Source organism: Nothobranchius furzeri, chromosome 4, assembly GCF_043380555.1.
Source record: "Nothobranchius furzeri strain GRZ-AD chromosome 4, NfurGRZ-RIMD1, whole genome shotgun sequence".
Classification (NCBI taxonomy): Eukaryota; Metazoa; Chordata; class Actinopteri; order Cyprinodontiformes; family Nothobranchiidae; genus Nothobranchius; species Nothobranchius furzeri.
In genome coordinates, this window is record NC_091744.1 from 88,260,466 (window position 1) to 88,321,075 (window position 60,610).

At 44.8% G+C, this 60,610-nt stretch overlaps 1 protein-coding gene across 3 annotated transcripts; it reads right to left on the reverse strand.

The window, feature by feature from the left end:
• Positions 1-13,273: 13,273 nt before the first annotated feature.
• On the reverse strand, positions 13,274-57,626 carry bicd1a (bicaudal D homolog 1a). 3 transcript variants are annotated; one of them, XM_054733505.2, is made up of 10 exons: positions 57,314-57,626; positions 31,208-31,420; positions 27,439-27,591; positions 22,983-23,474; positions 22,454-22,843; positions 21,629-22,384; positions 21,384-21,535; positions 21,035-21,245; positions 15,428-15,513; positions 13,274-14,921 (listed from the first exon to the last, which is right to left on the reverse strand). In XM_054733505.2, exons 1-10 carry the CDS (start codon positions 57,527-57,529, stop codon positions 14,801-14,803), a joined length of 2,790 nt encoding a protein of 929 aa, XP_054589480.2. In that variant the 5' UTR covers positions 57,530-57,626; the 3' UTR covers positions 13,274-14,800. The 3 variants fall into 3 exon arrangements, with proteins under 3 accessions (XP_054589480.2, XP_015820950.3, XP_015820949.3); XM_015965463.3 differs by having other exon boundaries at positions 14,798-14,921; positions 15,428-15,503; XM_015965464.3 differs by lacking the exon at positions 15,428-15,513 and having other exon boundaries at positions 14,789-14,921; positions 57,314-57,625.
• Positions 57,627-60,610: the final 2,984 nt, after the last annotated feature.

Genomic DNA, 60,610 nt, shown 5'->3' on the forward strand with positions numbered 1-60,610 from the left:
CTCCGCTCGGAAAAACCGCAACAAATATGGCCAACTGATGTGGCATGCAAGTGTCATGCTGCCACTACAAATTCTTATTTGTTTTTATGGCCAACATCTATTAACTCAATCATTCACTGGTTGTGAACAGACAGCTGATGGACGAGAGCCTCAAACCAGATGAAAGTGTGAATCTTTTTAACCTTCAAGGCTGCCAAACCGATTCAGAGCTACGGTTGTTAGCGTCCTAAACCAAAGCAACAAGTGTCGGAGCAACATTCGGCGTTCCTGTCAGCACTGAAGCAACCAAAAACGTCAGAAATTTAAAAAAAAATCGGCAAAATATTAACGAGGCAAAATTCAATACTGATATTCCCAACCTTTTTGGAAACATCTCAGCACAGCATGCCTTTCATCCAGATTTCAGTTTCAAAGTAAACTGGTGTTCAGAACTTAACAGCATGTCCGGAACCGGGGGAGAGCAGAACCTGGTGTCAGGAAATCAAACATCCTACATGGACCCACACAACCTCCATTATTATCTGAGGCTGTCTAGTTTCCAAGGCAACACGTGTGCAGGAAAACATGCAGGTGTATGTCTGAATTCATGAACATTACATACATGAAGTGTGCTACCGTTGCACGAACATCACCCTCTGCAGAAATAACTTGATTCTAAACACCGGCGTCACTAGGAACCGTGCTAATCGCCCATAAGAGCAAAAAGGGATTAGATAAAAAGTTCTGCTGAACATTTGTTTATTCTCTCTTTAATATATCAATAAATTTATGATTTTTAAGGAACACAGAGCTTCTTATTGTGGGAGATGGTTTCGACCCATTTCATCCCTCACCGTTTATCCTGGCGTTGATGAACAAGTCAACATGATCAGAGATGTTTTTGCCTTTTCTCCAACTATGAAGCCTAGAAACGCGTCAAACCGAGACGCTGTTGTGAGAATAAAACGGAAATATTTTCAAGATAGTTTTGAGGGAAACATTTTGTAATTTTTGCAGAATATTTAATCATAAACTCCAAATTCATGTTCTTTTCATGCATTTAAGCATTTGCATAATAAACTCATCACTTCACTCCCACTCATCACACACACACACACACACACACACACACACACACACACACACACACACACACACACACACACACACACACACACACACACACACACACACACACACACACACACACACACACACACACACACACACACACACACACACACACCTTTCTCTACCTCCTTACAGCTGCAGCTGTCATCTCTCCTCCCGTCTTTTCATCACATCCTCAACTGTTCCACGAGTCCGCTCCTCTCATCCATCTCGCCGCTCAGTGGCCAGAGGAGATGAAAGGGGAAGGTTTCAGACCATGACTCATCGCTCTATATGCAATGGACTGTGTAGACCCCCCCCCCCCCTCCCCCCCCCCCACACACACACACAGACATTAATTAGAGCCATATTACTTAAACTGCATGCACATGTGTGTACCACGTCCATGGTTTGGCACACGTACAACGATGGCGGCTTTGATCAGCATGTGCACGCACGCACGTGTACGTGCAGTAAAGGTTAGTGATAAATGTCTGCAGATGCAAACGCTGCAAGAACAAAAACAAACAAGCTACAGAGGCTGAACCTTTGTCTGTGCAGCACATTTATCACAACAACACTAAAGGGCCAGCATCGACCCGAGTCACGGCAGCGAGGCCCGATAACCAGTCATCAAGCCTGCTCACAATCTGCTACTGAAGATCCGAACATTCTGCTCAAGTCTGAGTCAATCGTGCACCGATTTCCCAAGCAGAGCTGCAAGACGAGACGATAACACAGCCAGGAGTTCTTCTAGACACCAAACTGATTAAACAATTAGTTTAGTGGAGGGCGAGAGAAGCTCCTCAGCGCTGGAGACGCTCGGATGCTTTCATTAACCTCCATGTCACTCTCATCTCTCTTCAAGGTAAACAGAGTGAATCCTCCTCTAATCCAGACTAAATCAACAATAAAACACATCTAGCCTAATTACAGATTGTCATATAGGAGTCTTAACCGAATGAGATCATAAAAATATGCCAGTCTCATAAAAGTCAAGTTCAATAGCCATTTTCATCGATTTACCTCCAGGTGGAAAGCAAACACCCACGGGTTAAATACTGAACGCCTCGTGTGAATGCTGTTTGTGCAGCTAGGATTATTAATATTATTATTATTATTTTATAATAATAATAATATTAATAATAATTATTATTATCATGATTATTATGATTATTATTATTATGATGATGCCCTGCGATGGACTGGCTCTCTGTCCAGGGTGTACCCCGCCTACTTGCCTGTTGACTGCTGGAGATAGGCACCAGCCCCCCCCCCCCCCCCCCCCCCCCCCCGGCAACCCTGCGTGGACAAAGCGGGTTCAGAAGATGGATGGATGATGATGATGATGATGATGATGATGATGATGATGATTCCACCGCTGCTTCAGAAATCTCATCCCGACTAACAGGATGAACTACGTTCTCCTGGTTTCTTTGTTTAATTGGTAAAGAATCTGAACATGCAACATTTATAAGCCTGTTATTACACGGTTTTAAATCTGTTATGGGAGGAATGATGAAGATAAGTGCAAGCCTCATGATAAGAGCACCTAAATATTAACGACTTATCAATAACAAGACTGTAGTAAAGCACAAACTACTTGTTTCGTTAACAAATAGGATTGAAACTAGCAAATGAAGCTCTAAAAAAGCTCTTTATCCATTAAAAGGCCTGCAAGCAGAGGAGGCGCCACCTGCTGGTAAAAACAGGTATCAGTCTGAAGATCAGAAATCTACTTAATAAAAACCACACATGCTGACATCTTAATGTGCATTCAGAACATGTTATTGGTCAAGATAAAAAAGAAATTCATGCCTTCCTCAAACTGCTCAAAATGTGTCCAAAATTTCTAATCAGATCACTAAAATTCATCTCAGGGAGGGGGAAAATCTGATTTTGCTGTGAAATAGATGAATTTTGCACATCCAACCCTTTCCTTTAAATGAGACTTTATTTCATAAGCTTTCAGTGTCCTACTGAAGGAAGTCATGTGACATCATTCACATCACCTAACATCAGTTTTGTGGCGAGACTGCATGAGACAAAACAAAACCACGACTGTGATTGTTTACAAAACAACCAGTCTTTCACTTTCCACCAAAATGTTCAGGAAATCTCTAAATAAAACCCCAAAGGCAATCCCGATGGAGTCTGGTCGTGACTGCATGTTGGATCTCTGCTGTTCCACAATGAAAGTGGAGAAAGGGCTGCAGCCAGCTGGTGTTTCCAGCCTTTTCCTTCCTGCCGACCAGAACGGAGCGGAAACTCTCACCGTTTCCTAAAGTCGGCTAACTAAGGTCGGCTCAACCGTGCTCGACAAGAGAAAGCATCAGCCTCTAAGATGTGCACAGCTGAGACGTGGGTGCATAACAACACACACACACGCACACGCACACGCACACACACACGCACACACACACGCACACGCACACACACACACACACACACGCACACACACACGCACACGCACACACACACGCACACACACACGCACACACACACACACACACACACACGTTTCCAATGCACTGTGACGTGAAAGTGGTTGAGTAATGGGTCACTGGGGAAGTTGCCAAAAGTCCAGAGTGGCTGGAAAGAGGTGTGTGTGTGTGTGTGTGTGTGTGTGTGTGTGTGTGTGTGTGTGTGTGTGTGTGTGTGTGTGTGTGTGTGTGGGCGGGGGGTATGGTTCCCAGGCCTCTGAGAGCAAAATGGTCTTTTTTCCATGTGGTGGATTTACAGGCTTTCTCTCACGCTGCAGCCCATCAGCAGGCTGCTGCAGATGCAGACCAGTACAGCAGCTTGGGAGACCACTGGAGGTGAAACGTAAAACCCAGAACACACATCCAAACCATTTTTAGCTCATTTGTTTTGTGCAGCGGAAGCATTTCCACCAACCATACGGCGGCATAACTAATGGGAAAACAGCAAGATAACGACATTAGCAACAGGATCCGAGGACGGAGTGGAGTTAAAACCAAACTGGAACGGTGCAAAGTGGTGCAGCTGGGAATGCTAACCCTAACCTTAACCCAGAATCCGGTTTAAGCTGGATGAGAAAAATCGTGTTTTCTTCTACAACAGAATGAAGAGTTTCCAGATCTTACCATAACAGCAGAGCAGACACATCTTTGAGTTTTTACCTTTCCGGCTCCAAATCCAGTATTTGCGGCGGCGCTTCATCATAAATCCCTTTAAAAGTTTTCCTAACATAAATGATCAACCAATGATTGAGTTCTTCCTCATCATGGCGTCCTGATTTTAAAGATGCCCAACCAGAGGAGACACGTCTCAGGTAACGACGGGATAGGAAATAAACGGCAGAGGAACGAAACCAAGTCCTGAAACACACCTCTGTTTAAAATCTAGCTTTCCTTCCTCCACCTCAGACGTAGCGGAGCTCCACAGCTCGACCGAGGGAAAGCAAAACTGTACTGAAATGTGAATCGAGCTGACAACATCACGCCTTTCCGTCTCCCAGTTAAAGAAATTCCCTACATATTGCAAAAGGAGGAGAGTAATTCACCAAAGTTGCACAATTCATTTGAAATCTTCCACTCTGATAAAGAACTTCCTCTGCGAGTGTCTCAGAGTCCAATCATCCATTAACGACATGTGTGAGCTGAAATTTGATGAATAATTGGATCTCAGGAGGCGACAGAGAACAGTGGCCTTCTGGGAAAAGCCTCTCCTAAACAATGCCAGTCGGGAGAAGGGGAAACAACTCCTCTCATCAGGAAGCCCGGGCTGGAGGAGGGAAATAATAACACGGCTTCCTGAGCGTAGCACGCTGGAACATTTCATTTCCAGTAATATGGAGACCTTACAGACTCGGGCATGTATGTTTCTGCACCTAATCTTACTGTTGGAACAGCATTTAGTTTGTTCATAATGTGTGTGTTACGCAGCATTACACACACACGCTTTTCACATATATAGTTTTAACTTTTTATGTTTCCAGAATTCTCTTTTTTGATTAGTAACACTTTAAATTTGTATTTTTCAATAAAGAATTATTTTTCAATGATCCTGGAAACAATTTCTGAGGATTTGCCGCCACCTACTGGAGACTCTGCAAACCAACGCCCCATCCTTCACGTGCTGCTCAGAGCTTTGATGCGTCTGTTACAGGATTAGTCATTTCCTGCTGTTTGTCATCAAAAACAAATACTTCACCTCTTTTCCTGATGAGTGTGTAGCCGTGTCTGCAGGACACAAGCTGCACCGAACCAGGGGGACAAAGAACTTCAGATCAACATTGTAAACAAGGCTAAAGTCCCATTAGTCATCACACCAGGGGCGGCGTTAGGCCCGGCTACTTGGGCTGAAGCCCCGGATGTTTAATGAAAAGCCCCGGATCTAAATCGTGGAAGTAACATGCAGTACCAAAGTCCAACAGAGAGGGCGCAGCTGGCAGTAGTTTGTATACAGCCTGCCTGAGCCTCCACCACTGAAGAAGAAGCCCTTCAGCAGCCGGCTTCTTCTACACTCTCTGCCTGAAACGCATGAGTGAAGATGGACATAAGGACGTGTTTTAGACCAAAAGTACGGCGACAGAACCCCAGCTTTGATGAGACTGGTGCTGACTCAGGTTTGTGGGTCTTATTAGAAAATATTTGATGTGCTGCTGGTTTGCCTAAAGTTAGCTTACTATCAGGTAAAGTTTTTGGAGAAAGAACGGGAATATTTACTATCATCTCACACTAAACACTAACAGGAACAATACTCTGCCCTGAAAATGCTTCATATGTAGCTTCAGATTAAACATTATGTGGTACAAGACAAATATATATGATGTTGACTGGTGCGTGTCACGTGTGTGTGTGCGCATGTGTGTGTGTGTGTGCGTGTGTGTGCGTGCGCGCGTGTGTTAAGCCCCGGATCTTCTTCAGTCCTAAATCCACCCCTGCATCACACACTGGGGAGTGGTGGGCTGCAGCAGTGGCTGTGCTCAGGAACTACTTTATGTTTTTTAGGATTTTAAAATGATAAATCTGTAGTTGCACCGACAACCCCCCAAGGCGCTTCACAATACAATCACTTATTCATCCATTCACATGCTAGTGATGATGAGCTACGATGTAGCCACAGCTGCCCTGGGGCGCACTGGCAGAGGCGAAGCCTGCCGGACCCCGGCGCGACCGATCCCTCCAACCACCACCAGCAGGCAAGGTGTCTTGCCCAAGGACACAACAGCAGTGTTCTCTGACGGGAGCCAGGATTGGACCTAGAACCTTCCGATTACTGAACAACCCACTCTACCTCCTGAGCTACAGCCGTCCCAAAGGAGTCAGTTTTTAAACAGGCGTGATGAAATCACTTGTGTGAAAGCTCATTTGAAATGATTTTAAGGCTATTTAAGAAACAGCTATAGTAATCTTTCTTTGGGTGGCGGGTTAGACGCTGGTCACTGTGTAAAAACCAGCACACAATGTGCAAACATATACAGCAATAAAAGGAAGTAGGGATGGACAAAATATCGGCATCAATATCGGTATCGGCCAATGTTGGTCAATTTTTAACATATCGGTTTGATAAACAAAACCGGGCCGATATTAACAACCAATATTTTTTCCATCTGGTCTCCATTTGTTTGCCTGATCAGAGGGTGAGGGGGTGAGGGAGTGAGGGGGTGATTGTTTAGCTGTGTGAACAGTGAATGAAATCATCTCAGAAGCATACATGTGTGTGTTGTGTGTACATAATAATGTAAATTCAGCTTTAATCATTTTCATTCTATACAAAATCTGCTGATTTTAGAAGCATTAATGTCAGTACATTAATAATTTTATCATGAGTGTTTTATCAGTTCTTATATTTGCTTATCTCTTAAATAATTTTTTTTCTATCTTACCTTCTGCACCAAAATACCGCAGCAGTTTCCTAATGTTGTGACTTGGCACACATATGGCAATAAAAACTTCTGATTCTGATTCTGAGTACATCGGTATCGGCAAATATTAACAACCATAACAGTGACCTTAATATCGGATATCGGTATCGGCCCAAAAAATTCACATGGGTGCATCGCTGAAAGGAATATCAAATCCAGCAACAACAAGAACATTGATGACTTTTTTCATTCTTTTGGTATAAAATCACGAAGTAGTTCTACGTTACGCCTTTTGGACAAGCTGTTTGCAAGGTTTAATGAAACACGCTCTTTCCATTTGTCCACATTAAATACAAGATATTTTTCTGAGTGAGAACTCGTTTTGACACACTCAATATTTTTAATTATTATTTCTAAGGACTTATTTTTCCATCTTCTGCAATGATCTCCACTTTCATTTTGCATGTAGGCAACTCTAAATATTCCTGTTGCCTCCTAAAACGAGTTAACACGCTTATTTATTTTAGATTGCTATAAAACATGCTTCATGGCTGTTTCAACTATAAATGTGTTCAGCACAAGAATGCACTGAACACATTTTGGCATCACAACCAAGCTTTTTGTGGACAAATACCAGTTTAAATGTTTTTCCACCAAAGCTTCGCCTCGCTGTATCGGTATATAAAGCCGAGTTTGTGAAGCTGTGGTACAGCAGAGCACCGTTTCAGCATTTAAAGCCACAATCAGCTGCACCAGAGACGCTGCACTGAAGTAAGTTACAGCCGGTGGAGGACAGGGAGAGGAGTTTAGCTCAAGATGAATGACCATCAGTGCAGCCAAACAATAGCAGCAGCAGCAGGCGAGCAGACACAGAGCTAATTCATACAGTCCCACTGCATCTTTCTGTGTAGAACAAGCAGCTCTGTTGTTGGAGACGGGTGCAACGGCTGCCACAGAAACATGAGCGCAAACTGAGGAGCTCCAAAGCTACAAGACTAAACAAGAACCAAGAAAACTGCACACCGTCAACTGGAACCTTGGCTGTAGATGCCAGAGAGCGCAGACAGAATGAGGTCTCATGTTCAATAACAGCCCACTCGAAAAAAACCTTAAACCTGCAGACGTAATGGCTCAATTCCAAGCTATGTTTGGAAAACAGAGATAAACAAAAGTCTACAAATTAAACCTCTTATTCAGCAATAAACGAGGTCCAAACAGCCAATTATATGAAGTGAACCATAAAGTAGGATTTTACATACAAATGTCATCAGGAAAGCAGGATCACCCGGGCATGAAGAGAGGCAGGATCAACCAAGCTGCATAAAAAGGAGGCGTTGGGAATTTTATAGCAACACGTTTACGTCAGGGTTTGGATTTCATCTAGAAAACATTCAGAACTGCATAAAATCTGAGTGTTTCCAAAACCAGAGACCCTGGAACATCACAGCTCAGCTGGCGACTTTGGATTAATCACACCATGACGTCACGGCTGCATACCTTCAGGTGTAACAGCATAGGTGTGTGTGTGTGTGTGTGTGTGTGTGTGTGTGTGTGTGTGTGTGTGTGTGTGTGTGTGTGTGTGTGTGCTTAGTCCAAAGTACTTTGTGGTAGCATTGAGCAACAGAGAAGTAAACTAACCTATTTGAGTACAACTTCAGAAATGCTCAGAACTTTTGCTGTTTTCACAGCACAAAGATGAGAGATTAGAGATGGAACTGGCCATAATCCAGCCTGCTAATCAAGGACCGGCCAATCTGAAACTCAAAAATCTGAACTTTAATGTCCTGAGCTAACATAACTAAACAATTCTGGATCTTCTTTAATTTCCAGAATTCTTCTGTTAACTTTGAGACTGGCCAAAATCAGCACCAGGTGGATATCGGCCCACTACACCAGATCAGTGTGTCACTACAACAAAAACAGCAGAACAAGAAGCTGCATGTTTGTACAAGGCTGTTGCAAGTTGGAACTAAATTATGTGAGATCTTCCTGTTCCAGTGGATCAGGCCCAGACAGAACCAACTGAATCAGGATTCTTGGATTCTCTCTGCCAACTGGAGCATGGCCTGTTTTGACTAGAGCTTGTTTACAGCTGAGAAATAAAATCTTAGATATAAAAACTGAAAATCTCATTTTCCTTGGATGTGTTTCTGGTGGACAAAGTTCCAGGTAGAAAAAAGCCTGCCCTGCAGCCTCCAGATGTTCTCAGCAGGTTGAGGCATGCCTTAAAGCTGAGTAAACGGGCTGTGGGTGGGAAGGTTCCTCTCACACTTCCCAGATTTCCCAACACATTAAATCACCCGAGCACGTTCAGCAGCCATAAAGCCATAAAAATGGATCACATTTGCCAAGTGACTCTGAAATCTCCCGCAGGTTAATGGTAACACATCTAAAACTAACTGGAGCGGAGGCACACATCTGATCTACTCCCAGCTGACTCACCTGTGGACTCTCGCGCCGCAGTATCCAGGCTGCGTTGTTTCCTCCGAAAAGCCACACGGTGAAACCCGTCCATGGCTTTATGCTCCATCGACTCCATTCGTAAAGTGTACGTTTCAGAACGAAATCCAAAGTCTAAAACATTTCAAAGTTTAAGAACGCGTCTCCCTCTTCCCTCAGCGGTCAGGTCCAGCTGCGCAGCGGCAGCCCACGTGCGCCTGGCACCATCTGCCTCGACGACTCACGTCAAAACACAAATGAAGCAGAAAGCACCAATTTGAAGCTGTTTACAACCCAGAACGTGCATTCGACTCACTCCGCAGATGACTCACCTTGATGGGGGTGTTTCTGTGAGCCCCGCCCACCGCGTTTCTCCAGCTCATCGGATCAAAGTCCCTCCCGAAAGCGCCAGACGCGTCAGGCGCACCGGATTACCGCAAATCTTTAGGTCCAGCCTTCACACCGTACAAGATTTTGAGAGATGATTTATGGGGAATGACAGTGATTTGGTCAAAGAAAGGATAAAAATCTAACAGTAATAAAAATAAACTTTTCTCTACAGTTGAAGTTTGTTTGTATGGAAGCCGAAGTGTGCCACCAACATAAAAACGTTCACATGTCATAACTCTTAAGTTATAACTGTCGCCGTAAAACCTATACTTATGTATTTGTGTAAGACAAATTCTCACTTTGTGTATGATTATGACTTTAAAGGTGAAATTATGAGCCGAGTCTCATATTTATGACTGAAATGTATTATTACACCTTTTAAATATGACTTTTGAACATAAAAGATGCAAGGTTAGCCCAATCAGTATGGCTAAGCTTTTGATTATGATGCTTAAATGTGAAATTATGAGGCTTACAGTTATTCATCTTTGTGGTAGAATAATTATTTGAAACATCAGCATTTTTAAGGGTATTTGACACAAAACTTCAACTTTAATACTTTGTTGGTGATTACAGCTTCTAGCGCCTCTTGTGTGGAGAGACCAGTCGTCTGCAGGATGATTCTGGCCCATTGGTCTTCCCAAAGAGTCTGTAATTCCTGAAGGTTCTTCAGGCCTTTTTTATGAACTTTGAACTTTTCTGAACAGTTCCCTCCATGGACTTCTGTGGGATTTAGGTCAAGTGAGATTGATGGGCAGACTGGTGCTGTGTAGTACTGCTGTCATGATGGGTGGTAATTTCTTAACCCACATGAAGAGTCACACACGGAGAAGGTAAGAAATAATAATAAAATACTTTAATTGTAGAAAAACAAACAAAAGGGGTAACCAAGGGCGCTGATCCAAACGGGAACAGGAAACGAGGCGACTCCGGCTGTAAAAGAAGAAGAGCGGTGTGAGTGACTAGAAACTGAGAACCAGGAAATGATAACAATGAGACGAACGGGCCTACTGAGTAGAGCAGGGCGAGGGCAGGAGGGAGAGCCAAGTCAGGTTGATGCAGGGTGGAGATGGTTGCTGGAGGAGACGTTGGATCCAGGAAGGTAGGTGAGCGGTGGAGAGCAGGAGGCCAGGGAAGCTGAACGACGCTGGGATAAGGCACACCTCAGGGCTGGTACAGACGAGATAACAGGGCAGGATTAGTACAGGTAAAATGTATTTCAGAACTACGGCACAGGTCAGGACGTGGCTAGATGTACCCAGCAGTAGAGTATCAACCGGCCTCTGGCCAGGCTGATGGTAGTTAGCTGCAGCTGCGGCTCCCCAACACGCTCACCTGCAAACAACGAAGGAGAAGAGCAACAGCAGCAGAGAGAAGGCAGAACCATGACAACTGCACGCACCAGTCTGTCATGGTGAAGAGAGCTGAGCGAAGCTCTCCAGATACCGGTCAATCCACGTTCACTCACCTATGGTCACGAGCTTTGGGAAATGACTGAAAGAACGAGATTGTGAATTCTAGCAGCTCAAATGTTTTTTCTCCACGGGATGGTCCCTTAGAGATAGGGTGAGAAACTTGGTTATCCAGGAGGGGCTAGGAGTAGACTCGCTGCTCCTCCACGTCAAGAGGAGCCAGTTGAGGTGGCTCGGGCATCTAGTTGGGATGCCTCCTGGACACCTCCCTAGTGAGGTTTTCTGGGCACGTTCAACCGGGAGGAGACCTAAAGGTAGACCAGGACACGCTGGAGGGTGTATGCTTCATGGCTGGTCAGGGAAGGCCTCGGGATTCCCTCGGAATCCTTTACATTTCTCTAATCAGTGGCGGATTTAGCAATTTGGGGGCCCAAGGCGAACACAGACATGGGCCCCCTTACTCTAAATTTTCGACAATCTTATCTTTAACTGGATTTGCGAAACTCTCCCCTCTTCTGACACGAGTTAGTTTCCCTTTTTATTAGTCCTCCTCTTTTCTCCTGCCTTTCTCTCCATTTGAGTTCCTTCAATATTTGCTCTGCTTTCTTCTTCCTGTCAGTGCTCCTGTGCTTTAGCCTTTTTTTCTTCTGTTTTCCATTTTGGTCCATGTTTTCCTCCCTTTAAACATTTTCCATTGTCTTTCCTTTCTGCTTCCTTTGGATGTTTACATGAAAAAACGACGTCACTTTTGGAAGTGAAGATAAAAGTTTTTTGAAAGCACGCTGCTTCTTTCTCTTATTGGAGCCACGAGGATAACTCCATTTCACGCTTCATGTTTTCACTACTGTTTCGCTCCCGCCTCTCTTCTTTTTCCTGCTTTCTCTTCTTCTTGTTTGTGGTCTTATGGCACTTGGCAAACAACAATTTGGTGCATTACTGCCACCAACTGGATTGGAATGGAATGACCAATCACTTCCTGTTTGTGCATCGGCGTCCTAAAGGAATATTTCATTGGGGCATTAACAGAGGGGTGCCAGCAGTCAGGGCTAGGGGGCCCCCCAACAGAAGGGGGCCCCAGGTGGCCGCCGACCAATGCCTAATGGTAAAACCGCCACGGTCTCTAATCATCCTGTCTTCAGTAACATGAAGTCTGCCAGTACCACTTGCTGAAAAGTTATGACTTTGTATTTCTAATGAGACTTTTGATTTCACCATTAAGACCTGGTATGTAATAATTGTTACCTTAGTTTACGAAAATCTGAGTTTAGTCCTAAAATTATGACGTTTTATTCCATAGTTTAGACTTTGCACATCATTATAACGCTATAATAAAAACTATGATTTTCAAACATCAAATTAGTCATTTAATTCTAATTATTAATTTGTTTCTTATATTAGTGACTTTGAATGTGACAAAATGGGCTTTTATTTTGAAGCGGCAACCTGCATGTCATACATGGTAAATGGTAAATGGCCTGAATTTGATATAGCGCCTTCTAGAGTCCTGGAGCCCCCCAAGGTGCTTTACAACTCAATCAGTCATTCATCCATTCACACACATTCACACGCTGGTGGGGATGAGCTACGACGTAGCCACAGCTGCCCTGGGGCGCACTGACAGAGGCGAGGCTGCCGAGCACTGGCGCCACCGGTCCCTCCGACCACCACCAGCAGGCAACGTGGGTTAAGTGTCTTGCCCAAGGACACAACGACAGCAACAGACTGAGCGGGGCTCAAACCTGCAACCTTCCGATCACGGGGCGAGCTCTTAACTCCTGTGCCACCGTCACCCCACATCCCCACTGTGTTCGATCAGTTCAAAGAGGAACATTACAACAGTGTTGATATGTCATGATTACCACAATGAGAAGTAGACTTTAGTGCAAATAAAAGATGGAAATCTTTGCCAGAATGGTTTTTGAATGATGTGAATGACTTATGTTGCTAGACAGAACGGGTGTTTTAAAGTCACAGCATGCAACAGGAATTTTGGATGTTATTTTATGCAGGTGTCAGGTTTCAAGTGCAAGACCTCACTTGTACCCATAATCACAAAATCAAAAGTTTAGTTCAAAATATTAAAACTTTTAAATGAAACAATGAAGAATAGTTAGATCTTCATCTATACTTTACTTGTTGCCGAAGTTCCATAAACAGAAAAACAGACAAAAGTTGTTTAGTTGCTTGCAATATCCAGTGAAACACAGAACCTGTAAAATATGAAATCATACAGCTAGCGTTCTCTTTAAAGCGTGTATTTCAAGTCGAGTCGCTCCATCCATCCAGATCTCTGCTGTGCAGACGACGTTAATAAAAGTGCTGCGTGGATTCTGATGTTACGTTTGGACCACAAAGGTTTTCATCACCTTGTCTCTGCAAAAGTAATCTACTGGTAAAGAAAATGCAACAAATGTGTACACAGTGTGAACAAGGAGTTCACTGTTTTCACTCTTTCACAACAAACATCAGAACTTGAGGCAAAGTTTTAATTTAGTTGCAGAAAATCAATCTCTCTTTCTGCTGAGCAGCTCGCTGGCATCATCCTGATGACACTAATTATTACAGGATCGATGGAGGTCTCTTCTCCATCAGCTCCTGCTGCTGTATTGCTCAGATGCTTAGTGCATAATTGTGCTTGTACTGCATTCTGTTTGGTGGAAGCACACGGACACAGAGGAATATGACCACAGAGACGTTGGTAGTCATTAAAAATACCACCTCCAATGTTTGTTCTTTGTGTAACTGGAAGGTTTTTCTTGGGTTTTATCCAAGATGGTGACAGAAATAAAGACTTTATGGCTCAACAAGATGCAAACCTGCTCCTTTAAAACTAACATCTCTTCACCCTGGTCTCAAACTTTTGCAAATTAAAGGAACATTTAAAAACTAATCTGATCTGAAACACTCCACCTCTGTATGTCCCAGTCTCAGAGGAAATCTGAGTTAAATAATAAACAACTCCAGAATCTGAAGAAGAGTTAAGAAACAAACAAAAATTCATATAAAACGGCTTTTAGGCACCTGATAAAAAAGTCTCAAAATCAGCAGTGAAACAACCAAGAAAGACTAAAATTCATTCATCACCATCAAACTCGTTTGCTTTCTCCAACTTCAGCGTCCTCTAACACTCTTAAGTAAAGTGGCATATATGGTTTATTTTGATGCTGTGGTTAAGCAAGTTTTAAAAAAGATCTTCATGATCACCAAGAATTCTTCAAAGTTCTGCTGTTCTTGTAATTCGTGGTGAAAGAAAACCAAACCAGCTGAGAAGGTTGAATCTTCACCGCAGCAGGAAATCCCAACAAAAACACACATCTCTGACATAAATGATAAATAAATAAAGTGAATTACAGTTTGTATTCAAGAAAGGATCCAGTATGGTGTCACTGGTGTTTCGGCCTCATTCTAGTCTTGTTTTTATGGCAGGAAGTCACTTCCAGAGAAGGGAGGGTGTCCTGATTCTCCTCTCCAACCCAGGTAACCAGAGGGCCTGCCAGATCTGGGTCACGTAGGGCTTAGGGAGTGGACACAGTCCCAGTAAACACCAGGTTGGACTGCTGGGTTCGGGTAAGAGGAAACCCCACCATCCACATCCGGGGAGGGTCTCTGCGTGACTCTAGGTGCCCGGGGCGTGGGGCTAGGTGCCTGGAGGGTGGGGCTGGTGGGCCAGACAGTTACGTGGGTCACAGGGGGAGAGAAGGCCGCGGCTTCTGGACAGGACAGCTGGATGTCCCTGGAGGTCTGCCGCAAATCTACGACTGAAAAAGGGCAGAAACATGGGAGACAGTGTTGAACAAGATCTTAAGAGGCTTTTCATTATTTGAGGAAAAGGAAACTTTTACAGGAAGAAAAAGGTAAAAAAAACTAAAGTGCAACAAAATACACGGCCCAAAGTTATAATTACGATTAAAAAGCAGCTTTCTAAGGGTGGGTAAGGTCATTTATCATTGCTGCCATAAAAATGTTGGTGGAGGATCTCATGGGTAACAAAAGCCCAATGTCTGTGCTGCACAGAGCCACTTCTGTGAAACCCACGTTGACTCACAGTGATGGTGTGTTTTTGATTCCAGCCTCAAAAAGCATAGCTGCCATGCAAACGTATGCATGCAAAGTGAAAAGATCTTCACTCCTTCAACTATTAGAGCATCTGGGTCCAAACTACACTCCAGAGTTTCAGCTATCATGAACATGCAGACTTTCATCCAGATGTGGGAATGCTACTCTAAGAAATGCGTGAAGGTCAGCAGGTCCTCTAGCTTGTTACCTGCAGGCTAGAGAATCTCTCCCTCGCCTTAGTTGTGGGCAGAGTGACGGTACTGAGACAGCAGGCTGCTGACAATCTACAAAAAACTGGTAAATTAGACAGATATACAGGGTGGTGATGCTCGAGATCAGACATCAGGACAAAGACAACATGGTGGACATGACGAGAAGGTTTCACATGTATGGCAGTTTGAGATGACATGTATAAGGGGTTGGAAATGCGTCAATTTACAATTTGACATAGGGATACAAAAACTAAGGTGAAGACTAAATAAGAGATCGTGTTGACCGTGTGCCAAAGCAGCGCTGAATCACCTCTGAGGCACATACTGACGGTGTGACTCAGAACAAAGAACGTTGATTGCTTCCACACAGACGGATTTAGATGTGACACACTCTGAGCCTGATCCCGTCACGCTGATGATGTGCACTCATGAAAGAAAGTACATAATGCAAAGATGTGTTTACCAGATGAATATCTCTAACTCCATAATTACCAGTGGAGGTGCTACATTAGCGCCTTTCAGCACGAGGCAGCTAATAGTTAGCAGCAGCTTTTAAAAGGCTAAAGGTATGTTGTGGATGTAGTTAGAATTTACTGTAAATAATCAATACATAATTGTGATCATGATTTTGTTGATATGATATTTTTGCCGACTCCAAACTGATGTCATATAAAACTAGAGGGACCGGACTGATCCTGGTTTATTGACATCAGTGCTACATGTCAGTCTATTCAGTTTATTTATAAAGCGCCAAATCACATCAAGAGTCGTCTCAAGGACCTTCACACAGTAAACATTACAATACCGCTCAATTACTTAAGCCAATCAGTAAAAGTTTCCTATATAAGGAACCCAGCAGGTCGCATCGAGTCACTGACTAGTGTCAGAGTCTTTACAGCAATCCTCATACTAAGCAAGCATGCAGCGACAGTGGAGAGGAAAACTCCCTTTTAACAGGAAGAAACCTCCAGAGAATCCTGGCTCAGTATAAGCAGCCATCCTCCACGAAGACAGAGCACACACACACACACACACACACACACACACACACGCACGCACGCACGCACGCGCGCGCACACACACACACACGCAAGCACGCACGCACGCGCGCGCACACACACACACACACGCAAGCACGCACGCACGCACGCGCGCGCGCACACACACACACACACACACACACACACACACACACTACTACCAAGTGGTATTTCTATGTCTGCATTGTGATTTCTTAGTACATACTCTATTTAGTAAGAGATCAGTTTTATTGTCTTGATCTTCGTGAATCTATAATTAATTGAACAGGTGTGCTAGTAGCAGTGAATTCAACGTCAAAGAAAGTAAAATGTTATTATGCATGTGGGGTCGGGTGCAGTGTGTGACGGGTGGTAGTCGAGGGCGGGGGCCTTGGCGGTCTGATCCTCGGCTACAGAAGCTGGCCCTTGGCACATGGAATGTCACCTCTCTGGTGGGGGAGGAGCCTGAGTTGGTGTGTGAGGTTGAGAGGTTCTGACTAGATATAGTCGGACTCACCTCAACGCATGGCTCTGGCTCTGGAACCAGTTTCCTTGAGAGGGGTTGGACTTTCTACCACTCTGGAGTTGCTCCCACTGAGAGGTGCCAAGCAGGGGTGGGCATACTAGTTGCCCCCATCTTGGTGCCTGTACGTTGGGGTTTACCCCGGTGAATGAGAGGGTAGCCTCCCTCTGCCTACGTGGGGGGACGGGTTCTGACTGTGGTCTGTGTTTATGCACCAAACTACAGTTCAGACTACCCACCCTTTTTGGAGACCTTGGAGGAGGTGCTGGAAAGCGCTCCTTCCGGTGACTCCCTCATTGTGCTGGGGGACTTTAACGCTCACGTGGGCACCGACAGTGAGACCTGGAGAGGTGTGGTTGGGAGGAACGGCCCCCCTGATCTGAATTCGAGTGTTTTGTTATTGGACTTCTGTGCCAGTCATGGATTGTCCATAATGAACACCATGTTCAGACATAAAGGTGTCCATATGTGCTCTTGGCACCAACCTTAGGCCGCAGCTCGATGATCAACTCTGTTGTTGTTTCATCTGACCTGCGGCCGCTTGTCTTGGACACTCATGTGAAGAGAGGGGCGGAGCTGTCAACTGACCACTACCTGGTGGTGAGTTGGCTCAGATGGTGGGGGAGGATGTCGGTCAGACCAGGCAGACCCAAGCGTATCACGAGGGTCTGCTGGGAACGTCTGGCAGAGTCTCCTGTCAGAAGGAGCTTCAATTCCCACCTCCGGCAGAACTTCCAAAATGTTCCGGGGGAGGCGGGGGACATTGAGTCTGAATGGACTCTGTTCCATGCTCCATTGTTGAGGCGGCCGACCGGAGCTGTGGTCGCAGGATCGTCGGTGCCTGTTGTGGTGGCAACCCCGAACCCGCTGGTGGACACCGGCGGTTAGGGATGCTGTCAAGATGAAGAAAGAATCCTATCAGGTCTTTCTGGCCTGTGGGACTCCAGAGACAGCTGACGGTACCGGCGGTCCAAGCGGAATGTGGCTCGGGCGGTCGCCGAGGCAAAAACCCGGGCATGGGAGGAGTTCGGTGAGACCATGGAGCAAGACTTCGGTACTGCTTCGAGGAGATTCTGGTCCACCATCCGGCGCCTCAGGGAGGGAAAGCAGTGCGCTACCAACACTATCTATAGTGGGGACGGTGTGCTGCTGACCTCTACTCAGGACGTTGTGGATCGGTGGGCAGAATACTTCGAAGACCTCCTCAATCCCACCGACATGTCTTCCAGTGAGGAAGCAGAGTCTGGGGACTTCAGATTCAGGAGGAGCAATGTGGTTTTGGTCCTGGCCGTGGAACACTGGACCAGCTCTATACCCTTAGGGGGATCCGGGAGGGTGCGTGGGAATTTGCCCAACCAGTCTACACGTGTTTTGTGGATTTGGAGAAGGCGTTTGACCGCGTCCCTCGGGGGGCCCTGTGGGGGGTACTCCGGGAGTATGGGGTACCAGGCCCTCTGATACGGGCTGTTAGGTCCCTGTCTATTTGACCGGTGTCAGAGCTTGGTCCACATTGCCAGCAGTAAGTCGGGCTCATTCCCAGTGAGAGTTGGACTCCGCCAAGGCTGCCCTTTGTCACCGATTCTGTTCATAACATTTATGGACAGGATTTCTAGGAGCAGCCAAGGTGTGGAGGGCATCTGTTTTGGTGGCCTGAGGATCAGGTCTCTGCTTTTTGCAGATGATGTGGTCCTGTTGGCTTCATCAGAACGTGATCTTCAGCTTTCGCTGGAGTGGTTCGCAGCCGAGTGTGAAGCAGCTGGGATGAGAATCAGCTCCTCTAAATCTGAGACCATGGTCTTGATTCGGAAAAGGGTAGAATGCCTTCTCCGGGTCAGGGATGAGGTCCTGCCCCAAGTGGAGGAGTTTAAGTGCCTCGGGGTCTTGTTCAGGAGTGAGGGAAAACTGGAGCATGAGATCGATAGGCGGATTGGTGCTGCATCTGCAGTGATGCGGGCGTTGTACCGGTCTGTCGTGGTGAAGAGAGAGCTGAGTCAGAAGGAGAAGCTCTCAATTTACCGATGGATCTACGTTCCTACCCTCACCTATGGTCATGGGCTTTGGGTAGTGACCGAAAGAACGAGATCGCGGATACAAGCGGCCAAAATGAGTTTTCTCCAAAGAGTGGCTGGGCTCTCCCTTAGAGATAGGGTGAGAAGCTCGGTCATCCGGGAGGGGCTCGGAGTAGACCCGCTGCTCCTCCACATCGAGAGGAGCCAGTTGAGGTGGCTCGGATATCTGGTCAGGACGCCTCCTGGACGCCTCCCTGGTGAGGTTTTCTGGGCACGTCCAACCGGGAGGAGGCCTAAAGGTAGACCCAGGACATGCTGGAGGGACTATGTCTCTCACCTGGCCAGGGAACGCCTTGGGATTCCCCCGGAGGAGCTGGCCCAAGTGGCTGGGGAGAGGGAAGTCTGGGCTCCTCGACTTAGGCTACTGCCTCCGCGACCCGACTCTGGATAAGCGGATGAAAATGGATGGATGGATGGATGGATGGGTGGGTGGGTGGATGGATGGATGGATGGGTGGATGGGTGGGTGGTTGGATGGATGAATGGGTGGTTGGATGGATGGGTGGGTGGATGGATGGATGGATGGATGGATGGGTGGATGGATGGATGGATGGGTGGATGGATGGATGGATGGATGGATGGATTGGTGGGTGGGTGGATGGATGGATGGGTGGGTGGTTGGATGGGTGGGTGGTTGGATGGATGGATGGATGGGTGGGTGGATGGATGCATGGATGGATGGATGGATGGATGGATGGTTGGGTGGATGGATGGGTGGATGGATGGATGGATGGATGGTTGGATGGATGGGTGGATGGGTGGGTGGGTGGATGGATGGATGGGTGGATGGGTGGGTGGGTGGGTGGATGGATGGATGGATGGATGGATGGATGGATGGATGGGTGGATGGATGGATGGGTGGATGGATGGATGGATGGATGGGTGGATGGGTGGGTGGGTGGGTGGATGGATGGATGGATGGATGGGTGGATGGATGGATGGATGGATGGATGGATGGATGGATGGATGGGTGGATGGGTGGGTGGGTGGATGGATGGATGGATGGATGGATGGATGGGTGGATGGATGGATGGATGGATGGATGGATGGATGGATGGATGGATGGATGGGTGGGTGGGTGGGTGGGTGGGTGGATGGATGGATGGGTGGATGGGTGGATGGGTGGGTGGGTGGGTGGATGGATGGATGGATGGATGGATGGGTGGATGGGTGGGTGGGTGGGTGGGTGGGTGGATGGATGGATGGATGGATGGGTGGATGGGTGGGTGGGTGGATGGATGGATGGATGGATGAGTGGATGGGTGGATGGATGGATTTAAAGCACATAAAATAAAGGAAAGGAAAAAACTCAGATTTTATTCAGCACAAACATTTTTGCCTCACTCGTGTAACTTTGAGTGAATATTTCTGAGGACGATCAGGAAGATAGTGATCCAGCTCTGCCATCTAGTAGAATCGTGTCTCTGCACCTCTAAGTGCATTTAAGCAACGTGGGAATAGACGTGGTTTCTAACGTCTAACCCACAAGGTCTGAATGGTGGCCATGTTACTCGCAGCAGCAGGTTAACCACATAACACACACAAGGCGGGTAAAGGGTTGAAGTACTGATGATGCGTCTTTCTGATGAGCATGAAGGGGACTGAATAAAAATGTTCTAAGATGTAAACAACACCATCTTCCACAGGGAGGCGCTGTGAGTCTCTAAAACGGAAGCCAGCAGCGTTTGGCTTTTGCTTGTAAAATATTTCCAGCACTCTCGGAAGGAAACTGCAAAAATTAATTTAGGAAAATTATTGTTTATATCAAATTGAAACTGACAATTCCCGAGACCCCCGAGCAACTCTCAAAAGGAGACAGGCATGGCTGCATGAATGTTTTAAGAAAATGACTCACCGGTGCTCAGATGGGTCTAATATTGACACAAACGGACAATGTTTGGCTTTCCATAGAGAATCACACGGATTCTCAGTGAGACGTGTCTGATGATGATGCAGCCAACGGCTGGATGATGTCAGCATGTCTGGGACTTACTTTAGGTGGGCTGCTCTTTATCTTGGGCACTTTAGCGCCCCGGCCGCGGTGAATCTGCTCGTGGTCAAACTCCAGGTCCTCCAGACGTTGAGTCAGAGCCAGTTTCTGCTGGATGGCCATACGTAGGAGGGAGTTCAGCGTCTTCTTCTCATCCTCTGCTGCCGCGAGCTGCCTCTGCATCTCATCCAGCTGGGTTACGTACTCATCACATCTATACCAAAGCAGAGGTTGATGATAATCTAAATGTTTGCATCTTCTCTGTTTGTTTGTTATTTCTGTTTGACAGCATCCCTTTTGAATAAAACAAAAGGAGTTTTTATGATTTGAACCTTTGTGGCTTTGGTCTCACCTTGTAGCAAACATGGCCCTGAGAGAGGAGAAGGTGGCAGCATCTTCCTTTAGAGCCTTCAGCTCGTTCCTCAGTTTCATCATGGTCTCCGTAACCATTGCCTTTTCATTCTCATACTTGCTCTTCAGGTTAGCTAAGGCGTTTTCTGCTGTCTACAGAAGAAGACGATAGACCAGCTAGAACAGCTTTGGGAGAAAACTTCAAGTTTATTTTTTAACAATTTAACCACAAATGCAGCTTTTTACCTGCTTGTTGGCCTTGAGCACCAGCCGGAGAGTAGCGATCTGTTCCCTCTTGGTACTGAGGAGAGACTTGAGCTTCAGCAACTCCTCCATGCAGGACTCTTTGTCCTTGTCCAGCATGGGCGCCAGCTCCCTGGCAGCAGCTCTCTGCCTGGACAGCTGCAGCGAATGATCAACAGCTCTCTGGAGGTGTTTGATCTGGTCTCTGATGATGGCGTTTAGATTATAAATGTTCATGGGCTCCTTCCGCAGGTCCCCGCCTGCATCTACGGGTACTGGAGATGGGCATCGAGAGATGCTGATGGTAGGAGATCCTGTGATGTTGCGACAGGGACTACTATGGCAGGATGAAGAGTCTACTGAGTTAGTTGTCTCTGTGTGGAGGGTGTCTTTGGATGGGGAGTCCACAGGACTACGTGGGGAGTCAGGAGAGCCGGCTGCAGATGCTGCAGCGAGGCGGCGTGCGAGGCGAGGGGACAGCAAAGCCCGGGGATCTTCGGAGCCTTTGAGGCTGCCGCTGCGCGTGATGCGGCTCTGGCGATAATAATCCAGCATGACGCGGTTCGGGGTCTCGTTGTTGCAGAGACAGACGTGGTGGTAAAGCTGAGCCAGCTCCTCACTAAACGTCACCAGGTTGTCCTGTGCTGTGTTCAGCATGCTCTGACTCTCTGTCGCGGTGCTTGTTGCAGCTCGGAGCTCAGCCTCCAGGCCCGCCACCTTCTCCCGGCCCTCACGGCAGCTCCGCTCCAGGTGTGAAATCTGATGAGACGAAATAATGATGCTTGAATGTGACGTAACGTTTAATGTTGAACATAATCTCTGACAAACCTGTTCACTCAGTGCCTGGACTCTGTCATCATCATGGCAGTCTCCCTGCCCCTCCACAGTTTGGTTGTACTTCTCCTTCAAGGCCTTGAGTTCCGCTTTCAGGTCGATAACCTCCGTCACCGCCACCTTGTACTTAAACTCTAGAATCTCAAACCCGTGGATGTCAGAATTGCGGTGGCTGTTGGCCGATGGCGACGAGCCCCCATCGGGTTTCTCACTCTCCTGCGGGTCGCCGAGCTCTTTGTCTGCGTGAAGATGTTTCAAGGCGTTGACTCGCTCAGTGAGGCAGTGGACGCGCTCATTCTGCTCTGTCAGGGCGCCCTGTGTGTGCTGTAACTGGGTCTGGGACTCCTGCAGGTTCATGAGCAACGCTGCCTTCTCACGTTCCACCTGCAAGAAGGAGAAGCAAAGTGAGGCGTGATATGTTTTTCAATGCGTGTGTGTGTGTGTGTGTGTTTCTCCGACCTCAGCAGGATACTGTCGTCTATGCTAGCATGTGCATCTAATCATGCATTTTGTGTTGACACACCTGCAGCAGCTGCTGTTTGAGCTTCTGCATCTCTGACAGGTTTAGCTCACTGAACAGGTCTGGCACAAGGCCGTCTCCTTTCCGGCCGGCTCGGTAGTCCCCGCTCTTCTTTGCCAACCCTGAACTGTTGTGGATGTGGCCGTTACAGCAGTTGCTGTCCTCTATGTTGCCGTTCGCAGCAGGGATGATGCTGCCATGAGAGCCGTTTGTCCCGTTGGTCTCCTCAGGGAACTTGAGGCCCTCGACACCGGTGACAGTGAGTGCCAGATGGGCCCCAGCGCCATAAACGCTGTCGCTCAGGCTGAGGTGGTGAGCCAGTTCTTTCCTCAGATTGTTCTTCTGCTCGCGCTCAGTCTTCAGCGCATCCAGCGCTTCCTCCAGCTGCCCTTCAGAGATGTCCTTCAAGCGTAATGCATCTTCCAGCTGGCTGTTAAGGAGGACGGTTTCCTCCTCCAGCACCTTGATTTCATGTTTCAGTCCCTCATACTCAACCTGAGGAGAGCCGAAGAGGGAAAGGTCGCTGAATTTTCTGCACCAGTTTTAAAAAATGTAAAAAGAAAGGAAATAAGTTTGCGTTGATTTAACAAAGTTCTTCACTATTTTGTTGATTTTCATTACTCATTAGTGCTGTGTGTTATAGTGCTGTGTGTATTAGTGATGTGTGTAATAGTGCTGTGTGTATTAGTGATGTGTGTAATAGTGCTGTGTGTATTAGTGATGTGTGTAATAGTGATGTGTGTATTAGTGCTGTGTGTTATAGTGCTGTGTGTATTAGTGATGTGTGTAATAGTGCTGTGTGTATTAGTGATGTGTTTAATAGTGATGTGTGTATTAGTGATGTGTGTAATAGTGATGTGTGTATTAGTGATGTGTGTAATAGTGATGTGTGTATTAGTGATGTGTGTAATAGTGATGTGTGTAATAGTGCTGTGTGTTATAGTGCTGTGTGTATTAGTGATGTGTGTAATAGTGCTGTGTGTATTAGTGATGTGTTTAATAGTGATGTGTGTATTAGTGATGTGTGTAATAGTGATGTGTGTATTAGTGATGTGTGTAATAGTGATGTGTGTATTAGTGATGTGTGTAATAGTGATGTGTGTATTAGTGATGTGTGTAATAGTGCTGTGTGTAATAGTGATGTGTGTATTAGTGATGTGTGTAATAGTGATGTGTGTAATAGTGCTGTGTGTATTAGTGATGTGTGTAATAGTGATGTGTGTATTAGTGATGTGTGTAATAGTGATGTGTGTATTAGTGATGTGTGTAATAGTGATGTGTGTAATAGTGCTGTGTGTATTAGTGATGTGTGTAATAGTGATGTGTGTATTAGTGATGTGTGTAATAGTGTTGTGTGTATTAGTGATGTGTGTATTAGTGATGTGTGTAATAGTGTTGTGTGTATTAGTGATGTGTGTAATAGTGATGTGTGTATTAGTGATGTGTGTATTAGTGATGTGTGTAATAGTGATGTGTGTAATAGTGATGTGTGTAATAGTGATGTGTGTAATAGTGATGTGTGTATTAGTGCTGTGTGTAATAGTGCTGTGTGTAATAGTGCTGGGTGAAATAGTGCTGTGTGTAATAGTGATGTGTGTAATAGTGATGTGTGTATTAGTGATGTGTGTAATAGTGATGTGTGTATTAGTGATGTGTGTATCAGTGATGTGTGTATTAGTGATGTGTGTAATAGTGATGTGTGTAATAGTGATGTGTGTATTAGTGATGTGTGTAATAGTGATGTGTGTATTAGTGATGTGTGTAATAGTGATGCGTGTAATAGTGATGTGTGTTATAGTGCTGTGTGTATTAGTGATGTTTGTAATAGTGATGTGTGTATTAGTGATGTGTGTAATAGTGATGTGTGTAATAGTGATGTGTGTATTAGTGATGTGTGTAATAGTGATGTGTGTATTAGTGATGTGTGTAATAGTGATGTGTGTATTAGTGATGTGTGTATTAGTGATGTGTGTAATAGTGATGTGTGTATTAGTGCTGTGTGTAATAGTGCTGTGTGTAATAGTGATGTGTGTAATAGTGATGTGTGTAATAGTGATGTGTGTATTAGTGATGTGTGTAATAGTGATGTGTGTATTAGTGATGTGTGTAATAGTGATGTGTGTATTAGTGATGTGTGTATTATTGATGTGTGTATTAGTGATGTGTGTATTAGTGCTGTGTGTATTAGTGATGTGTGTATTAGTGTTGTGTGTATTAGTGATGTATGTATTAGTGATGTGTGTATTAGTGATGTGTGTAATAGTGATGCGTGTAATAGTGATGTGTGTTATAGTGCTGTGTGTATTAGTGATGTTTGTAATAGTGATGTGTGTATTAGTGATGTGTGTAATAGTGATGTGTGTAATAGTGATGTGTGTATTAGTGATGTGTGTAATAGTGATGTGTGTATTAGTGATGTGTGTAATAGTGATGTGTGTATTAGTGATGTGTGTATTAGTGATGTGTGTAATAGTGATGTGTGTATTAGTGCTGTGTGTAATAGTGATGTGTGTAATAGTGATGTGTGTAATAGTGATGTGTGTAATAGTGCTGTGTGTAATAGTGATGTGTGTAATAGTGATGTGTGTATTAGTGCTGTGTGTAATAGTGATGTGTGTATTAGTGATGTGTGTATTAGTGATGTGTGTATTAGTGATGTGTGTAATATTGATGCGTGTAATAGTGATGTGTGTTATAGTGCTGTGTGTAATAGTGCTGTGTGTATTAGTGATGTTTGTAATAGTGATGTGTGTATTAGTGATGTGTGTAATAGTGATGTGTGTATTAGTGCTGTGTGTATTAGTGATGTGTGTAATAATGATGTGTGTAATAGTGATGTGTGTTATAGTGCTGTGTGTATTAGTGCTGTGTGTAATAGTGATGTGTGTATTAGTGATGTGTGTAATAGTGATGTGTGTATTAGTGATGTGTGTATTAGTGCTGTGTGTATTAGTGCTGTGTGTAATAGTGCTGTGTGTAATAGTGATGTGTGTTATAGTGCTGTGTGTAATAGTGCTGTGTGTATTAGTGCTGTGTGTAATAGTGCTGTGTGTAATAGTGCTGTGTGTTATAGGGCTGTGTGTATTAGTGATGTGTGTAATAGTGATGTGTGTAATAGTGATGTGTGTATTAGTGATGTGTGTATTAGTGATGTGTGTATTAGTGCTGTGTGTATTAGTGATGTGTGTATTAGTGCTGTGTGTAATAGTGATGTGTGTATTAGTGATGTGTGTATTAGTGCTGTGTGTAATAGTGATGTGTGTATTAGTGATGTGTGTATTAGTGATGTGTGTATTAGTGCTGTGTGTAATAGTGATGTGTGTATTAGTGATGTGTGTATTAGTGCTGTGTGTAATAGTGATGTGTGTATTAGTGATGTGTGTATTAGTGATGTGTGTATTAGTGATGTGTGTATTAGTGCTGTGTGTAATAGTGATGTGTGTATTAGTGATGTGTGTAATAGTGATGTGTGTAATAGTGATGTGTGTAATAGTGATGTGTGTATTAGTGCTGTGTGTATTAGTGCTGTGTGTATTAGTGATGTGTGTGTGTATTAGTGATGTGTGTATTAGTGATGTGTGTAATAGTGATGTGTGTATTAGTGATGTGTGTATTAGTGATGTGTGTATTAGTGCTGTGTGTATTAGTGCTGTGTGTATTAGTGATGTGTGTGTGTATTAGTGATGTGTGTATTAGTGATGTGTGTAATAGTGATGTGTGTATTAGTGATGTGTGTATTAGTGCTGTGTGTATTAGTGATATGTGTGTGTATTAGTGATGTGTGTATTAGTGATATGTGTGTGTATTAGTGATGTGTGTATTAGTGATGTGTGTAATAGTGATGTGTGTATTAGTGATGTGTGTATTAGTGATGTGTGTATTAGTGCTGTGTGTATTAGTGCTGTGTGTATTAGTGATGTGTGTGTGTATTAGTGATGTGTGTATTAGTGATGTGTGTAATAGTGATGTGTGTATTAGTGCTGTGTGTATTAGTGATGTGTGTGTGTATTAGTGATGTGTGTATTAGTGATGTGTGTAATAGTGATGTGTGTATTAGTGCTGTGTGTATTAGTGATGTGTGTGTGTATTAGTGATGTGTGTATTAGTGATGTGTGTAATAGTGATGTGTGTATTAGTGATGTGTGTATTAGTGATGTGTGTATTAGTGTGACTTGAATTCATCAGACAGGAAATGTTTTAATCACTGAAAATCTAAATGTTTAGATCACTGACTGATTTATTGCTCCCTGGAACCGATCACTGAACATAAAACAGACCACATTTATAGGACTGACTGGGTAGAACAAAGATGGCGTTTCATCCTCGAAAGGGATGACAAACCTTAAAGAGCTAGAATTTGCTTGTGAGCAGTCACACGAGAATCGGTTCTCATCAGCAGAGTGCTAACATGCTAACACAAAAGCTCTTAGAGTGCAAAGTGTTGGGTGTTTGTGCTAACCTGGCTCTGTTTGAGAGTGGACACCAGCTTCTGCAGCGTTATGTTCTCCTCCTCCAGCTCCGTGTAGTCTTGAAGCAGCCTGGTTTCTCTGAACTTGTACTCCTTGATCTCCTCCCTCATTCTGCTCCTCTGGAGCTCCAGCATCTCGTTACTCTGGAGTAGACGGAGACAGGAAAATGGAATTGCTGACATTTCTGCACTTTCAGACCAAGATTTAAAGTCAGTCTCCGGAAAAACAAACAGAATTTACAATTAAAAATTATAATACTTTTAATAAACTCTGAAGATTGTTCTTGTGTTTATTTTAATGCACCGAAATTCTTCATACCAATTTGATCAGGACATAATATCCACCTGCTTTGATGGGTCCCGTTCAGCGTGAACACAAAGACTCTCTAGTGTTTTCTTAACACTGCAGTAGAAATAAAGAAGAGAGAACACAGAAACCTCTCGTTGCGTTTTTACTGCAGCTCCTCTGCAGCCCTTTGTTTCTGTTTGGAAGAACTGCTGACCCAGAGACAGCATCAGGAGTGGGCGGGCACACGCCACCAAGAGGTGGAGGTAACGAAGAAAGCTGATGCACATATTAAACACCACTCAAATCCCCCGTGTGTGTGTGTGTGTGTGCGTGTGTGTGTGTGTGAGTGTGTGTGTTTGTGTGTGTGTGTGTGTGTGTGTGTGTGTGCGCGTGTGTGTGTGCGTGCACGTGTGTGTGTGTGTGTGTGTGTGTGTGTGTGAGGCTGTGGAATCATCAATAACATTGTGATAAAACAGTAAAAGTTGAATATAATCTTTCATCATAGACATTGTTGCTGCCAATTAAAACACATCTAACTGTGAAACTTCATTATTGTGTCCTTTATGTCGTCATATAAGCGTGTGTAATAAAATGTGGAAAACACACCAAAGCAGTAACTAATTTCACTAATATTGGATGTGCTTTAATGTAAAAAAAAAGAGGAATCATGAAAGTGAGATGCAACCACGCTTTCCTTCATAACTGCTAACTGTAAAAACCTGTCATTGCTTTAAAGTCATTTTTACCTTCAGAGTTAATCTTAGAATGTCTAATCGCCGTTACCAGAGCAAAACTTTGCCAAATAACGTTCCTCGAGTGCGACACCTGCTGCTCACGATGAAAGGTCTTCACTTCCTAAATAAAAAGATGACCTTGCAACTTTTTTATACTTTAAAATCATTTTCTTGAGCCAGTATGTGCTAAAATGACCCTTTACAGGGTTAATGAAATGTCACCCAGCCTGAATCGCCTCCTGTAGCCAGAATATTCCACTTGCAACATCAGACTGGCGGGCTGCTCTGTTGGGTCTTATTAAAATTTGAGCTGCAGTCTGGTTCCAGCACGTTTCCTGCATGTTTTAGATCATTAACACATCTGATCTGTTTAATTTAGTGATGAATCACGCCTGTAGACACTAAGGAAGGCTGGGAGATGTTTCAGCTTTTAGACTAAGGTGTTAAAAAGACAAACACACAACTAGTGGATTTGCTTTTGGTTCTACAAACGGACACTAGGGGGTGCTAAAAGCAAGCCAAAACTTCACAGTTCCCCTTGAAAAGCCATCAACCATGTGGTGAGTTTCATGACTGGGGAGGCACTGACTGCTCTGGAGTCAGACTTACAAATATGTGATCTCAAAATAGGAGCTTTATATTTTTATATAGACCTCTATAAATATTATGGTAAATTAAAATGTATTTCATTTCTTGGCAGAGTTCTTTTATTGCGCTTGAAAATCATGTCTCACCTTTATGTGTTTTTGAAGTCCGAGCAGCTGACATCTCCATCACTCTTGTAAAAACCATCCTCTAACATCTTTTGCTCTGACTGAAAATCCAAACAGATCTGTTCTATTTAGTTTGTTTAGTTTGTTTACGTAGCGCCAAGCGTCGTCTCAAGGCACTTCACAAAGTAAACATTTTAATACAGGTCAGTTCTTTAAGCCATTCAGTAATAGCCAGCAGGTTGCATCGAGTCACTGACTAGCATCAGAGTCTTTACAGCAATCCTCATACAAAGCAAGCATGTAGCGACAGTGGAGAGGAAAACTCCCTTTTAACAGGAAGAAACCTCCAGAGAATCCTGGCTCAGCATAAGCAGCCATCCTCCACGACTCACCGGGGATCGGGTTAACCCTGCATGCTCTAACCCTAACCCTAACCCTACAGGCTCTAACCCTAACCCACCAGTGTCTACAAGGCTCAGCACTGACCCTAGTAGTGAGGCAGGGTATTGCCCCCACCTGTGCATTTTCACTGCATATTTATGGCAACTCAGGAGACCAAATATGTCTCACACAGTCAACAAATGAATCAGAAAGGCTGTAGATTGCTGGCATGTGCAGCACATGTGGAATAAAACATGTATGTTGGCGGTATGAAGACAAACAGCAGTGGGCATGCACCAGCTTCCTGCCACAAAATATCTTTAAGCTAGGAGGATAATCACCTTAATGAAATAGTTGTGGCGTAGGTAAACAAAAGTATTAAAGTAGCTGAAACAGTGTTCTGAGCAGGGCCGTAGCACCAAATTCTGGGCCCTGGGTAAACGGTACCCTTTCCCCCCCCAGTCCGACGCCCCTGGTTCTGAGTTTATCATGCTGCAAATGTTAATGTCCGTTCCTCCCTGATGGGTTTAGTGAATGAGTCCTCTGGTGCGATGACAGCCACCTGGCTCCTCTGTCCCTGCACATGTGCCGAGCTCAGGGCATTTCACTTATTCCCCAGCTTAGCACCGGATTTCCCCCCCACAATGGGGTCGTGGCCGCAGTGTCTGACCCCAGCGCGAACTCCGGCTGCAGACAAGTGGGAATTTAAACGTTGAGCACGTAGCTTGGTTCTCTCTGACCTTTCCGTGACATAATGACCTCTAGGCTTTTGTGGGAAAATGACATTTAGTTTGTAGACTGATCTTTTTAAAAACGTAAAACCAAACTTGCTCAAACAAATGCTGCAATTTAGATTCATGGTTTATTATTATTATTTTTATAGAACTCAATAAACATTAATATTATGCAGCTAATATTAATTAGCAGTAAAAAATGTACTAAAATAAAACAGCAATGGGTTTTTATTTATTTATTTATATTTTTCTGGTTAAAGTGTTAAACATTAATTCAGTCATCTGTTAGTTATGTTTTCACACAGCCATGGTCTCCGTCGCTTTTCCAAACTTCTAAATATTAATAAAATATCAATGAAACCTCATGAGAATTTACTTAATTTTACAATTTAGTCTTTATAAACATTTCAGCTGAAGATGATAAACTACAGAAACTTTTAAAAGGATGGTTTGTGAATGACCTGCTGTCAAATACTGGTGTTATCTATGCTTTGCTTGCCTGCATTAGCATTATTAACCATCTGTTTAAAGAGGAAAAGGCCACTTGGGCTTGATTTAGCTCCCCATGCTGTGCGTTCGTCTTTTTAACACTTTAATCTGACAGCTGAAATGTCTCCACAGCCCTTCTTGAGTGTCTACAGGAGTGATTCATCACCACATTAAACAAATCAGCTGAGTTCATGATCTAAAACATGCAGGAAATGCGATGGAAGCAGACTGCATGACATGATATGTCAGCTCAGTTTTGTCAGAGTCCCGCCAGTCTGAAGTTGCAAGTGGAATAATCTGGCTGCAGGGGGTGTTAGGGGCTGGGTGGCCTTTCATTAACCCTATAAAGGGTAATTGTAGCAAACTAAAAACATGAAAAGGTTGCAAAGCATTCCTTTAAATGTTCGTGCACAAGCCCACCTCTCTTAGATCCTGTACAATGGCGCTGAGTCTCTCGTTCTCTGCCTGGGCATTTGATGTCACGGAGCGACTCAGTGTCACCTCCGTCTGCAGCTCCAACAGCCGGCCCATGTAGTAGGCCTCCTTGGAGGCTGACTCCTGCAGCAGCGTCTCCTCGTTGGTCTCGCCGTCCTCAGCCACCTTACGCTGGTTGGTGTGGGCCTGGCCAAATGCCTGCAGAGATCAACAAGGAACAAGTGCAGAATTCAACCCAACATGTGATGGATTCGTCATGGAGATCCGACAGATCTGTTGTTTAAACTCACGTGTGGGGGGGGGGGGGCTGTCCCCGACACCAGATACCTGTTGTGTCATTTTTGTGGGCTGAGGTTTCACTCTGATCCATACACACGGGTTTTCACAGCTGCAAAAGCTGACTTGTAACGATAAAGTCACTGAGGGGGAAAATCCGGCAGGCATCAACAGAACCAACATGCCAACCGCTGCCAACGCTCTGCCGTTTGTCACAATCTGTAGTTCCTACTGCACCAAGATGGTTTCCAGAATGTGGGCGGAGTTTCACAACTGGAAAATGCATTCCCACCTATGTCTGTGCAGCGGCGACTGGAGGGGTTCAATGAAAGCTTTGACCCATCCGTTACATCCTCAGCTCATTAGCAGGAAAGAAGGTTATGGTGCCGGCAGTGGTCTCTGTTAGAGACAATGAACTGCACCGTCTGGGAAAACTCTTATGTTTACACTGTAAACAACTCAGTAGATCCAGACTCAGGTCCGGATTCTAAAGTTTCCTGATCACACGGCTACAAGGTCACAACATCCACCGACTTCAGACAAAAACTATTAATAACTTATGAACCGGTTTCCAAATCTCAGCTCACAGTAAAACATCCTCTTTACTCTGGATTATGAATCATTTATGAGGTACAAGTATCCATTATGCGGAGTTAGACATGAGCCTTGCATGGAACTGCTTTAGTCTTAAATGTTCTGTTTATCTCAGATATCTATCTGATCTCTGTAAACGTGATGTGCGTTTATGAGTTACCTACTTTATCTCAGAATAAATCAGTCTTCCATTTAATTTACTGTATTGTCACGTTGGAGCAGCTGTTGGGAGAAGGCTTCCACAGAGAATCAGCAGATTTGCACCATTTAGTCCTTTTGGGTTGCAGCTGAAATAAATTTGAATGACAAACAGACTTTTATTCAGTTGATAGAAACTCATCCCCATGCTGTGATTTAGCGAAGCAGAGAGGTATTCAACCTGAAACCTAACAGGGTTTGCTTTCTGCCTTTGAATTGCAAATTTTAGTTAGCATATCAACAAGAGCAAGTCATATTCAGACACTGAAAACCACGTAAACACACAGGAGACATTCTAGCACAAAAATTGAGCTCAAGGTCTTCGTCATTCATTCAAGAAAGCATCATTTTTTTATTCCTTTTGTTTCACTCTCAGTCCACCTGACGCTCGTTTTCTCTCCAGGGAGGAACAGCGTGATGGTGGACGATGATTTAGAGCAACAGTCTCTGGTAGTAAAAAAACAAAAGCTGATTAGATTGATGAACAGCGCGAGTGAATGAGGTTGCATTCTCATCCTAGACGAGAGGCTGTCCATGTCTGGAACAACCCGAAGCAAAACAAAACAGCCGAGCCCCGAAGACGAGAAAAAGAAAATCTGGCTCCAAAATGTGAGATGAAAAATTGACTACATGAGAGCTTATATGGTTTCTCGACTCTGGTGTGTTATTGTGAGGTCATCGGACAATCAATGAAGACTTTGCAAGCTTCCAGCTTCCAGACAGTCACGTGTAGAGCTGAAACAACTTATCGATTTAATCGATTATAATCGATTATTAAAATAGTTAACAACTTTTTTAGTCATCGATTAGTTGTTTAATAATCATATTTTACCGTATAAAGTCTATTTTTTTACCACAATCTGACATCGGTTACAATCTGTTAAATTTGCCGCCAGTGTGTGGCAGTAATGAGCCACTGATCTACCAGTGGAGCCGTAGAAGAAGAAATGAGCCAATAAGCTCCCTCGGTTTTCATGACGTAACACGTTACTGACGCTCATCTTGCTGTGAGAGATGGCGGATCAAGAAGAAATACGGAAGAAAAATAGAAGCGACAAAACAAGAGAAACCCCGGACAAAAACCTCACGAGTATGGGAGCACTTCACTCTAGATGCTTTTAAAAGACGGGTGACCTGCAAAATATGCAAAAACCATGGCACGACGGAAGCACGACGTCCCTAAGTGAACATTTGAGACGAAAACATGTGGGGGCTGATGCAGCAGAGGAAAGTCCGGTGAATCCGGTAAGTAACAGAAAATAAACAAGCTAACACAGATCAAATTTGGGAGCTGAGTTCGTTATAGTGAATGTTAAACAGGTTTTTTTGCCGCGTCAGTCTACGGCGTTCTACTTCTGATTGACTAGATGCAATCGTGAATCTCCGTGTTGTGAATCATGCGCTTGCCAAATTTAGCACGTCTGTTTATAAGAATGTTCTCGTTAAGAGAAAAACGGCACAAACCCATAACTATGTTCCTCATTCAAAAAAGGACAACTCAGCGGAGAAAAATATACAGACTAGCTGTGTCCAGGTGAATATAACGCGGCATAGTTGTACGCTTTCAATTTTTAAATACAGGAGAAATTCAGAAAGTAATTTTTTTACTATTAAAAGGCTGTTTTACCGTCTAACGCTGTAAAACGCCTCACAACGCATTTTTATCAAAATAAATGATCACTGTATATTGTTAATTAATTAAAATAATGTAATATTGATTTAGTGTTGTAGTGTGTGTGCTGCTTTATTTTATATGTGTACTTATTTCAGTCTATTTGTGTTTCTTATGCAGAAAAAAACAAGCAACGATGGACAACTACATGGGGAACAAGACACTCACCCCCCAGCAATGCATACCACTTACAAACTTTATTCTAGATTCTGCATTATTTTTTATGGAATTTGCCTCTTATATTTTGATGCCAAAAAATTATTCTGGACTGATATTTTGCACTGTTTAGCTCATTTTACACCGCTGACTGTGTTCATGTGCAATAAAATAGATTGCAGTAAACTGCACAATTCTCTTATGTTTTTCTTTTTCTTAACTGAAATGTATTCATCACTTGTATAGGTTAAATAGCTAAACAATAACAAACCGATTAATTGATTAATCGAAAAAATAATCGACAGATTAATCGATTATGAAAATAATCGTTAGTTGCAGCCCTAGTCACGTGAGAACCTGGGAGAAGCAACATGAGACGCGCTGAAACAGCAGAAACCAAAGATGTGCTTTTTTCATGAAGAACGTAAACAAACGCTAACATTAGCAAAGCAGCTAATAAATAAAACAAAAGTGTTTTTGCTGACAGCTCTAACTCTACTAGTCTACGGACTGTCCCAGCCAGAGTGAATGAATCAGCAGCTACTCATCCAGAGAAGAGCGGTGAGGGTTGGACGCACAGAGAGAGGCAGATGTTTTTATAACTGCCGTCCATCGTAGGATGAGCTGCTTGCCCAAGTCGCCTCGCTCCTTCTACTTCCCCTGTCACAGCAAATCACAGCGAGCGACATGGATGGCCTCAACGCACACAAATACAGCCGTCCGCTCTGCTTCTCTTCCTGCACCAACTACCTCCTCTGACTAAAAATAAACACAACAAAAACACAATTTTCCTGGTGATGCCAAATATTGTGTAACTATAGTCAGAGAGAACACGGCTTTTTGTGTCCTAATTGGCAGCCAAGCACTTGAAGAACCGGGCAGATTAAAGTTTAATGTTCTTTCCACTGGATTATTGTTTAGGAGTCACTCACTGGCAGCCTGTTTGGGTCTGCTTAATGAAATCCACATCATGTATTCAGTCTAGAGGCTCCTTTGCCTTATGCGCCTCGGTGTCCAGACAAAAGACTTCCCTTTGTGTAAACTCACCCCCGAGGCCACAACAGGAAGCGTAGCACACAAACTGCCCTAGAGGAGGATGGTTAGGGCTGAAATCTTCCACTGTCTGCATTAGTCGCTGATGGGGAGTCGGGGGACGGCTTTAGGGGTTAGATCATGTCACTCACAAACAACGAGAATCTTTTTTAATATTTTCTCTTATCCTGGAAAAAATCAATCACTGAGGGATGAACGAATGCAGGCAGGAGCAAGAAGTTTATTTGTAGATATTAATATAAAACTGGCAAAGGATTTATAAGGGCTGGATTAAACTTTAATGGTCAGAAATTATAATGCTATGGTCACAAAATAAAAGCAAATATTACCCAAATGTTATGATTCATGGTTAGCTCAGAATGCCAAATAGAAGAAGAAGAAAAAGAAGATTTTTTGTATAACATCATTCTAGATAAAAATCACAAGGCGTTTCACAAACATAATTACATTTTCAAAAAAGATAAAAATAAAAAAATGTAAACAATGGAATCATATTAAGATTAGTAAATAAAAAATGAAGAGAAAACACCTTTAAAAACTAATATAAATGAAAATACTAATAATGGGTAAAATTATATGAATGAAAGGCAATGCCTTTTCACAACTTGGCACAGTTTTCTGAGATTTAAAATGAAATACCTGATATTTTTTCATTCAACAAGATTAGAAGGATTATTCGCTGAAGAGATCACCGGCCTATCACAAAACTGACACAGATAAACAGCCATGGCTGCACGTAGTCCTTCCTAAGGCCAACGCCCAACGACAGTTTTATTAATAAAACATTTAGTTTTGTGTGTTTGCAAGTAAAAGTCCCCCTTTTATGACAAGCCACAATTGTTGTAATTATGCCTTTTTATTAAAGAAAATGCTGCATTTCTCTACAGTCTTTTTAAGTTAACCCATAATGCTTACAGATTAAAAATGTATGGCAGTTAATTACTGCCCCTTTGATTAATTATCATAAGAGGATAACTTTGTGACTTTATTCCCTCGTTTGAGACTGAAAATGAAAGAATGTTGAGGTTCCGACTGAAATGATTCCAGACAAAGCACAGCAGGCTGCACACTAATCTCATCTACCGTGATAAAACGATCAGTTATTGTATGAAGACCCAAAAAAACAGGGTATTAGTCGCATCACGGGAGGCAAATATCTCTTAAGTTACATTCATACAAACAGACACATGCAGAGAAACTGGCCCGCAGCAACAGTGTTGGCGCAGGTCCAGATGGATATCCCAGCCAGCAACACCAAGGATTTCAGCACCATGGACAGAGACAGACAGGACGGCTGCTGAGAAGTCACAACCTAGCCCCCCCAACCCGGGTGAAAAATTGAGGCCAAAGCGGAAGTGAAATAAATTGCAGTTCCACCCTCATCCACTAGGGGCTGGTGTCAGAAGCGAGCAAATCCTCATTGACTCCCATGTTAAAAATACCAATTTCACAGCAGAAATAAACATGTTTACAGCCTGGTACCAAAACATGTTTTAGGTTTAAATGATCTAGTTTACACTCATGACAACTCTGAAGGGGGTGAATGTTTTTCTCGCTCTTCTGTTTAAGTGTATTAAAAGCCTAAAATTCTGTATAATTAATGAGCATCAGACCCACGTGACCACAGAGCTAGCTCCGTGGAAAGGCCTCAGTAGAGCCTCGGTCTGGCCTGGAAACTGCTCCGGGAATTTGAGTCTCTGTGTTTGTGTATTCTTGTTTTGGATATTTTTTCAGAATCAGAATCAGAATCAGAATAGGTTTATTGCCATTATCAGTGAACAAACAATTCACAAACTAGGAACTTGCTTCGGTACCAATGTGCTACATATAACATGAATAATAAGATTAAAAATAGAATAAAATAGAATAAATATAATTAAAAAAACTAGAATAAAACTTTCAGCTATAAAAAAGGCAGGTAATGGTAACATGGCCGATAACGTGACGTTGTGACGAGTACAGAAGACGAACATGGGTGTGTGTTTATAAGCTATTCACAAGTCTAACGGCAGATGGAAAGAAGCAGTTCTTATGGCGCGAGGTTCTGGTCCGGATGGACCGTAACCTCCTGCCTGAGGGGAGTGGCTCAAAAAGTCTGTGACCCGGGTGAGAAGGGTCAGCTGCTATCCGACCTGCATGCCCCCGAGTCCTGGAGACGTACAGGTCCTGGAGAGATGGAAGGCTGCAGCCAATCACCTTCTCAGCAGAGCGCACAATGTGCTGCAGTCTATGTTTGTCCCTCACCGTGGCTCCAGCGTACCACACAGCGATGGAGGAGGTGAGGATGGACTCAATGATGGCCGTGTAAAACTGCACCATCATCTGGGCCGGCAGCTTGGCCTTTTTCAACTGCCGCAGAAGTACATCCTCTGCTGGGCCTTTTTGATCAGGGAGCTGATGGATGGCTCCCACCTAAGGTCATGTGTGATGGTGGTTCCGAGGAAGCGGAAGGAGTCCACAGTGGTGACGGGGGTGTCCGACAGGACGAGGGGGAGAGATGGGGCTGTGACTTTCCTGAAGTCCACAATCATCTCCACTGTCTTCTGAGCATTGAGCTCCAGGTTGTTGCTGCTGCACCAGTACACCAGCCGTTCCACCTCCCTCCTGTAGGCGGACTCATCACCGTCAGAGATGAGCCCGATGAGGGTGGTGTCGTCCGCAAACTTGATCAGTTTAACGGAGTCATGGCTCGAGGTGCAGCAGTTTGTGTACAGGGAGAAGAGCAGAGGAGAAAGTACACAGCCCTGTGGAGATCCTGTGCTAATTGTCTTAGCGGTGGAAACATTCTTCCCCAGCCGCACGCACTGCCTTCGGTCTGTCAGGAAGTCAGTGATCCACCTGCAGGTGGAGTTGGGTACGTTGAGCATGGAGAGCTTGTCCTGGAGCAGAGCAGGGAGGATGTTGTTGAACGCAGAGCTGAAGTCCACAAACAGGATCCTAGCGTAGGTGCCCGGGGAGTCCAGGTGCTGCAGGATGAAGTGGAGGGCCAGGTTGATGGCATCGTCTACAGACCTGTTGGCTCTGTATGCGAACTGCAGAGGGTCCAGGAGGGGGGAGGTGAAGGACTTGAGATGAGGGAGGACCAGGCGCTCAAAAGACTTCATGACTACAGACGTCAGCGCCACAGGCCTGTCATCATTCAGTCCAGTGATACGGGGTTTCTTAGGGACAGGGACAATGGTGGACAGCTTAAAGCCGGCTGGAACATGGCAGGACTCCAAGGAGATGTTAAAGATGTCCGTGAAGATTGGACACAGTACCTCTGCGCAGTGTCTCAGGGTTGCGGGGGAGACACCGTCCGGGCCCCGGGATTTCCGTGGGTTTTGCTTACGGAAAACCCTGAGCACTTCCTCTTCTGTCACTGAGATGGCAGTGGAGGGGGAGGGGTGGTCAGCGAGGACTGTACTATTCACAGTGGTGAAGGTGGTGGGGGAGGCATGTGACACCAGAGTGGCTGAAGAAACCTGTGCAGTAGGGGGGTGGGGGATGGGTGTTGCACTTCAAACCTTGCATAAAAGGAGTTGAGTTGTTCAGCCAGTTGTAGGTCGTCAGCAGCATGTTGGGCTCTAGGCTTGTAGTTAGTGATTTGCCTGAGCCCTCTCCAGACAGAGGCGGTGTCATTGTCAGAGACCTGCTCCTTTAGACACTTACTGTACCGGGATCTCGCCTTCTTCAACTCTTTTGAGAACTGGTACTTAGCGCCCTTATAGCATTCTCTGTCCTTGGCTTTGTTGGCTGCTTCTTTCTCCCTCCTCAGCTGTCTCAGTCTGGGTGTGAACCAGGGCTTATCGTTGTTAAAAGTGACCCTGGATTTTGTTGGAATAATGCTGTCCTCACAGAATTTTATGTATGACGTCACAGTGTCTGTATAGTCATCCAAGTTGTCTGTGGCAGATCCAAACACGTTCCAGTCTGTTGTGTCCAGACACATGCGAACCTCCTCCACAGCCTTGCAGGTCCACTTCTTAGAAGTTCTCACTGCAGGTTTGGAGAGCTTCAGCCTCTGCCTATATGAGGGGATGAGGTGAATCATGGCGTGGTCTGAGAAGCCGAGAGCAGTTCGCTGCACGACTCTATAAGCTCCGCTAACTGTGGTGTAGCAGTGGTCCAGCGTGTTCTGCTCTCTTGTCGGGCATTTAACAAACTGTCTGTACTTAGGCAATTCCTGGCTCAGATTTCCCTTGTTAAAGTCACCGAGGATAATAACTAGAGAGTCCGGAAAGGTCTGTTCCACACTTAGGATCTGCTCCGCGAGTGCACGTTGAGCCTCGTGCACGTCCGCGCTAGGCGGGATGTAAACAGCGGCCAGAATGAATGAAGCATTCATTCATGACGCATCTCAAAACTAAAGCACATCCTGAGTGTCCGTCTTCTGAAATCCGTGGTCCACACTTTTATCACCTCAAGGCTGGATTACTCCAACTCCTGCTTATACGGCATCAGTAAAGCAGCTCTCTCTAGACTTCAGCTGGTCCAGAATTCAGCAGCTAGGTTGCTGACTGGAGCTGACAGAAGACAACACATTTCTCCAATTCTGAAATCTCTCCACTGGTTGCCCGTGCAGTTCAGGATAAACTTCAAAATTATGCTTCTCACTTACAAATCCTTGAACCATCAAGCTCCTCCATATCTGTGTGAACTTGTCCATTACTACAACCCGCCGCATGCTCTCAGGTCTGAAGATAAGCTCCTCCTAGCTGTTCCGAATGCAGGTTTAAAAAGCCGTGGAGAGAGGGCTTTCTCTGTCTGTGCACCGAAGCTGTGGAACGCATTACCACTGCTAGTGAGGCTAGCACCAACAGCTAGCATTTTTAAATCACGCCTGAAAACTCACTACTTCAACCTAGCTTATACAACATAATTATGAACCTCACTGACATCTGCACTGTTTATAAACTGACTCCACAATTATCGACTTCCGTATTATTGAGGTTCTTTGTAAAATGTTTTTTCCTATTTTTACTTCACCCTGTGTCTTATTGATTTTTAGCTGTTATTTTTGGGAATTTTCTTGTATTTCCTTTTTATCTTTTATCTGTGTTCGACATGTTTATATAACGCCTGTTTAATTAACCAACATTTTTAGTGTACAGCGCCTTGTTTGGTTGTAATGCCTTGTGAATGCGCTTTATAAATAAAATTGGATTGGATTGGATTGGAAGCGAACTCACGTGGGGAGTAGAATGGCTTACAGTTTTGTGCAATTGTTGGACAAAATGACTTGCTGTGGCATTAATTGCACTAATAGAGCGTCCAAGGAGTCTCCACTTCATTTTTTTCGGTCAGTAAAATGATATTTATGTATTTTAGGTCACTGCCGAGCTGAGCTTAGATTTTAACATTTACTGTTTAACCATGAAATTTAAATGTAATAGGGTAAAACCCTACATGTTGGTGGAGCTGGGTTCCCAATATCGGCTTGTGGAGCTCTCGGGAGACCAATGATTTCCACCCGTTCTCCCCTCCCCGCAGCTCGGCGCATCTCTGTCTGATCGTGGCTTCTGACTGCTGCACGGACTGCCGGCTTGTGGAGCTCTGGGATGGAAATCTTTCCACCTGGTTCTCCTCAGCGGCAGTTTTGCACATCTCAGATCGCAGCGGCGCTTGTCTGCTGTGCGGCTGCCGGCTTGTGGAGCTCTCTGAGACCTCTGTGTTCCACCCGGTTTTACCCAGCGGTCAGCCCGGCGTATCTCTGACTCAGAAGCTCTGGTGTTGTGCTCAGTTAACTCCAGTTGTAGCTAGGTTGCTACATCCGTTAGCTTAGCTCCCAGCTCCGCGTTAGCTTTGGGTTCGCTTCAGGTTAGCTTGTAGCTAGTTCGACCGCGTGTCGTCAGTTGATCCCAGCCTTACAGCCCCACCCTCAGCTCCTCCTCTCTTCCCTTTTATGGAATTGTCTGGGCTTGACGGAACCTGTGACACGGTCAAAATGGCGGTGGTGGCCACCTCCCATTTTAGCACAAAAACTTGTTATTGGAGCCCCTGGAAACCCATTGTCCAATATTTATACGTCCATGGTCACAACCCTGTCAGAATGTGTGTGTGTGTGTGTGTATGTGTGTGTGTGAGAGAGAGAGAGAGAGAGAGAGAGAGGGGGAGAGAGAGAGAGAGAGAGAGAGAGAGAGAGAGAGAGAGAGAGAGAGAGCAAGAAATAGCACTCTGAATAAATACATGCGAGAACGAGGGACGTGTGTTGGGTTGTTGGGCTTTGCAAGTTTCCTTTTTCTCTTTTTTATTCAGAGGCTTGATGGTCAGCTGTGAAACTCCTGACAGTTTTATTATTAAGTGTGAAGTTAAACAATTCAGAACAAAAGACAAAACGCCAGAATCGTATAAACAAAAACAGACACTGAGAACATAATGAATAAACCAGCAGGTGACAGTAACTCCTGCCAAAAAATACACAACACTGACTCTTTATCGTCGTCGTCGTCTTCCTCCGCTTATCCGGGTCCGGGTCGCGGGGGCAGCATCCCAACTAGGGAGCTCCAGACCATCCTCTCCCCGGCCACCTCCACCAGCTCCTCCGGCAGGACCCCAAGGCGTTCCCGGACCAGATTGGAGATGTAACCTCTCCAACGTGTCCTGGGTCGACCCGGGGGCCTCCTGCCGGCAGGACATTCCCGAAACACCTCCCCAGGGAGACGTCCAGGAGGCATCCTGACCATATGCCCAATCAGGAAACCCAGCACTACAAGGCTATCTAGACTATTTTTACCATTAAACACCATTTTTTGCCTGCATTTAGTATTTTCTTATTTAAGCTTTCCTAGTATAGTTCCTGGGGGGAATAAATCATTATCTTGTTATATCCTTTGCCACATCAGTGTTTCCATACATTAGTCAGGTGGAGAAAGTATTTTTACAGGTAATATATAGAAGAAAAGTAAAAAGTACAACATATCTATATTTTAAAGAATCCTTTGATTTTACACAATCATATTTTATATAACAGGCTGGACAGTGGTGCAGTGGTTAGCACTGTTGCCTTGCAGCAAGAAGGTCCTGGGTTTAAATCCCGGCCTGGGGTCTTTCTGCACGGAGTTTGCATGTTCTCCCTGTGCATAGGTGAGTTCTCTCCGGGTACTCTGGTTTCCTCCCACAGACCAAAAACATGAGTGTCACGTTGATTGGTTTGGACTGGTAACCTGTCCAGGGTGTACCCTCCCAATTGTCCAGAGACTGCTACAGATAGGCACCAGAACCCCTGCAACCCTCAGGGAATAAGAGGGTAAAGACGATGGATGGACGGATGGATGGATGGATGGATGGATGGATAGATGGATAGATGGATGGATGGGTGGATGGATGGATGGATGGATGGATGGATGGATGGATGGATGGATGGATGGATGGATGGATGGATGGATGGATGGACGGATGGATGGATGGGTGGATATTTCATATAACCTTATGTGCAGAAAGCTACCAATATGTCATTAGACACTGTGTTTTACTAAATATATGTTTTGAAGTGACTGACGAAAGGGAATTTATAGAAATGGCTCGTATTAATAAAAAAGCTAAAGTCTGAGAATTTAATATTTTTGTGGGATTTTTTTTATCTTCAGTCTGAAAAGCACAAATGCTCTAAAGAAGTTAATCTTAAATTTACACTTTAGTAAAACTAAAACCAAACTAATATTAAATCACATAAATAACCTTCCTGAGCTGCTTTATCACAACCCTCGTTTTAACGTCCTGCGTGTCCATGATGAAATATCAGTAACACTGTTTAATACAGGCCTTTAGGAAGGAGACTGAAATGTCCCATCTGCCACTCAGCCACAAGGAAAAGTGCCAAGTTAAGAGATTTGTCTCGTATAAAAACACACCAGCCAGTGTGAGGAGGAAGCCGGCTGATCACGGCTGTGTCCCACAGAACAGAGTAAACTAAAGACGAGAAGTAATTACGACATTTAAAATGCATTTCATGATTCAGCAAAACGTTTCATATTAATGATGATTAATGTGCTACCAAAGGTTTGGAGTGCATTGTTGTAACACGGGCTGCATGCATGCTGCAGCGCATAGTATAACTCCTCCAGTTTCATTCCCTGAGCAGATGTAGAGCTCCTCTGCATTACTGTCTAAACACGGAGCTAGCATGAATGCTTCACTGATAATAAGAGCTGACCTGCTTTCAATTCCCCTGCACTGAATGCTCTTCAGAGCAGAGAAGCCTATTAGCGGTCTTACAACAATATGCTATTATGGGGGTGAAAAATCAATAAATGCAGAGTAACTGCTGAGAAAGACCATAATGTGCTTTATGGTGGCAAATATGAGCCAGTTAAGAAATCCACAGCAGCATCACATCTGCTGCTTTCAACACAACAATAAAGCTAAGATGCCAGAACCACACGGCCCATTCAAGTGATTCAACTTGGCTCGGTTCTGATTAGATTTTAGAGGATTTCCAAGGATGCAAATCACTTATTCAGACTACTTCTGACTGGAAGACAACAACAAGAAGAAAGGCTGCAAAATGGGTGTTTATTTACTGTAAAAAATGAATCTATCTTTATTTTTTATTTTCCTATTGAAAATGTATTTGCAGCCATGAAGACGTTATCTCGCTGAACAGGAAGTGAGTCACTCATCCTGCCAACGGGAGGGCAAGCAAACTGCAAAGACCAGACCAGCTGAAACTGTGTCACTCTCTTAGCCTGGTAATGTGTCTTTCAGGGTATCGTGAGCTAGTCAGCCACAGGACCGGAGCCGTCGGGCTGAGGAAGAAGCAAAGTGGGCTTTAATGCAGAGTTCAGTGAGCGTATTAATGCAAACAGACAGATGGAGAACGGCAGGAGGAAAAAAGCACACTATCTCATTAAAGTAGAGAATGAATTTGAGACATTTTTAAACCTAGAAAATAGAAAATGGTTCTATAAGTGAACACATTTTCCTTCAAATTGTGCTTCAAGGAAACAATTAAAAAGATTGATGCATTTTACGCACATAAGATATTGGTTATTTACTTATTCTAAAAATGTATATTTAATTTTGTTTGTCCAAGATGAAACACATACCATTGCTTTAACTAATCTGAATTAAATCCCTTTATTAAGGGCAGCAGTTGCTCAGGAGGTAGAGCGGGTTGTCCAGTAATCAGAAGGTTGTAGGTTTGATTCCACGTGTGTGAATGGGTAGATGACCCCTGGGGGGTTGCAGAGCCCTAAGATGGAGCTATAGAGATACACGCCATTTACTGTGGTTCAGTTTTAGTGGCTTTGATGTGTTTAAAATCAATGAAACTGTAATTTAACCCGAATCTTTTGAATCGCTGGTAATGCAATGTTTCTATCTGAGGACATTTAATACTTCTGAGATGCTCAGCTTGGATACTTTTTTGTCTGTGGTTGCAAGTGTTTGTGCATGCAGGAGTGAAATCATGTGACAAAGTATGGCTGCGATAAGGTAAAGCAAATCTTTGATTTATTGAGTCAAGAGCATTTATCATTTGTACTATACTAAATAATAATATCGGCCACATAAAGTGGCAAGAATAGCATAACTAGTCTAAAACATCAGTGTAAACACTTTGTAACATCTCTGTTCTAGCACCCGTCTGTTCTAGCACCAGAGTCTCTTCTAGCACCAGAGTCTGTTCTAGCACCAGAGTCTGTTCTAGCACCAGAGTCTGTTCTAGCACCAGAGTCTCTTTTAGCACCAGAGTCTCTTCTAGCACCAGAGTCTGTTCTAGCACCAGAGTCTGTTCTAGCACCAGGGTCTGTTCTAGCACCAGAGTCTGTTCTAGCACCAGAGTCTGTTCTAGCACCAGAGTCTCTTTTAGCACCAGAGTCTCTTTTAGCACCAGAGTCTCTTCTAGCACCAGAGTCTGTTCTAGCACCAGAGTCTGTTCTAGCACCAGGGTCTGTTCTAGCACCAGAGTCTGTTCTAGCACCAGAGTCTGTTCTAGCACCAGAGTCTCTTTTAGCACCAGAGTCTCTTTTAGCACCAGAGTCTCTTCTAGCACCAGAGTCTGTTCTAGCACCAGAGTCTGTTCTAGCACCAGAGTCTGTTCTAGCACCAGAGTCTCTCCTAGCACCAGAGTCTGTTCTAGCACCAGAGTCTGTTCTAGCACCAGGGTCTGTTCTAGCACCAGAGTCTGTTCTAGCACCAGAGTCTGTTCTAGCACCAGAGTCTGTTCTAGCACCAGTCTGTTCTAGCACCAGAGTCTGTTCTAGCACCAGAGTCTGTTCTAGCACCAGAGTCTGTTCTAGCACCAGAGTCTGTTCTAGCACCAGTCTGTTCTAGCACCAGAGTCTGTTCTAGCACCAGAGTCTCTTCTAGCACCAGAGTCTGTTCTAGCACCAGAGTCTGTTCTAGCACCAGAGTCTCTTTTAGCACCAGAGTCTCTTTTAGCACCAGAGTCTCTTCTAGCACCAGAGTCTGTTTTAGCACCAGAGTCTGTTTTAGCACCAGAGTCTGTTCTAGCACCAGAGTCTGTTTTAGCACCAGAGTCTGTTCTAGCACCAGAGTCTGTTCTAGCACCAGAGTCTGTTCTAGCACCAGTCTGTTCTAGCACCAGAGTCTGTTCTAGCACCAGAGTCTGTTCTAGCACCAGAGTCTGTTCTAGCACCAGTCTGTTCTAGCACCAGAGTCTGTTCTAGCACCAGAGTCTGTTCTAGCACCAGAGTCTCTCCTAGCACCAGAGTCTGTTCTAGCACCAGAGTCTGTTCTAGCACCAGGGTCTGTTCTAGCACTAGAGTCTGTTCTAGCACCAGAGTCTGTTCTAGCACCAGGGTCTGTTCTAGCACCAGAGTCTGTTCTAGCACCAGAGTCTGTTCTAGCACCAGAGTCTGTTCTAGCACCAGTCTGTTCTAGCACCAGAGTCTGTTCTAGCACCAGAGTCTGTTCTAGCACCAGAGTCTGTTCTAGCACCAGAGTCTGTTCTAGCACCAGTCTGTTCTAGCACCAGAGTCTGTTCTAGCACCAGGGTCTGTTCTAGCACCAGAGTCTGTTCTAGCACCAGAGTCTCTTCTAGCACCAGTCTGTTCTAGCACCAGAGTCTGTTCTAGCACCAGGGTCTGTTCTAGCACTAGAGTCTGTTCTAGTACCAGGGTCTGTTCTAGCACCAGAGTCTCTCCTAGCACCAGAGTCTGTTCGAGCACCAGGGTCTGTTCTAGCACTAGAGTCTGTTCTAGCACCAGAGTCTGTTCTAGCACTAGAGTCTGTTCTAGCACCAGAGTCTGTTCTAGCACCAGAGTCTGTTCTAGCACTAGAGTCTGTTCTAGCACCAGGGTCTGTTCTAGCACTAGAGTCTCTCCTAGCACCAGAGTCTGTTCTAGCACCAGGGTCTGTTCTAGCACTAGAGTCTGTTCTAGCACCAGAGTCTGTTCTAGCACCAGGGTCTGTTCTAGCACTAGAGTCTCTCCTAACACCAGAGTCTGTTCTAGCACCAGGGTCTGTTCTAGCACTAGAGTCTGTTCTAGCACCAGAGTCTGTTCTAGCACCAGGGTCTGTTCTAGCACAAGAGTCTCTTCTAGCACCAGAGTCTGTTCTAGCACCAGAGTCTCTCCAAGCACCAGAGTCTCTCCTAGCACCAGAGTCTGTTCTAGCACCAGAGTCTCTCCTAGCACAAGAGTCTGTTCTAGCACCAGAGTCTCTCCTAGCACCAGAGTCTCTTCTAGCACCAGAGTCTGTTCTAGCACCAGAGTCTCTCCTAGCACCAGACTCTCTCCTAGCACCAGAGTCTGTTCTAGCACCAGAGTCTGTTCTAGCACCAGGGTCTGTTCTAGCACAAGAGTCTCTTCTAGCACCAGGGTCTGTTCTAACACAAGAGTCTCTTCTAGCACCAGAGTCTGTTCTAGCACCAGAGTCTCTCCTAGCACAAGAGTCTCTCCTAACACAAGAGTCTGTTCTAGCACCAGAGTCTCTCCTAGCACCAGAGTCTCTTCTAGCACCAGAGTCTGTTCTAGCACCAGAGTCTCTCCTAGCACCAGAGTCTGTTCTAGCACCAGAGTCTGTTCTAGCACCAGAGTCTGTTCTAGCACCAGGGTCTGTTCTAGCACCAGAGTCTCTCCTAGCACCAGAGTCTCTTCTAGAACCAGAGTCTGTTCTAGCACCAGAGTCTCTCCTAGCACCAGAGTCTCTCCTAGCACCAGAGTCTGTTCTAGCACCAGAGTCTGTTCTAGCACCAGGGTCTGTTCTAGCACAAGAGTCTCTTCTAGCACCAGGGTCTGTTCTAACACAAGAGTCTCTTCTAGCACCAGAGTCTGTTCTAGCACCAGAGTCTCTCCTAGCACAAGAGTCTGTTCTAGCACCAGAGTCTCTCCTAGCACAAGAGTCTCTCCTAGCACAAGAGTCTGTTCTAGCACCAGAGTCTCTCCTAGCACCAGAGTCTCTTCTAGCACCAGAATCTGTTCTAGCACCAGAGTCTCTTCTAGAACCAGAGTCTGTTCTAGCACCAGGGTCTGTTCTAGCACCAGAGTCTCTCCTAGCACAAGAGTCTCTTCTAGCACCAGAGTCTGTTCTAGCACCAGAGTCTGTTCTAGTACCAATCTGCTCTAACACCAGAGTCTCTTCTAGCACCAGAGTCTGTTCTAGCATCAGTGTCTCTCCTAGCACCAGTGTCTGTTCTAGCTCCAGAGTGTGTTCCAGCACCAGAGTCTGTTCTAGCACCAGGGTCTGTTCTAGCACCAGAGTGTCTTGTAGCACCAGAGTCTCTCCTAGCACCAGAGTCGGTTCAAGCACAAGTCTGTTCTAGCACCAGTCTGTTCTAGCACCAGAGTCTGTTCTAGCACTAGAGTCTGCTCTAGCACCTGAGTGTTCTAGTACCAGAGTCTGTTCTAGCACCAGTCTGTTCTAGCACCAGCGTCTGTTCTAACACCAGAGTCTCTTCTAGCACCAGAGTCTCTCCTAGCACCAGAGTTTCTTCTACCACCAGAGTCTGTTCTAGCACCAGAGTCTCTTTTAGCACCAGAGTCTCTTCCAGCACCAGAGTCTGTTCTAGCACCAGAGTGCTCTAGTACCAGTCTGTTCTAGCACCAATCTGCTCTAACACCAGAGTCTCTTCTAGCACCAGAGTCTGTTCTAGCATCAGTGTCTCTCCTAGCACCAGAGTCTGTTCTAGCTCCAGAGTCTGTTCTAGCACCAGAGTCTGTTCTAGCACCAGTCTGTTCTAGCACCAGAGTATCTTCTAGCAAGAGTCTGTTCTAGCAACAGACTCTGTTCTAGCACCAGTCTGTTCTAGCACCAGAGTCTGTTCTAGAAAAAGAGTCTGTTCTAGCAACAGAGTCTGTTCTAGCACCAGTCTGTTCTAGCACCAGAGTCTCTTCTAGCAACAGAGTCTGTTCTAGCACCAGTCTGTTCTAGCACCAGAGTCTGTTCTAGCACCAGAGTATGTTTTAGCACCAGAGTGTTCTAGCACCAGTCTCTTCTAGCACAAGGGTCTGTTCTAGCACCAGTCTGTTCTAGCACCAGAGTCTGTTCTAGCACCAGAGTCTGTTTTAGCACCAGAGTGTTCTAGCACCAGTCTCTTCTAGCACAAGGGTCTGTTCTAGCACAAGAGTCTGTTCTAGCACCAGAGTCTCTTGTAGCACCAGAGTCTCTCCTAGCACCAGAGTCGGTTCTAGCACCAGTCTGTTCTAGCACTAGAGTCTGCTCTAGAACCAGAGTGTTCCAGTACCAGAGTCTGTTCTAGAACCAGTCTGTTCTAGCACCAGAGTCTGTTCTAACACCAGAGTCTCTTCTAGCACCAGAGTCTCTCCTAGCACCAGAGTTTCTTCTACCACCAGAGTCTGTTCTAGCACCAGAGTCTCTTTTAGCACCAGAGTCTCTTCTAGCACCAGAGTGTTCTAGTACCAGTCTCTTCTAGCACCAGAGTCTGTTCTAGCACCAGTCTCTTCTAGCACCACAGTCTGTTCTAGCACCAGAGTCTGTTCTAGCACCAGAGTCTCTCCTAGCACCAGAGTCGGTTCTAGCACCAGTCTGTTCTAGTGCCAGAGTCTGTTCTAGCAGCAGAGTCTGTTCTAGCACCAGAGTGTTCTAGTACCAGATTACGTTCTAGCACCAGTCTGTTCTAGCACCAGAGTCTGTTCTAACAGCAGAGTCTCTTCTAGTACCAGAGTCTGTTCTAGCACCAGTCTGTTCTAGCACTAGAGTCTGCTCTAGCACCAGAGTGTTCTACTACCAGATTATGTTCTAGCACCAGTCTGTTCTAGCACCAGAGTCTATTCTAACAGCAGAGTCTCTTCTAGCACCAGAGTCTCTCCTAGCACCAGTCTCTCCTAGCTCCAGAGTCTGTTCTAGCACCAGAGTCTCTTTTAGCACCAGAGTCTCTTCTAGCACCAGAGTCTGGTCTAGCACCAGAGTCTGTTCTAGCACCAGAGTCTCTCCTAGCAACCAGAGTCTCTCCTAGCAACCATAGTCTGTTCTAGCACCAGAGTCTATTTGAGCACCAGAGTCTGTTCTAGTACAAGAGTCTGTTCTAGCACCAGAGTCTCTTCTAGCACCAGAGTCTCTTCTAGCACCAGAGTCTCTTCTAGCACCAGAGTCTCTTCTAGCACCAGAGTCTGTTCTAGCACCAGAGTCTCTCCTAGCAACCAGAGTCTCTCCTAGCAACCATAGTCTGTTCTAGCACCAGAGTCTATTTGAGCACCAGAGTCTCTTCTAGCACCAGAGTCTGTTCTAGCACCAGAGTCTCTTTTAGCACCAGAGTGTTCTAGTACCAGTCTCTTCTAGCACCAGAGTCTGTTCTAGCACCAGAGTCTGTTCTAGCACCAGTCTCTTATAGCACCAGAGTCTGTTCTAGCACCAGAGTCTGTTCTAGCACCAGAGTCTCTTCTAGAACCAGAGTCTGTTCTAGCACCAGAGTCTCTTTTAGCACCAGAGTCTCTTCTAGCACCAGAGTCTCTTTTAGCACCAGAGTCTCTTCTAGCACCAGAGTCTGTTCTAGCACCAGAGTCTGTTCTAGCACCAGTCTCTTATAGCACCAGAGTCTGTTCTAGCACCAGAGTCTGTTCTAGCACCAGAGTCTCTCCTAGCACCAGAGTCGGTTCTAGCACCAGTCTGTTCTAGTGCCAGAGTCTGTTCTAGCACCAGAGTCTGTTCTAGCACCAGAGTCTCTCCTAGCACCAGAGTCGGTTCTAGCACCAGTCTGCTCTAGCACCAGAGTGTTCTAGTACCAGATTATGTTCTAGCACCAGTCTGTTCTAGCACCAGAGTCTGTTCTAACAGCAGAGTCTCTTCTAGCACCAGAGTCTGGTCTAGCACCAGAGTCTCTTCTAGCACCATAGTCTGTTCTAGCACCAGAGTCTGTTCTAGCACCAGTCTCTCCTAGCTCCAGAGTCTGGTCTAGCACCAGAGTCTCTTCTAGCACCATAGTCTGTTCTAGCACCAGAGTCTGTTCTAGCACCAGTCTCTCCTAGCTCCAGAGTCTGGTCTAGCACAAGAGTCTGTTCTAGCACCAGAGTCTGTTCTGGTTTCCAGCTCCTGAATGTAATAATTTTCCTCTGTAAAGACTCAGCTTCAGCAAGGACTAAGGAAACTGCTGCTCACATGAATTTTCAGGGATTTTATCAGGGCATGGATGTGTGGCATGAGAAAACTAGCACACACAGTCTAATGAGCACCACATATCTCCTTTCTCTCCACCTCCTGCAGTCCTTTGTTCCCTTCAATAGGCATTTGTAGTAAAAGTAATGAAGAGTAGACAGTTACACCGGGGAATCTGAGCAAAAGTATAGCAACATAATCGGCTCTGATCTGCAAAAGGCAGACAGCGGCAGCATGCTGCCTCCATGTTTGTGCCAGTGGACACACCCAGGCAGGCAACCGGAAGCTCTAGGCAGATGTAACAGATAACTCTGTCGTCTGTCTCTGCAGCAGGTCTCTCCTCAGCCGGGCCAGGCAAGTAGATTCCAAAAGAGGTCAGTCTGCAAGCAATCGCTGTCTTGGTATCGACGCCGAGGGCCTCTGGGAGAAGTATTAAAGTTGTCGTGGACTTGTGAGAACCTCATGAACATGACGAGCTACTAATATGGTGACATCAGTAATGCAGAATCACCCTCATGCTCCTGTTGCACTTGTCTTGCTTTGTTTTCTAGTTTTGATTCTGCTGCTGGATGAAAATTTATATTTGGGCAGTTTTGTAATATTTAAAAATACAAAAATGAGAAGCTTGCAATTGTTTGGTGTTAATACACTTATACAAAAGTTTATTATTTATGTAAAATGAAGTTTATGTGAATATTTTAATGCCCACCTATGACATCGACCTAGGGCACACACTATTATCATTTAGACATTTAGATAAATACGGTTCTTTCTGATTGTAAAACATTTAGTTTGTGTTGGACAGCAGTTGGAATCATTAGTGATATTGATGACAGTGATACCAGTATTGCAACATCAATAAACTTTCATTATGTGCACCTCTGTGTCTGATTCAACGCTTACGCATGCTCTTACATACATTAGACCCCCCAAGGTGCTTTACAACACAATCAGTCATTCACTCATGCACACACACATTCACACTCTGGTGATGATGAGCCACAGTGTAGCCACAGCTGCCCTGGCGTGCTCTGAGGTGAGGCTGCCGAGCACTGGCACCACTGGTCCATCTGACCACCAACAACAAGGTGGGCAAAGTGTCTTGCTCAAGGACACAATGGCAGCATTCTCTGCCGGGGGCTGGGATTGATCCTATAACACTCTGAGTCCTGGACAGCCTGCTCTGCCTCCTGAGTTACTGCAGCCTCTGAAGGCCTTCTCCTCTCTGGCACGAGGAGGTGATGAGGAGGAAATGACACCGAACAGTAGCAGAAATCACACTGCTCTGTCTAGACAAACCCAACAGCGTACAGTTTTCCGTTCTCATTAAAAAAAACATAAAACTACATTTGATTCATGCCAAAATGAAACTGCGGGAGTTGCACAGGCCACTTAAATACAAATGAACAATCTTTGAATTATGGGTAAAAAATGAAGTGTTCCCAACAGGAAGACAGGTTGAATTTTTGCTTTGCTTTCAGAGTTTGCAGCACACACAGCTAAAGTAGACCACTAATCAATACGGCACCCTGCAGGCCGGGAGTCCTGCTCCTGCTGTAGTTCACTGCAGCAAAATGTTGCTTAAAAAAGGCAGACTTTGGTAGATGTGAGGAGTTTCTGCACACACTTAGGTCATTTTCTGCTTTGTGTGGTTTCATGTGAACAAAAAGACAAAAATAAACATTTTTCATTGTATTACATTTTGGTCAATTAGGGGCAGCAGCAGCTCAGGTGGTAGAGCGGGTTGCCTCATGATCGGAGGGTCATGAGTTCGATTCCAGCCCCTGCCAGGGGTATCCTGCTGTTGTGTCCTTGGGCAAAACACTTCACCCAACTTGCCTGTGTTAGTGGTGGTCAGAGGGGCCGACAGCGCCAAATGGCAGCCTCGCCTCTGTCAGACCTCCCCAGGGCGGCTGTGGCTACAAGTAGAAGAAGAAGAAGAAAATATCATTTCTATAGCGCCTCTCAAGAAAAAAATCACGAGGCGCTTCACAAAAATAAAAACAAAAAATAATAAATAAATGTAAAAATATAAAAAAGCATTTAGAAAATGTTTAAAAAATATATTTAAAATGAGCAAAAATAGGCAATTGCGATTTAAAAGAAAAAATGTTAAGAAAGAGAGAGAGTGAACAGGAAAGAGGGAAACCAGTGGATCCTGAGGAAGGTGGAATAGGTGGGGAGAGCAGAATAAAGAGAGAGAGGTGAAGAAGGTCATACAAAAGCCAGCTTGAACAAGTGAGTCTTCAGCTGCTTTTTAAAGGAGACCACTGAGTCCACTGATCTCAGGCTCAGGGGGAGAGAGGTCCAGAGTCTGGGGGCCACAGCAGCAGATGATCTGTCACCTTTGACCTTTAGCCTGGTGCTGCACAACCAGTAGGCTTTGGTCACTGGACCTCAGGGACCTGCTGGGGGTGTAGGGACTAAGAAGATCACCAATGTAAGATGGTGCTTGTCCATGTAAGGCCCTATAGACCAGAACCAGGATCTTGAAATGAACCCTGAAGTTGACTGGCAGCCAGTGAAGCTGGAGGAGAAGCGGGGTGATGTGGGTGTGTTTGGAGGACTTGGTCAGAAGCCGAGCACAGGCGTTCTGAACCACCTGTAGACGGTTCAGGGAGGTTCTGCTCAGACACGTGAAAAGAGAGTTACAGTAGTCTAAGTGGGAGGAGATGAAGGTGTGGAGAACTGTCTCACGTTCAGAGCGGGACAGAATGGGACTCAGCTTAGCAACGTTCCTGAGATGGAAGAAGGAAGAGCCAACAAGAGAACTGACATGAGAATCCAGGGTGAGAGCTGGGTCAAAGGTCACGCCAAGATTCCTGACAGAGGGTTTGGTGTGAGAAGCAAGCTGACCAAGAGAGTCTCTGACTTTGGGAACCAGCTTGTCTGGGGCACAGATGAGGATCTCAGTCTTATCTTCATTCAGCTGAAGAAAGCTCCCACCATCCAGGTTCTGATAGAGTCTAAGCAGGTGTGTAACAGCTGCAGCTTAGACATCTCATGGGGCTTAAAGGAGATGTACAGTTGGATGTCATCTGCATAAAGATGGTGGGAGATTCCTTTGAAGGAGCTCAGGATGTGCTGAAGAGGAAGCAGATAGAGGAGGAAGAGCAGAGGCCCCAGCACAGAACCTTGTGGGACACCATGGGTAAGAGAGGTGGTGAAGGACCTAAACTTGGAGACGGCCACAGAGAAGGAGCGCTCAGAGAGATAAGAGGAGAACCACTCCAGAGCAGATCCTGATAGGCCTACCCAGTCTCTCAGCCTCTCCAGTAGCAGGTGATGGTCAACAGTGTCAAAGGCTGCAGTCAGGTCCAGCAGGACCAGAACAGAACAAGTAGCTTACCATCACTGGCAGTGTGTGAAAGCGTCTTTGGGTGTCTTGAAAAGCGCTACATAAGTTCAATGCATTATTATTATTATTAATTCACTGTGAAGGCATTCACTTCTGTCAGATGTCTTTGCATCAACATGTACAGTGTGAGCTGCATCATCCACAATAGAGAGCAGCTCAGCTCTGACATGATACTTGATCACCAAGCAGAGCAGAAATCAATGCATGATTACCACTTCACTGCAGGGGGATCAGAGGGGAGGAGGAAAAAGAGGGAGCGAGGTAACCGGAGATGGTGAGGTGAAGGTTTAGAGGAAAAAAGATGATGCATCGATTCAGCTTCTCCATGTTTATGGTTCTCCTTCCAACCCCACCTGCAACACAAGAGGAGCTGAAAGGAGACGGAGGAGGAGAGAAGAAACAACCTGTAATGGGTTCTTTCTCCCTAGTGACAGCAAACTGATTTACAGCCTCCCTGTGATGGCCTCAACCCACCGGGGTTCCCAGACACACATAAAGTGTCCTTTAATCAGACGTGGGTAAAAATAGCTAGGCGTCTACTCTTAATGTGTTAATCAGGTGTCCTATTTACAAAACGACCTTAAAGCACCACATCTGAGTTTTTTCAATGAGCAATTTCACATAAACATCTTCAGTCCTTCGGTCATTTGTCGTTTGTTCTCACGGTTTTGGAGCGCTCCAACTGAAGTGACGTCCTTTGCTTCAGCTGTCAGAAACATCGAACGTCTGTTTGCATGAGAACTTCATATTGAAAAGAACTGAAAACACGCACTATGACAGCTTTAAAAAAAGAAACCAAACATGAGCTCTAGAGAGAAACTGTTTTCCTTTAAAGGCTGGAACGCTTTTAAGATGCAGCTCAGACCACGAAACTTGTTCCAACCGCCTCCAGCAGCATCCTACTCTGTCCAGGGAGAGGTTGATCTGCCTGGAGACAGCGATAACCAGCCCGGACCAGGGGGATGGGGTGTTTCTGTCTCTGCTTAGGCAGCTATCCAGACACACACAGTGCGCACATGCTGGGATGCAAGAAATGAGAGCATGATTTGGCCATAAAGCCGAGAGCAAAAGAGATGGGAGTGAAGAGGAGAATCAACAATACAAAAGCACCATTTGAGCTTTCTGTTTTCAGCTGGGGCCCTGCAGGCAACAAAAAGATAAACAACATTTGCACGGACTAGGATTGAATGGTTTTGTTGGCGTGCCTCACATAACTCATAGAACCTGTTTCATAAAGCAGCTGAGTCACTCAGATGTGTCTCGGCCCCACCGTCTGGCATCTGGACAGAAACAGAACCAGTAGCACACACAGCAGCAGCATGAACGCTAAGGTAACTAGTTTACACCTGCAACTATGATGTCACACTGCGTGGTTGCTAAAAGATGAAGTCTTTTTGAAACAAAGAACAGCTCTCCTGCATTATGAGACGTGATATTCCCTCCCATCCCAAAGGTCATTCCATTTCCCATCTTCAGTTTGGATGAGGCACCTCTCCAGAGTGCAGGGAGAGCTGAAATGATGCTATTATAGTGGAAGGTTTGCTCGGGCATCCGCTCTCAAATCCATGGAAATATGTGACAGGCACTCAGACAGGCCGGCCGGCGGACACAGATCTGAGCAGAGGACAGACAAGAGGCTGAAGCTCAAGTCAGATATGAAAGGGATGAAAAGCAAAAACATGTTTTCTGTGAGTGAACGATGACTGACGGACATAAAAGTCCCTGTGTGGTGAAGACCATTGTGTCTCTTTACAGTCACCAAAGCCAGGGACTTTTTGTTGTTTTGTCTCATCTTGACAGCCTCTAACTCGAGTCTCTCTTCACTGCAAACCAAGACCAAAACTCAAAAATAAGCATGAAAACAGATCCACGTGAGAATCAGATGACGTATGAAAATAGTCATTTACTGTATGGCTATCATAGTTGCATAGAACAGTTGAAATCATGGCCTCGTGTTGTTAGTTTTGGGGTTTTAAATACTGTTTAGGATGCAAAGTTTCCAACAACACTTTAAAAAAGGGATTGAACATAAACGTCTGGGCCACATGGACCCAGGAGGAATCCAGTTCCTTAGATGAAAGATTAGTGAACAGACTTAACGAAGATCATTATTGGACAAGTAGGTCTGCTAATATTATTCAATAAATTAGAATAAGTGCAGCACAAGCACATGTGAGTGTGATTAACACAGGCACAAACATTTTAAATTCAGCCTGAAAACAAAAACAAAACTATTGTGCAATCTTCTGTTTTAGCTCCAAATAAATATTCATTTGAGCTGCATAAAAACATATTGACTATTTTTTAAATATTGCAATGATTTTGGTTACAACACCCACAGTTTCCTCTCTGTGTCTGGACACCTCTCACAACTCTACGTGCTTTAGTCCTTTGTGCAAACTGGGTGTGGACATCAACGGCAGTAAGCATCCGTTAGATCAACAAGCAAATGCAGGAAACTTGGAATAAAACATGCATGAACCTTACAAGCTAATATGAAGACGACTAATCAGACTCTCCATGATTGCATATGTGCGTCAACAGAACAGCAGAAATATTCAGCCAAACACAAATTTCCATTTATTTGAACAACCCTTCACAGCAACACTGATGCTTGTCCGTAAACACTGACGGGTCTCAGATGGAGCCTCAATGGCTTTTTGGCTCTGCATAACCTTGAACTGTGAGGCGTTGTCAGCATCAGCATCTTGTTACTATAAACAGATCCATGTCGCCATAATGAGTGAATGTAGCAATAAGCACACCCAGCATTCATTAGTCAGGATGACTCCCGCAGCACTTTTCTCCAGTGTAAACACACCAAACGTGACCGTTTCTCGGAAATAAATAAAATAAGCGTTTTGGCCTTGCATCCTTATTTATATTTGCACAAATATGAAGATCCAAACTGTTTTATTTTTATTTTTTAATAAATAATACGTAACATTAAGGATTTCCTAAAATGTACAAGTCTTCTAAATAGAAACAGCCTCTTGAGGTGAGGAGTTGCACAGAACAGCACATAAAATGTCATTTATTTCCCAGATAAAGTTGATATTTTTCTATATATAAATTATGTAATTAACCCTAACCCATTATATGATATAATGCATTATTGTGGTATCAGAGCGTTACCCCCTTCCAGCTGACACCGCTTCCTGCCTGCTCCTCCCTGGATGCCGCACCGCTTCACCCGCAGCCAGCCTGCCAAGAGAGGTCGCAGCTGGCCGCACTGCGCTTCCATCCTCTCACTGTCTGAAGTCGCTGGGATAAGGAGACCAACTCCTACCTCCTGTAACTGCTCCAGCTCCTTCCGGAGAGTCTCCTGGTCCGTTTCTAGCTCTGCATACTTCTGCTTCAGCGCCTGGTTCTCCTCCAGGACTGCCAGACCGCACTCCGCAGCCCGGATCTTCTCCCGGTTGGCTTCGGCCAGCTCGTGCGTGAGCCTCTCGACGTCGGCCCGGTACTGATCCACCGATTCCCCGCGCCCCGCACCGGCAGCCATCGCCTCCCCCCCCTTTCTCGCAGGCTTTTGGATCTGGACCTCCTGCAGGTCTGCGGTCCTCCCCGGTCACTCGTCTCGGGCGGAGACAGAACCAGTGAGAGGAAGAGAGGGAGAGACGGGCGGAGGCTGAGAGATGCTGAGTATCCGCCCTCCTCCTCCTCCTCCCCCTCCTCCTCCTCCTCCTCCTCCTCCTCCTCCTCCTCCCCCTCCACCTCCTCCTCCTCCTCCTCCTCCTCCTCCCCCTCCTCCACCTCCTCCTCCTCCTCCTCCCCCTCCTCCCCCTCCTCCCCCTCCACCTCCTCCTCCCCCTCCACCTCCTCCTCCTCCTCCTCCTCCTCCCCCGGAGAGTGAAGAGAAGCAACTAAAACCAAAATTATTTGGGTTTAATCAGAAAAGAAATGACGTGAAACAGATGAAACCTTCAAAATCAAAACAAGGTCAACCTTTTTTCTGACACAGCAAATAATTTCTGCATATTCAGGGGTCAAAGGGCGCCACCCTCTGGTTACATTTGTAAAAATAAAGCTTTGTTTTTATTTGCACCAAAGACTTTATTGGCACAAATTACATTCATTTAAAGACCAAATTTTACGACCTGGCTTTTAGACAGAGACTCGTTTTATTGTTTTAATGTGTTTCTTATTGTTCTTATTGTTTTTATCTCTAATGTTCAGTATTTTTATCCTCATTGCTTTTGCCTTCATTCGGTTTTAATCGATCTGCAGCACTTTGGGCAGCTCCCAGGCTGTATTTTAAATGTGGTATAGAGATAAACTGGTATTGTATTTCTGGTGCTGAAGGCATGCTTGTAAAATAGCAAACATGCACATAAAACAAGTCAGCTGCATGGATGATGATCAGATCTTTTATTAAAAAAAGAAGCTGGTATGTCATTTCCCTGGTAACCCTCACAGCTGTCTGTAATCACTATCAGCACACCTGCCCTTCCTCTCACCTTCCTCATGTATTTTACCCCCTGCTGTGGTACTCAGCCTGTTTTTGTAGTTTGTGTCATTCCCTGTACTGATCTTATAGTTATTTAAAACTTAAGTTACCTGCTTGCCCACTGCTCACTTGCATCCTCATCTCCACACCTTGATAGAAACTCAGTGATAAAAATTATAGAGGTTTGTGCACTGTAAAAAAGACAGCCTCATAAAGTAGTTTCAATTTATTTTTCCTATTTCACTTAAGTCTCCCTGATAAGTTTTAGTTGTTAAACTCAGTTTTGTGTGTTTTGATATTGAAAACTTAAAAGTGCTTGTTATTTCAACAGATGATGGTATTTTCCTCATTCTTGTGCGTTGTCAACTTAAAACTGCAATTTGTAGATATGCCCCCGCCCACTGTTTCAGTGCATAAACACCATTTGAGGTGCTTATACACATTTATTGTGGGCGGTTGTGTTGTTCTTAGTTTTTGCTTTGTTTAGCGTTCCAACGGTGGAGTTATTTGTTGTTGTCATGTTGGCACTGAAAGTGAGGAGGGTGGTCGTAGGAATAAGATCGTTATGCCGTTTCACAAAACTGCACTTAAAGTTGTAGTTGTTGCTAAATGCTCAGGACTCAGCTCCTCGTGTGTGTGTGTGAGGCGTGAGTTAGCCGGCATGTTTCAGTGTTGTTAGCTTCCTGCTTCAGCGTTTGCCTGTATTAAACCCTAACCCTGGCAGCGGCCGTTTTGATAACATGAGTTCAAACATTTCATCCATTTGTTCAGTTAACACAAACTTTTAATTTGAAAGGACAACCATACATGTCTAACTCTAATTTATAAGTTAACATAATGTAGAATTGTGTGTATGTTTAACAAGACAAAATGATTTTTCCACGTTGTAACCTAACAAGATTTGTTGTTTCGACTCACAATATAATATTCAAACAAAGCATCGTTATTATTTACTTTATTATTTACAACTTGACAGAAAGAGTTGAAATAAAGTGTTTATTTAAGTTGACATGACTCAAGTTTTTAAGGCAGCTGTTGAACTTTAGTTTTTAAGTTATTCTGGCCAACAGTTTATTACAGTGTGACATAAACAGCACAGTTCATCAAAACATTCAATATTAGGCATCACATTTATTACACTATTTTACGTAATGGTTACAAAAAACTTGGAACAAAAATTCAACCACTGTCTGGCAGAAAACTCCCTTCGTCTTTATTTTCCCAGCATGACTTTAAAGCAACACTGACCAAAGTTTCTAAAGTTACATCAAGATGAATTTTTATGCTGCAATAAGAAAAAATCCTCGACCTCGGTCAGCACGTTGGGTTATAAAATAACAGATAAACATAAACCTTCACTGTTTCCAATTACAAAATCTCCTTTTACATTATAACTTAAACAACATTCATTTGAGACTATAGCATCCTTTAATCCAAATGAGCATTTGGAGCATTGTGGCCTTTTTACCCTCCCACTGTCCTAATGGGTGACCCCGCGAGGAAGGTTGACCATTGAGCAGGATTGCTGGTTTCTCCCTTGAGGTCCACGTGGCAGGGGTGAGGTGGTGCTCACTCCTCACCCCGCGGGGTCACACCCATTAGGACAGTGGGAGGGTTAAAGTGTAAATGTAAAGTTTTAAGGTTTAGAATGAAATTTTGTTCCATTAAAGGGTTAAAAGCTTGTTTCAGTAATTATGCCAGGATTTTGTTTGGTGGGTAGGCCCGCATGGTAACATGTTATTCATAAAAGGTACATGCAACTTTTTAACACAGAGAAATACCAGCAATGCCCACTTTTCCATAAAGTTGTGGTTTTTTTGGCCAAGCGTTTGTGTTGCTTCCCACCACCTACTGTATTTTTGTCTGCTCAGACACGCCCGTGCAGCTGCAGTAACACGTATCACCCGTGCAATAAAAGGTGATATGAGCGGGGTGAAAAGTTGAACCGTCCTCTCAGCTCTGTAATCAGTTATGGTCCTGTCAAATCAGTTGTTAAATTGATGTTGAAGGTGGTGTTTCACTATCTTTCTTAGAAGTGGTCATTATTTAAAAATTGGCTCATGCAAGAGTTTGTTAACAAAAGGTAGGTTTTACAGAGAAGAAGCTGAATTTAACACATCCAACTGCATTAAAATG

What these genes read in the sequence shown, in the direction of transcription:
- bicd1a (XM_054733505.2), bottom strand. Translation starts at nt 57,529, where the DNA reads ATGGCTGCCGGTGCGGGGCGCGGGGAATCGGTGGATCAGTACCGGGCC. An exon ending in AGCTGGAGCAGTTACAGGAG is followed by an intron (nt 31,421 to 57,313) that starts GTAGGAGTTGGT and finishes TGATCTCTGCAG; the next exon opens with GCATTTGGCCAGGCCCACAC. An exon ending in AGAGATTCTCTAGCCTGCAG is followed by an intron (nt 14,922 to 15,427) that starts GTAACAAGCTAG and finishes GCCCTTTTTCAG; the next exon opens with TCGTAGATTTGCGGCAGACC.